At 31.8% G+C, this 72089-nt stretch overlaps 2 protein-coding genes across 2 annotated transcripts; both read right to left on the bottom strand.

Annotated features, from left to right (window-relative positions):
• Positions 1-28688: 28688 nt before the first annotated feature.
• Positions 28689-33404, bottom strand: LOC145317295 (uncharacterized). The gene is made up of 2 exons (XM_080158311.1): positions 32740-33404; positions 28689-30238 (listed from the first exon to the last, which is right to left on the bottom strand). The coding sequence occupies exons 1-2, from the start codon at positions 33182-33184 to the stop codon at positions 29559-29561; spliced, it is 1125 nt and encodes a 374-aa protein (XP_080014437.1). The 5' UTR covers positions 33185-33404; the 3' UTR covers positions 28689-29558.
• A 3318-nt stretch (positions 33405-36722) lies between these two features.
• LOC145317294 (immunomodulatory peroxidase-like) lies at positions 36723-48739 on the bottom strand. The gene is made up of 18 exons (XM_080158310.1): positions 48403-48739; positions 47905-48033; positions 46576-46697; positions 46025-46078; positions 45727-45809; positions 44431-44530; positions 43691-43824; positions 43146-43527; positions 42623-42802; positions 42191-42308; positions 41869-41968; positions 41332-41391; positions 40544-40649; positions 40011-40222; positions 39246-39368; positions 38579-38667; positions 38191-38300; positions 36723-37736 (listed from the first exon to the last, which is right to left on the bottom strand). The coding sequence occupies exons 1-18, from the start codon at positions 48479-48481 to the stop codon at positions 37383-37385; spliced, it is 2535 nt and encodes an 844-aa protein (XP_080014436.1). The 5' UTR covers positions 48482-48739; the 3' UTR covers positions 36723-37382.
• Between the last annotated feature and the right edge of the window lie 23350 nt (positions 48740-72089).

Here is a 72089-nt window from a genome sequence, read left to right as displayed (position 1 = left end):
AGAAGCTACCCTGTTAAGGAGAACCCGATCGGTTAAGCGGTTAGTGAGATCCTTCGGTACAAACACACAAACACACAGACAAACAGACATCCTGTTACTTTAGTGTAAGGATTTATTTCTTGGGATGATATCAGAATATTTACTGCCCTCCCTCCTCTAGATGCCAGAGGCTAGGGACTGTATTCATAAAATAAGGTATTTTTTTTTTAAATGAAAGAGTAGCTGTATGACTTAAAATCTGAGACTAATGTTGAAGGTAATTAGGACTTCTTACACATAATGATTCTATAAGTATATTAAACAAAAAAACAATAATGTAATTTACTTAGTATTAGATCGTGCGTTCAAACAAGGATGATAACATTCATGAGTTTTGTATATAGAGATATGACACAAAATTAAATTGACTAACATTTAAGAATGATCTTTTTAAGACAAATTATATCTTTTCTTTCATCCTTTTATGCAATTATATGTACAATAAATAGCGAATATGATCTGAGTATCTAGGAGCTCTGTATGTAAAGAGAAGGAACCTAAAGCCTTTAATTTAGAAAAAAAATTTCTAAAACCATAATAGGACCATGGTAAAGTTTCGAATGGAGAACTCAGCGATCAGTTGTTAGAAACATAGATTAGCTCATTGAATGATTCTTCTTCTTTTTCAAAACTTATCCCCGAAGGCTAAAAAGTGTGACAAACTGACGTAAAAACAACTAACTATGACAATATTAGAGTAGCAGGGCTATTAAAAATGATAAAATTGAGGGTTTCATTGTGTTCAGCAGTGAAAATCTCATTAAGCAGAAGTTTAAGCATTGATTAGCCAGAGTCCGGTGCCCCTACATTTCAACACAAATTTAAGCGTAGATTCATTGTAATTATAATTTATTTATATTTAGTAAAAATCATTTGTAGAGGGGTCTCTATAACAGACATAATTCTTAATGGAATTAAACCAGTTTCGGACTTATACCCGACGAATGCTCTAGATAAAAAGTGTCAATATCTTCGTAATTATTATAAAAGTGTTTCCTTTATAAGGCATTGATGACATTGTAGGTTTATTTAACATATATCAATACAGCGACCATTACCTTATTCCTTAAAATCCAAGTTTTTGGAAATCTTTAAAAAAAAAACTTTTTGTTTATTTGTAAGTACACGTATAAAACGCAGGTTGGTTGGCTCTGGGGCGCTTTTTAATCATTTTATCAAGTGAAAATAGTCAAGGAAATGCCAGCCGCAAAAAATCTGCCATTCGTCGCTTTTTTTGTCAGCCGCAGACATCCAACAGAAAAACATTGTGAAATTCAATCAAAGTTATGTTAAATGGGGAGAAAATTCATACAATTTAATTTTTAATGGGATTCAGAAAAAAATGACAATTTACGATACCTGATTTTAAAGCACAAACTATCCTAATGCTCTTTATAAGAGCAAAGCCCCTCTACAAGTCATGCCTTCCGTTTTTGTTTTAGGTCTAATATAATCAGAATTATTTAAAGAACTTAAATAGGCTATTATTACTTATATAAACAAATTCAATGATGTCAACTAAATTGAATCATATTCGACAGGGAAGGTTTCTTATTGAATATCTACAATATGCAGTTGGTTGTCTGACTTAAAAGATCCCAAAAATGGTTAGGTCAAGTTTTTTTTTTTTAAATGTGTATTGTATACTATATTCTAAGCTATAAGTCAAAATGTATTATTACTGGTTTCTTTTATAAGTCAATTTAAGCCACGCCCTATTGGATGAAGTACTGATATATCCTTGTTATTTTTTGCCTCCGCCCCCCTGGAGTAAATGTATAAATTGTGTCGGGGCGACTAGCGACATAATTTCTCCCCGGGCTAACTCAACTACTTTAAATTAACCAATATGGTGGTTATTTATATTTTGGTCAATTTAGTAAACAATTAGGACAGATGACGGACGGACGGACAGCTAGGAGAGAACAAAAATAGTTGTGAACAAATCTAAGTTTTGTCAAAAAGCTGTCAGAGAAAGTGTTTCTTGAAAGTCATAAAGAAAACAAATCATACAAAATTGTAATTTAAGTAAATCAAATGTCAAATGAAATTACAGCCAGCCAATTACTGAATTCAATATAGAAGTGCTTGTATTTTTCTGGCTACTTACATAGGCAAGAAATAATCGATGCAAAATATTTTCCTGCATGGCTTCGAAACCGTTTAATATCCGCTGGATTAGAACCGGTTCTTAGTCATTCTGAAAAATCATTTATAACATCGTATTACAGACAATTTCCCACGAAAATTAGAATAAAAATCATAAAATTGAAACCAGTTTTTAGCCTTCGGTTCCTCGGGGCTAACAAAAATTTTTAAATCTTATAATTGTTTCTTTTAATATCTGTGGAAAGCTGTCTATTATACTATGCAATAAGTATTAATATTTGATAAAAATTACATAAAAATATTCAACCTGAAACTTTGTTGAATTTAAGTAGTGAAATGAAAAAAAAACATTATGTATACATTGTTTAATTTAGGAACTGTTATGCCAAAATAAATCATATGAATTAAGCTTTAAACTTTCATATGCGTAAACAAAGCATAGAAAATAAATGGCTTTTTGCCTAAAATAAATTAAAAATAACAACATAGCTTACGGTAAATACTCCGCCCCCTTTATTTTTAATCAATTTGTAAAACAATGGGGATGGGGTTTTTAGAATCGACTAGGCGCTTTAAGGGAAACTACCATATATTTTATCCTACGTTCATAGCCATGTAAAACATGGATAATGATAAACTTGTTAAAAAGTAGAGTCAAAACAAAATGTTTAAATCAATGTAAGGGCTTATAGTGTTCCTTCATTAAAATCAAAACTAATCCTTTATTTTTAAAAATATGTTTGAGTGTGTTCATTAAAATCTTGTAAACGGCAGGATTGTTTATTCTGCAAATTTAAAGAATCAATCTAAAGAAACTAAAAAGACCGTAGGATAAATGCCTTGGCCCAAAAATGGAATAGCTGTTAAATATTCAATAGCATTTTTAAAAAAAACCCAGATATTTTATTAATATTTTTTTCTATGGGTAACTTCAACGATAGTATATACAACATCGTAAGATTTGCAGTTACGCGGAGACACCTTTTTTATTGGATTATTAACTGGGATGGTACAGAGTATGGTCGAATGAGAGGATATAGTGATTTGAAAATGGAATAATAATAATCTGTGTCCCAGTAATCAAATATAATTGTTCTCTAAGCGTACTAGTTCTCCCCTAGCCTATAGAATAATCTTTAATTTAGATTCAAGATAGGTAACCTTTTTCTGGGCTATACTTTGGATCACAGTTGAAATATTAATTTTTCTTCTATTTATCTATCCCCATATTCCTGGTTGGCTAGGTTAGGAAACATCATTCCAAGTGAGTTGAAACTGCGTGACAGTTTATCTATCCCCATATTCCTGGTTGGCTAGGTTAGGAAACATCATTCCAAGTGAGTTGAAACTGTGTGACAGTTTATCTATCCATACATTCCTGGCTGGCTAGGTAAGGAAACATCATTCAAAGTGAGTTGAAACTGTGTGACAGTTTATCGCATGCAATATTTCGCTCAAAAACCCCTGAATACCCCCTAATTCCCACCCCCTAAATAAACTCTAGAACAACCAGGGATCTTAAGGGGTACATCACTGGAAAAGTCCTCAATAATGAAAAACAAAATAACCCGTTTTGTAGATTAAAATTTTTGATTTTAAAGTAGACCCCATAATTTGAACCTATGATCACAGATATGGTAAAATTACCCAAAAGTTCTATAAGCAAACAATTGAGAGAAACTGTCTATAAAAATTTTGGGTACCAATCTTCCCTCTCTCCCTGACAACAAGCAATCCTCTAAAATATCTTTTTTTTGGTGTGTTTAAAACTGATGGAAACACAGATCTGTATTGCAGGCATGTATTGTACAATAGAGGCGTGTACACGAATTTATCAGTGGCTTAATTTTTTCAATGTAATTGAAGTTAAAGTGTGAAAAAAAGAATATTCTTCTTGATTTTTAAAAATAATTATATTCCAAAAATGTACTTATTGATCTTAAAAGTAAAAACCTTTAAGTCTACAAGACTTGGACAGATAAAATAAAATTTTTAATATATTATTTGTATATCATAAGATATGATTATTGGGGAAACTAGACATTAATACGCCTCTTTTGCTTTCTGTCTATTTAAAGATTTTCTAAGTTTCCTAACAGCTTTACTGTAAACTGTTGGCTTATTGCTAAACTGCGTTTGGACAAATCCTTGAGAATTATGATATCTACCTAATATTATCAAAATCATTTTGGTCTCTTTTTTGCAATTTTGAAAAGATTTTAGTCTCCCCTTCTTCCTGTCCTAATCTCCCCTAATTCATTTCAATGTTCTCCTAATCTAAAAGTAAACTCAAAATTTTAAGAAATAAACATTTAAAAAAGTTTTCTTACATGGTTAACACGGGGCGAGGAGAGGGGGGGGGGGCGGGCAAAAAGAGGTTCAAACTCCTAACCAGGGCCATGAAATTCCTATCCTAAGGATTAGTCCCTTGGTTGAGATACATCCCTAATAAATTTTGGAGAAATTTTGTAAAAATTATACTAGAAAAAACCTCCCAGAATTTCTTTTTCTCCTTTGACTAAAATTCCAATCAAGATTAAAGGGGCAAAAGGCGCTCGTAAGATACTATAGTTATAAAAGTCAAGACGTTTAAAAAAATTGTTCTAAATTTTATATTTTGGAATAGGGAATAAAACCCAAATCGTGGAGTGTCCCCTGAAGCGCTGATATCTAAGCAGTTAATTACCAAGTTACCTAATTACCCTTATTCAAACGGTGACCAACAATTGGAAATATGATTCTGTATTTAAAAACCGTGCGTTTTTATTTTTTTTATTTTTCATTTTCTATATCATACATTTTATAGAAATTTGCTGGGGTCATGGTTCTTCTGTTTTCTTCTTAACCCCCCCCCCCCTTTTTTTATCTATAAAGATATGTTGTAATTCGAAATTCCATTTTTTATTTTGATAAATTATTGAAAAGTAAACCATCAGTGAATTGATATGGGAATGGTTTTTAGTCTAGCAAACAGTTTATAAAATTGTTGCCCTCTATGGATCATCAATTCAAATTGTGCATGTGAAACTTTTAAATTATTGCAACCTGTAAATTGGTCTCAATGGTGACACAAATTTTTTGGATAATAATCTCTAGGAACGGTTGAAAACAACCTACGGCCTGACCTTTACAGTAGGTCTCAATGCACAAAAATCTCAACTATTACATAAAACCAACCTTTTGATTGTACGTGCTTTATCTTAAAGTCTGCTTGTTTTGGGTCAAGGCATTCCCCCTACTCTTACTATTAATTTCACATCTTTGCAGCAGCAGGCGAAATTTTAACTTCTTTATTTATTAGGTGGTTTGGGACGAGATTCGAACCTATCACCTACGAAACGACGAGTGGATGCTCTACTGTATGATTTTATGTTAATATCTGCTCACACCATATTATCATGAACTCATGTAATAAAGTGAAACTTGTAGTTGGCTAAAATAACAATCCCCCCATCCACTCTCTTACCCTATCCCCTCCATTCTTACTGGATAAAAGAACTGACCAATAAGAGATGTCCATGTTAGCAACCTAAATTGACGACAATTATTTCCCTGTCATAATATCCACGTATATTCTATATATATCTGCTGTAAGATTACTAAGATTTTACTTATTTTATTTATTAATTAAATAGTCTCAAAGTATTTCAAGATCTTAATGTACAGACAAAAAACCTTATTATTACTTAAAAATGATAATTATAACATTTTTAAGTCCCAACTTTCTACCATTACTTTGTGTGAGGTATTAAATAATTGAAATAGATTTAATGTCATTAGAATGCAAAATATTTAAATTTTTTCCAGATTTTTTTAGGTCATAATTTACAAGTTGGATACAAAAGTATTTACCTGTCGTAGCCACTCGTCATTATAACATTGACAATTTATTTTGAGCTGGTTTTAACCTTCTACGAAACTCTACTTTCTAAATAAGTTCTTCCCTTCCCTGCTTGCAAAATGTATGAATCTGAGAAAGCACAGATTTTTAACAAAACTATAGCAAAAGGAATGTCGGTCAGGGATATAGGGGTAGGGCATTGGAAGATAAGTTAACCTTCCCAATAATTATTTATGTCTTTGTTAGAGTTGAATTATTTTCTCGTCCTAAGATTAAGATTATATATACAGGGTGCGCCACATATCCTCGGACATTTTCTAAATTGTAAACAAATGAACATAAAATCGTCAATTTTAAAGATTTTATTAAATTTTAAAAACTGGGAAGCAAACTAGGTATATGACTATTAGATTATTGATTAAAATCGCCGCCAGTATCAATCATCGCCTTTACCCGACTCCTCAACCGCCGGCAGGCCCAGGTCAAAATGTACCTGTCCAAGATGGCGAAGTTCTCCTTGATAGTGGCAATGGGGAAGGTCTTTGTGGTATGGGCACGTCTATTGGTGAATGCTTCAAAGTAGCCCTAGGCCCAAAAGTCCATTGAATTAAGATCAGGCTGCTGGGAGGCCCCATTTCCTTAGGAATGTGAGTAACCGCAGCATCCTAATTCACCTAACTTTCAAGCTACCATTTGACACGGAGGCCTTTATTTAGACCACAGCTGAGCTAGAACGACGTTCTATACCTTTTTAGAAATGGCATGAAGATTCAAATAGGGTTGTCAGCGCAATCCATAGTCTAAAATGAGTTTTTAAGTTCCATATGGGTCTCTTAAGTCGAGAACCGAGAAATTTTCACGATTTTACACGATTTTTGACGTTTTTGACATCTCTAAATCTGTCACGTTTCACTTTGCCGGAGTACTACAGCCAAGCCATTTTAGATAGAGAGCTCTAGTCTTTTCTAGTGTCTTACTTATGTATCTAACAGTATCCCCAGCAAGTTGCACAACTCTACCTCATCTACAGATGGGCTGAGGTCCGATTTATTAGGCCCTAGTCGAGAATCCAGATTATACCACCGGCGCAACTCGAATCTGCCTTGTTGAACATAAGCGCGGCCAGCTCGGAGTACGAGCCCATCTTCGTCCAAAGATTTTTTTCTGCTTAAAGGTCATTACCTAAGGTTTTTATAGTGGGGTTAAACGTCCTGATTGGTCAAGTAGTTTTGACACTATGGCCGTTTAAAGAATGTCCGAGGATATGTGGCGCACCCTGTATATTGCCCCTCTTACGCAATCTTTGCAACAAAAGTGTGATTTAATTATATGAATAAGTTTTAAGGTCTTGAGAGGTGGAAATATAATTTTTTGAAAAGCAATTCGTGAAGTTTCAAAGAGGGGGTAAACACTAAACACCGCTTTAACTCCACCCCAATGGACGTCTATGCTATCATAATTTGTTTTTTTGATAATATTCTTCTTTCTTTGGAAAAAGCAACCATAATATGTGTTCATACAATGCAGCCAAATTAGATCATCTAATAGCACAAAATGCTCATTAAAGAACCCAAGAAAGGCATTGGCTTGGAATGAAAGCCTTGTCCTGTTCTTTTTTTTAAATTCAATAAAAATATATAAAAAAATAGTAAACCGCTTAGAGATAACCGACGTCGTTGAGACAAGCCCTAGCCAAAGAGAAGCTGCGCTTACAAAAAGCCTTTCATAAAACTTCAATGGAAATAGAGCTAATCAGAAAATCATGACAGATACGTTAAATAAGTATATAATTTTTTGGTTGGTTTTTATTTTAACCAAAGCGTTTAAGGGGAACGATAGACAGGAAGTTTGAGTTTTAGTTTTTAATTGCCTAACAACTTTTTCAAATATTTACAACCAAACACAGATTTTAATAGGGTATTTTTTTCGGTGCTTTCACTCAAAGTGCCTTTGCGAGCACAGAAACTCCGCCACCTTCTCTGTACCCAATATAGCCTAAGCTAATCTGGCTTATAATAAAAAAAACACGAAAAATTGAAATTAATTTCAATTAAAGTGTTCTCTACTCGATTAGGAAAATTTTATCCTAAAAACTTAAATAGCCATACCAGAAAAGGTATTTTTTTTATCCAATTAGCTTTAAAAAAAACCTTATTTGTCACAGACTGCCTGCTTGATCAATTCACAAAGCCTCTAGGGGACATGAAAGTCAAAAGAATACATAAAAATTTGCATGTGACTTTACAGTTTTTCCTAAAATGGAGAATTCAATCATTTCAGTTGTTGGCGAGATTGTAACGGATAGACAAACAAGCACTATATTTTATGAGCTGGGGCACCGCCTGAAAATTCAGATTTTAAATGAAAACCACAAATAACTTAATTCTTTATTGTAAACTAGCGACTGTGCCTCTAGCATCTTGGTGTTCGGCATTCAAAGGAGTTTGGATAAAGCAAATAAATCACCTGAAAATGGAAAACTCAATCGGTTTAGTAGTTATCGAAATCTTATATACTTATTACTTTATATGATAGAAAGATATTTACGCTAATGTGTTTTTTCTTTCTGTAACCTAATCCCTTTAATTCTTGTTATGAAATTGCATAATTAAAGGTTGACAGAGATTTTAGAACAAAGTTCTTAAGTTGACAATTTCTTAATTAAATTTACAAAATTAAGTCAAGTCAACTAAATAGGGTTACCAAATATTCTTGATAGGTGGATTTATATAAACAGCTTTACCAATATATTCCAATAAATTTCTAAGATAAAACAATATAGATAGATTAATTCGATTGGAGATGGTTTATGCACAAATGTAATAGAATAGGAGAAAGAAATGGCTGAAAATTAGAAATCGTTCTTAAAAGATGGAGGTGAAAATAAGGTCAATTATATTATCAAGAGCATTACAGACAAACAGACATTTATAGATTTATGTGCTACATAATTGAGACAAAATAAACTGTTGTTCCCTTCTATAAAGTATTGGTTTTCTTATTAATATCCAATGATATTGTTCTTAAGATTTGACACCGTTAGAGTGGTGCTTTGGTATACTTGTTAATTTTGTAATATGGCACTCCCAAAACTCTTTGCCTGTACACTTATTATACATAGCATATTACTAAAGTAGTCCAATATCAAACTGCATGAGTTCAGCAAAGGCATATAGGACGAATGAAAGGGTGTAGATTTTATTCCAGTTAGCAACTCTAATGATTTATGAAGACTACTAGCGGCAACGCCCATAACATCTGTTTTCGATTGGGTATGGAAGGGCAGATAAATAGCCTAAAACCATGTGAAGCTTCCCTAAAAGGAATAAATCAATAGGTTCATGAGTTATTTAAATCTTAAGTTACCGACTAAAAACATTTTACTTTCATAGGATTAGGCATTTAATGGAATTGGTCAAGGTTGAAAATAATTGCTGTCATAAAAAATAGTTAAAATATACTTGTTAGTATGTACAACAGTGATTATTACGATACCATAGTCCTGTGTCGACATAACAAAACAATCTAGTTTAACAGGCACTTTTACTATTGACTGACTTGTAAATGCAACTTTGTAGGTACCATCAAACCTTTTAAATTTGTTCTCACGATACATCCGGACAAACAGCTAAATATTTTATAAAATAATAAGGGTTTCTCCCAGGGATTATGGGATGGGACAAAAGAAAATTAAAAATATATCTCTCTTACATAAGGAATGAAATAAACAAACTAAATTTAGACTTAGATTGTAAAAATGTAAGTAAATCCTCTTCCTCCCCCCAAATATTTCTTAAATTTCAATCTATACCTGTGTCCATGGTTTTCCCCACCCAAAGTTTTTCATCTTAACTCTTCCTTTTTGTGGGAGCGTAGGTACTTTTTCTGTTGTAATTTTTCTTAAACTCTAATTTAGTTATGGAATATATGTGGATATTATGACAAAGGGAAATTTCTTCAATTGAACAGTTCATTCATTCAGTAGGAGGGTGTGGGATGGGGTTAAGGGGGTTGATGAGGGTAATCGTTATTTCAGTTAGCTACAAATTTTACTTTATTTGAGTAGATGATAATCTGGTGTAAGATACAAGTTATGATAAGTCCCTCGTTTATGAGTTGATTTCCCCTAGTTAGGAGAATTATCACAAGAAAGGCTTAAGAATTAGCTGAGTAAACATATGTACCCAAATTCTCTTATAGGACGTAATTGACTTGCATAGAACTTATGGACGGACAGAGTAGGCCATATCGTAGATTTGCTACTTCCAATTGTTTTTTTTGCATACTGTCTTTTTTTATTACATAAGTTATAATGGAAGATTACTTTAAAGAAAATAAGACAATTTGTATATATTTTAATGAGGATGGAGAAAATTTATACTATTAAAGGCAGGATTTAAGAATATAAAGAAAGATGGATTCTAATTTGCTGAAATACAATCAAGGTACCGTACAAAAGTAACACTCAACAAAAAAAACTAACTTTTGGACTGCATGAGACTCATCTAAAATTTACCTGTTTGGGGGTAAAGGCATTTACTCAAAATAAGGTATCTTTATTTATGTCTTTAGTATGGTAAAAACTAGATCTAAATTTGAAACCGTTATCTAGTAATTTGTTTTTAAGACACTCGTCCCCACACCCTATTAATTATCAATCTGTTTGGTCTTTGACTTGAAATTGAGAAAGGTTAATTCTTAAATCCTAGGGAATTATCAAACTCTTGTTTATTAATTTGAAAAGCGATTAAAAATTAGAGTATCTATTGGTTAAATAGTTGATTACTTGTCCCTATAATATTCATTTTATCATATTATCTTTAAAAAACTGTTTTAATAGAAAACATATCAAGGATATGAAAATTTATTTATACAGTGTGTTTTTTTTATGAGCACTTTTTTGAAAGCAATTTTACCCCACTTATAGTTATCAGAATTTAATGATTAATGGCTTATTTTCTTCGTTTTTTAAGGGAAATTATGAAACAACAAAAAAAAATTACAGCTTTTGTTGAAAAAGTACAGTAAAGTTGAAAATCAAAAACTTAGGTGTCAAAATCTAAAAATGGTTTTAGCGCATTTTTCTTATGTTCAAATATTCTACCTTTTGCAAGAATGGCTGCAAAACGCTTCAAAGTTGAGATATAGAGCTATAAATTTATACAGATACTATTGGGGACATGTACTAGAATAGGTCAAAGTTTGAAGGCCATATCTCAATCAGGGAGAAAGTACTGGCCTCCCAAAGTCGACTACTGAAAATCCAATTTTGAACGTAAGAAAAATGCGCTAAAACAATTTTTAGATGTTGTCACCTAAGTTTTTAATTTTATAACTTTACTGTACTTTTTCAACAAAAACTGTAATTTTTTTTGGTTGTTTCATAATTTCCCTTAAAAAACGAAGAAAATAAGCCATTAATCATTAAATTCTGATAACTATAAGTGGGGTAAAATTGCTTTCAAAAAAGTGCTCATAAAAAAAAAACACTGTAGTTAAAAGGTACCTTATCTGACAAAAAAGTATGAGGGACAAATAAAATCAGGCTCATATTAATATTAAAATATTAAGGCTCAGCTGGTTATTTTTTGTTCTAAATTAAACAAACAACTAAGGCTTACTAAAAAAGTTCAATTGTGTCATTTAAAACAGTTGTACGGCCCATTCTTGTACGTAGTGATCTTTACTAAAAATCTATTGTTAATTGCCCAACCCTATAAAGATTAAAATTTAAGGGGTTGGGTTTAGGTAGGCGGTAACACGTTTACAAAAACAATCAAATTTGTGGGAAAGTAATGTATAACATAAAGTCCAAACTTATGCTGGTCTAATTGGGACAAACTGATTTCGAAGGTTCGTTCAAAAGCAAATTAATAGAAATAAAAATTAAAAGGATCTAGACAAATAACAAATCATATTTTCCCCTTAGAAATAAAAGTTGAATACATATCTTGTATAGAAGCTGAGCAAATCTTATATCCAACAACGACGATTAGGCATACATAAGGACAACGGAAAAGGTGAGTTATTGATTAGCTTTAATATTTTCAACAAAAAATGTAAGCGTTCTAATTTTGCCAGACCGATGGTAAGAAAGCAACAAATTTATTGGTCTTATTTGAAAGGTTTTATGGTTATCTTATACAATAACATATCAATAATTTTTCTGCTGGTTTTAGTCTAAAGTGCTGCTGTTAAATTGGAGCCAGAATAACTTTAGGAATCACTACATTAAAGTTGTTGTTTTGCTTAACTTATTGGGTTTATATCATGGATTGAATGAAGGGATCTAAAGGAACAAGATAATGGCAAATAAATTGATGTACATACCCAATGATAATACACAAAATTTCCTGTCTGTAGATTAAAATAGTGGTTAACACGTTTGGACACTCAACTTATTGAATCAACCAATCAAAATTTAAAAAAAGTCTCCAAAGTTGTATAGCAGCAAACGAATATGAATAAGAAAACGTTATTGCAAAACTTTGGGGACCACTGTAATAAATAGCCTAATGCCCCACCCCCCTTTCCCTAGATAAATGGCCAGCCAAAACAAAGTAATGATAAAGTATGTTAAGATCGTTAAAATGTCTTTCTTTAAATAATTTTTGGTTGTGAAAAATAGTATAAATATTAAGGCTATCGACTATTTAACTGGGATGACAACAAGCTATGAAACAAAATTACAAGCAAATTTGTTGCAAAACTGCTTAAATACCGAATAATGTTTAAGGACATGCTTTCATTTATAGAACTTAATTATAGAGATCTTTGCTTATAAAATTGTACCTTTTTGTAGGATAATTATATCACAGATTTTTTTATAAAACGTTAAATCATCAGTTTTAAATGGATGTACTGACATTATAGTAACTATATAGAGTTGCGTCGCTCTCTACATCATACCTAACTAATACAGGAATCACCATGCCAAGATTGAAATCGATAGGAAAATTCTACCATGCCTAAATTAAGGATAAGAGGTATCCGTTACGGAAAGACCGGCCCTAATTATAGAAAAGCTTTGGTTTTAAAAATATAAAAAAAATTGGGTTCTCAAGAAAAGAGTTATGTAATTTGCCTCTAGAAAAGATAACCAGTTTTAGACATTTAAGTCTAACCTGCAATGTCCTAAACTTTTTACTTATCTTCCTCTTTGAATTAAAAATAAAAGGTCATTAAATATGCACACGCCTTTTTTATTTTACAGCAGCTTTTATAGTTGCTTAAAGGCGGGTTTTGGCAGCTGACTTAGCTCTTCTTTTGACAAAACTAATCTATATTAAAATATCTAATGTTTTGTTAAGATATTTTTAAAGAGCACTTTTAAACCTAATATTCTAAGAAAGTAATTCTTTTAACCTTTAATTTACACCAACATTTAAAGCTGGTTCCTAAAACTATATTTTCTCTTTAAGATAACATAACATAAGTAGGCTTAGAAATGTCTAAAAACTACTGTTATTATACAAAAATTGCATCTTTAGAAATGACTTTTTATAGTTATGAGCCTGTAAAACACACACAAGAAGCTTTTTCGTCTTTTCAATGTAAAACCAGGAATAGTCATAAATATTCTATGCTATAGCTGGATTATCATAGAAAATCTTCATATATGCCAATAGCAAGTTTAATGCCATTTTATTGGATGGGGTAGGAATGTCAACCTTTAGAAATATGGCCCTAGGACAGTTTTGATTATATTTTTTCCAGCTGTAAAGAAATCAATGGTATTTTTCTTTTCATGTTTTCTTACATCCTAAGAAAATACACTAATTAAAATTTCTAAACCTTACTCCTTTCCACTGGTGTGAGCCTAAAGATTCCCAGTCCTGCTACTACAAGCACCCAGGGAAAGGAAAAGGTATTCTGAAGAAAAAAACATGCGGTAATTTTTTTTGTATTGTATTTTAACTTTGTATTGAAAAGTATACGAACTATCTGTCATATTGGATTATGTTGGATGTTTATGAGATCTTTAAGGCACATTATTTATAGGACCAGGGAAGTCCAAGGGGGGCGGATGGGATCATTAACCTCCCCCCTCCCAATTTTTTAACTTGGGGACTCGGGAGGCTAACGATTCTTCTTGCCTATTTTCTTAAAACTCTTATCAAATGTGTTTTGTCTAAAATGTATCCGTGTGAGTACCGGAGGTCTTTTAATGACTTATCTGTGACCCACTGTAAAAGGTTAATTTTTTCAACATCCTGCCTCAAATATATTTGTTATTAAACCATTTAACACAAATAAAGAACACAAATTTTCCCATTCAAAAGGCAAGGAGTGGTGGTGAGGAATTCAATTGTGAAATAGTTATTTTAGAAAACTTTCCGCGGATAGAAAAATGAAAAGTTTTAAGATTAAAACCAGTTCTATTATGCCGAAGACCCGGGCTAACAAAACTTTTATTAATATTATGATTTTTTTTTCATATTAGTAGAAAATTGGCTATAATACGATACATAATTTTTCAGTATGGCTTAGAACCGGTTTTAATCCAGCGGATATTAATCGGTTATGAAGCCATACTGAAAAATTAGTTGGACTATTGTCCACATTATCTGTTTTGCTAGACAAATATGTCCTAAATGATACTTATATGGACATTGTGATCTTTTTTTGGATTGATTTGTTCCCTTCTTGATGGTTGAGTAAATACAAACATGTAACCATTCCATATTTGACAGAGAACCCATTGCATTACATACATAGTTACAGGTTGAAGAGTGGGGAAACTAGATCTTTATAGAACATGTTATGTGTTTTTTTTAAAGTTTAATTAACTTCTCAAAATTTCAGAAATTTTATACAAGTTACCATTAATTTCCTTAAGTACAATTATTATTGCTACTATGAAATATTGCGGTTTTGTTAAAGACCCTAACAGCTTTAAATAAAAACTGGGTTGGGTTGTTTGGGAACCAAATAAAGAGTGGTTACACAACAGCAAAAATTTATTATTTTTAATAATATTATAAGTTCTCTGGTAAAGTGAAAGATATACCCAATAGATTTAAAACATTCATTAATCTTTTGAAACAATTAGATATAATTTAAGAAGCAAAACAACTCTATGTCAATAGTTTTAATAAGTTGAAATGTGGAGCCATCCTTAATTACAGGAAAGGGGCAACATTACATTATCTATATTACAATTAATATTTAAATACCAGCTCATAAAACTTAACTTTCAACAACTCACAAAAAAGGCGAAGAGTTTATACTAAAAGGCAGGCAGCGATTGGATTGTAAATTATACTGGTATCTAAAGTTGGTGCAACTAGCATTGGTCATTTTGTTCATCATCATAAAGGATAAATTGTCCCTTATTGTACCTTAAGTCATAAGAATAATTAAACAGGCAATTAAATTTCACTAAAGTATTTTTTCTACATATTAAAATGAATCAAAATTTGGTCAATTAAAAATTTGAAATTAGAAGCTATGTCGAAAAACCTAAACAATTTTAATTGATTGGAAGAAAAAACTTAAATTGAAAACTGTGTAAAAATGCAAGTACTGTATTGTTCAATTAATTTGATTATAAATGACAAAAAGATAATTATGCCATGAAAATTATTCTACTGCATGCACAGTGTCGCATGGTAAAAGTGACACCTACCGAAAATGCATTATTTGTCTCTTTTAAATTTTTATATATGTATACATGCTAAATTTCATATATTGAAGTGTATTAATTTACAGTAAGTTATATTACGGCACGAGAATAATGTGAAAGAGTTATGGACACCCTGTACTTTTGTTTAGAAAATAATGTAGTAAAATACGAAGAAGAAAAAACAAAGTTTTTAATGTAGCATATAGGGAAGGGCAGGGTGGTAAAGAAAATAGCTTAAAACCATTCTAAGCCATTCATAAATCTTATAAACAATTTCGAACCAGCATTTATACTACTTTATATTATAGGATTTATTATTTAATGTATATTTATATGTGCGGTGCAAGTGTTATTCCACATATGATAGGAACACTGTAAATCTTAGTAGAAATATATACAAGATGGAACCCTGTACTTCTGAATTAAAGGAAATTTCGTTTATTTAAGTAAGTAAGAAAAGTAAAAATAAACACAGCACCCTGTACATTTCTACTGAATTAGGTGGTGAAGAATAAGCTCTTACAATACAACAAAAGCTAAATTAATCCAGCCAATGATTTTTTAATTTTCTGTAAGCTAATCAGAAGCTTGCACAATGTCGACTGCACCCTGTACTTTTGTATTGAATTAAACTGTGTGCTGTAGGAAGCTGGGTTAGATCTCCTATTAACCTCTGTATGTGTTTAGATCAACTTTATTTCAGGGATTAAGGGTAATTAATGTCAATGTAAAATAAATCGAACTCCTTCCCAATTATTGAAATACAATTAATTCTGTTTCAAACTATTGCTTGAAAGATTAAAAGAAAGATTTAGAATATCTCTCATTCTCCTTTTAATTCCTGACACTATTGTCAAGTTTAGTTTTTACCATGTAACAACGTTAAACTGTACCGATCCCCAAAATAAATATCATAAGTTCTAATTTCTTAAAATCACATTTTCCTAATATTGATTTATATTGTACAGACAGACAGACAAACAAAATTAGTTTTAAAGCAGACAATTTTATTTAGCTAAGCAATGTTTAATAATTACTTTGGGACAACCTTAAACAGTATTTTCATTCGCATTGTAACGTTCCCTCATTCCAACTATATGTATATACAACAAAAATAGCATAATAAAAAAAACATATAAACCTTTTGTACGACTTTTATATCAACTGGAGTGATATCAAAGCTACTATTTTTTTTCACTTTGTTCGACTTTCAATCATACTATCGGTAAAATGGGATTTTCTCGGCTGCTAATTAAGATAAACTACTTTTTTGTTTGTGAAGATATCCCTTACCAAGGATCATCTACTAATTGCTTGGTCCATCAGTCTGTCGATCGGTTATGCTTTCAAATACAAATTCTAGATTGTAGATTAAAATTAATGATGTATTAGTTTGGACAATGCTAGTTTCTACCAACCAATCTAGATTTTGAAAAAGATTTTAAGCCAACTATCAAGAATGCGTTTTAAACTTTGGGGACCAGTTTTATAAGGAATCCCTCCCTGAATTGTTAAAACACCTTCCTGCAATGGAAAGACTGTATGAACATCCCATTTTAATGTGTGGAAAATTGTCTTTTTTTATTAGCAAAGCTTCTCAATAAACGTCCAAGGGTGGGGGTATAGGGGTGTTTATTTTCAAACTTTGGAACTCCTCAACTTACTATCCACATCAAAATTTTTAACAATAAATTAGATTATCCACCTCAAACCTTTGAAACCCCTATTTCAACCCCTCAAAATAAAAAGCTTGGACGTCTCTGAGATTCTCCACAATGATATTTGTCCATTGATCTATAAATTATGCTTGTACTAAAAAGGACCTAAACATTCTTTTTTAATTGTTAATTTTAAAACTCTGGGTACTAGTATTAAATCTAAACAGGTTTGTCATTTGTCATCGATAGTCTCAATATACAGAAGGAGTAATTTTGTTTCTCACAATAAGGAACGAACATAAATCTATCGCCCATTGTCTTATCCGTTAAGATCCTTGCATTATTTACATAATTTCATCTGTTATTGCATGGTTAAAACTGTTCTTGTCTAATTGAATTAAACTGTTTTCTTTTATATAATTGTACACATTCACAAGAACAACCATTAGCAGGGCTTGGTAGCTGTTCCTTTCAGTTGGTTTATCCGCGGTTTCGGCTCCATATCTAATAATAAAGAAGTAAGGTTTTTTAAATTACTAAACTGATTGAGTTCTTCATTTTAGCATAGCTTTACATAAGCCCCTGGAAGGGTTAAGGTATTTGGTTTTGATATTTAATTCTTCGTATGGTTTCTAATTATTGGATTTTTTAAAATGGCGGCTGTATAACTTTTTCCAATAGCCGAAAACCTGGTAGAGACCAAAACTAGACAACTCTTTGAATTGTGAAACGTTTGGTTCTGCCGTTAATGAGATCATTCTGGACAAACAGACGTACTAAATAAAAGAAATCATATTACAATTGTCTGTATAACTTTTCATGTTAAATAGAAGCTTATAACATAATAAAATACAATTATTCAGAAGAAAAAGGCTGTCACTTCTATATATTATTCCCTATACTTTAACCAGGGGGGTGCACATATAACGCCCCCCCCCCCCCTAAAAAAATAGTTTCACATCAAGTAGTCGCATGAGTTAGGTCGACTACTTGGCATTTATCGAAAGAACAGATCTATAGTATAGATGTATATACAGACAAACTACCTCCCTTCATTTTTCAGACCTCTTTCGTCTGCTTCTAAATTATTTTCTGCTACTTGGCTGTGTAATATAAGCGATATAATTGGTTGATTTTCAATGACTCAATAGAAAGGTTGCACAAGACGGTTACGATGGGGAGATACAGTTATTTAACCGTTTCTCCCTCTAGTGTTTTACTCTAATACCGAAAGTGGTCATAACTGATATATCATGACATTTGTAAGATTTTGTCGACACATCATTTCAAATATTAAAATTACATTTAAATGGATACCGAATATTCGTGGATATTATGACAGAAGGAAAATTATCGTTAATTTAGGTTGCTAACATGAACATCACATATTGGTCAGTTCGTTCATCCAGAAGGAGAAAGAATGGGGTAAATGGTTGGATGGGGGGGGGGGGGTTGTTATTTTAACCAACTACACGTTTCACTTTATAAGAATACATGATAATCTGGTATAAGATCTAAGTAATAATACATCCATTTAAAGGTAGCCTAACTAAAAGCCCACATTAAAAAAAGCATGTGGACGCCCCTACTTTTTTTTGGATCATATGTTTTAGTTTCCAACATAGAAAATTATATAATTACACGGTGAATTATTATTGAATAGACATAGCAGGATAATTGTTTGTATTATTATTAACATTTAATAGGAAATCATTGCTATTAATTAACTTCAGGTGTAGGGGGATTTTTTTAAAGGTAAGGCTCGGCAGTCGACATCAAAACTGCCGTGATAAAATTACTTTTTTATCCCTTATTTGAATTTTTACTGGATGCTAACTAATCCTCAAGCCTTAAAATAACTTTTTTCAACTGCTAAACTCGACTATTTTGTCGGCATGTTGACGGCTTAAACTCAGCTGCCGGCCCTAAATGTAAGCATTGTTTTACAATTTTTTTTAAGGTTCGAACCCTTGCGCCCAAGTCGAGGGTTATTGTTTGGGATTGCAGCTACCGAAACTTTATTTCTTAATCTGCTTTAATTAAAGACTGAATTAAAACAATTGTATTGAATCTTAAACCTTGTAATTGCAATAAATATACAACAAGAACAATTATGACCATTGACAGCGGGGGTTTTATTAAGATAAAAATGAAATTTATAATAGTTTACGTCGACTTTCTATCACTACATCCAAGTGGACATGGCTGACATATTATCGACATAAAATATTTAAATAATTCGACTCCTTTTATAGCTAGAGGTCTAAATATAAAGATTTTCTATATCAATATATTAAGAGATCAATGATTACTTGGATATTGCACCATATTTTCGCACACTCTAATAAAATGGTCCTTCCAGCTGGCTAATAAAACAATACCCCTCATCCACTCGTTTTACACCATCCTCCTCCCCTCCTACTGGAGGAAAGTGCTGACCAATAGTTGAGGACTAAGATAGCAACCCAAATTGACGAAAAAATTTCCCCTATCATAATACCTATATACATTATACATTACTTTAAGGTAGTCAAAATAATTTTTTGCTTCCCCCTTTGCTTCGACGTAAATTTAAGGAAAATCTCTTAATATGCTAGAATCATGCCATATATAACAAATCACTGTAATCAAATATCTAAATAATCGATTTAGATTATCTAAATAGTAGGTCAACTTGCAACTTCAAGGTTTAGGGTATATTGTAGAAAAGCTTTAAAAACAAAAACTCTTTAAACCGTAAAACTTAATCTAATTAAATGTGAATTAAAATTTACTTTTTAATACAAACAATGGAACCCGTAACTTTTATCCTATTTTTTAAACAAAAAAATAATTGAAATAAAAATCTTTGCAATTATTACATTAAAAGAAAGGTATGTGGACAAATGCTAGCAGGGAGGGGGGACTGTTGCATTGGACTGTAAATTACACAGGTACCCAGAGTTTAAACCACGTTTTCTTATTTGTCGACTGGAAAAATTTGGATACTTTTATGAAAATTTTATCTATTTTTAAAAACATGTAGTGTTCGAATTTTTCAACCAATAATAAACAGAAAGGATATTATTTTTTATTATTATTGGGTGCTCACATAAATTTATCTCTCATTGACTTATACCTTAAGATCCCTTGGACTAGTATAATAAAAACAAGGACGTCCTTTAGCAGAGATTTTATCATAATACACTCGTTAATTTAGTTTTCTAAATACCTAATGCATTTTTTAAAGCTCGTAGTGTCCTTTTAATGTGAAACTTAATTGCCAGCTTTATTTCCGCATTTAAATCTATGAAATTTGTATTAAACAATACTGCTAAAATATAGCGAAGGGAAAGGCTTGTCGTATAAACAGGCACTATTATGCTAAGTTAATTCAGTGTCAGAGTGTGTACAGTATATATTTTGCACAAAGAGGTTTATCTGGAGTTTTCCAAATAAAAAATACAAGTTCGTGTTTTTGTAGATGGCAAAGAAATCTAGGTAGTATTGTAACTTGGTGGTCACAGGAATCTTCACTAAAGAAACAGTAATACAGTGTGTTTTTTTTATGAGAACTTTTTTGAAAGCAATTTTATCCCACTTATAGTTATCAGAATTTAATGATTAACGGCTTATTTTCTTCGTTTTTTATAACCATTTATAGAACATCAAAAAAATAATTCAGTTTTTATTTAAAAAGTGCAGTAAAATCAAAAATTCAAAACTTAGGTGTCAACATCTAAAAATGGTTTTAGCGCATTTTTCTTAAACTCAAATCTTTTACCCTTTGCAAGAAAAAAATTGGATTTTCAGAAGTCGACTTTGGGGGGCCAGTACTCCCTCCCTGGTTGTGATATGGACTTCAAACTTTGATATGTTCTAGAACATGTCCCCAAAAGTATCTGTATCAATTTTTAACTCTGTATCTCTACTTTGAAGCGTTTTGCAGCCATTCTTGCAAAGGGTAGAAGATATAAGCATGAGAAAAATGCGCTAAAACCATTTTTAGACGTTGACACCTAGGTTTTGAATTTTTGATTTTACTGCACTTTTTTAATAAAAACTGAAATATTTTTTTGAGTTTCTATAAATGGTTATAAAAAACGAAGAAAATAAGCCATTAATCATTAAATTCTGATAACTATAAGTAGGGTAAAATTGCTTTCAAAAAAGTTCTCATAAAAAAACACACTGTATATAACAGACGTAAACTTTTCAGAGAATATAATTACTGATCAATCATACATTGGTTCTAAGCTATTTTCTAGGAGGATGGGGCAAAGCAGTTACAGTACATTAACTATAAGCGGTAATGTTGGTGCATAACAAAATTTCAAAATGAATAAAGAAAGATAAAAAAATAAACTAAGGTTGTTAATTATTCCGTTGATGAATTTTATTGTCCATTTTAATGAGGTTCCATGTGGGAAGGGATAGGACAATGATAATTGAATTAATATACAGCCATTTCTTCCCCGTTAATAATAGTAATATCTATAAAAAAGAATATAACAAGATTTTGGGGAAGTATTAATTTGTCCTTCATTGTCATATCCTTCTATCCCTGTGTCGCATGCAAACTTGAATTAACAATTTTTGTCCGTAATTAATCATAATCAGATGGGTGCCGGGGTGGCAGGGGGGGGGGGGAGAGGATAAATCGCCCACACCTTAGAATAAAAAAAAACAGTGTTACCAGTTCGCGGTACGGGGTGCCAAGTTTACTCAACTAATATTTAGGTACAGGATAGGTAAGCCTCAGGGTTTTTAAGGGATAAGACAATGTCAAAATGAACAGAATTAGATTTACCTTCATGTAGATTAGATTATTGGTTAAAAAGTTTGGACACTATTTCTTTGTTCAATCTTGTCATTGTTTAATAATAACCCCCAAAGTTTCTAGGCCAACGAAGGTTTGTAAACTAAGGTTTAACAGTAATTTACAGTTAATTGTCCCTTATCTCCATAGGAATCCTCAAAAATAAATAATGTACGTTTCATCGCCTTTCCATCTCCAGCTTAATGCAACAGTTTCTTTAAATACGTGTTTTTTTTCTTTGTTTATCACAATAACAGAATATTAATCAATCCCTGACGACTAAAAAATCAGTTTAAAGAAAATTTTGATTTAATTTTATTCAAACTATAAAGCAATGAATAAAAAGCGCCTGAATACCGTGTTTTATTTTCACACAGGACGCGATTAATCGTCTTTAATTGGTGCGTTTAAACCAAAGTAGTTCGTTTAAAGACTTCCACAATACTTTGAGCATATTATGTAAAGTAATAGGGTGTTTGTTTCTCTAAGGCATGCTAAAATTTTAGATGTCATATTGAAAGCCTTTAAAAAAACATTATTCAGTAGTAATTAGGGCATGATTCTAAGAATAACATAATTTTTGCCTCAAATTGGGTTGAATTTGTGGTTAAAAATTCTGGTCATTTAAAGGTGTCACTTGTGTCAATAGGTAAATAAAATAACAGTTACAATTTAATTGTTTTGCGTTTAAACAATAAAATAATAGGTAAAACGAGCACTAAATATATTGTATATATATATTTAAGATGCTTCGTCCCTAGGTTCAAGTGGCTGCCAAAAGGCTCATCTTATATGTATTGCATCATATACACAATATATAATCAAACGGCGAATTAACGTCATTCGGATTGATATACTGGTGTTATAGAGAAGCTTCGCTCCTGATACCATACATAAAGACACACACTTACACATCCTTATGCTTGAAGCAAGAATAAAAAGGACGCTACAATTATAAAAGTTATTTCACAGTAAATCAAGCTAAATTATCAAATTATTAAGCAACTAATTACTACCGAAAATAACGTCCTTACACTTCAGCTAAAAATTACAGACAGCTAGTTCATAAGAAAAATGATTTTGATTTTTCATAATAAACTTTAAATTAAATTGACTACTATGAGGGATTTAAAGAGATAGGGCAATGGGTGATAAATTGATGTATATACTATAAACAAAAAAAACTCTTTCTGTAGATACAAATTTTAGTGATACAGTTTGGATACTCCTAGTTTGTACTACACCACCTGTATTACATAAAATTCGACAGATTTTTAAGCCAGTGATAAGAGATCGTGTGTATAAAACTTTGGGTTCCAGTATAATTTTAGATTATATGTCCTTTCTCTGACAATGTTACAAAGTAAAATTATCACCCTTTCATAATTTTAGATATTTTAATCTGTTTTTTAAAAATAATTTTCTTAGATATTCTTCGGTAAAGATAGCTTTTTTATATAAATTTTTACATTATTGTATGGCCTGAATTACAATATAAAGCCCCTGTATTGTTGTAATTTATTGCTATAACATTAGGAATTAAAACCTACCTCCCATTACCCAGAGAGACAAGTTTCCTAAAAAAAAGTTAGGGGTACTTTTATAGGACAATGGATGATAAATTAATGAATCCCAATTTATGAGAAACCAAATTACCCCTTATGTAAATGTTTGTTTTCAACGACAATCCTCACTAACCGTATTCCAATAATCTATTTATAATTCTTTAGGATAGGTTCAGTATAGGTAAAGAAACTCCTGTAGGGCTATTTCACAAATAAAATTACTCGAACGTCACGGATAGTAAAATATGTTTTTTTCTTCTCTTTTTTCCTATCCTATCTTTCTTTCTTTTTCTGAAAACAATTATTATGAGAAAGAAATAATAGGCTTGTAGTTGGCTATTACTGTAAAATGTGTAATTTTTACATATGGTCCTACATTAATGACACTTATTCTACGGGGATTTGCTCTACTCCCATTTGTCCAGGGAGGGAAGGTGGTAAGTGGGGTAAAATACCCCCCCCCCCCAAAAAAAAAAAAAAAAAAAAAAAAATTTTAATATATTAGATTACCCCCTCCCAAATCTTTGAAAGTCATTATAATACCCACCCTCAAAAAATAAAAAGCATAAACGTCCCTGGAGGAGGCATTACTCTTGTATCTATAGTTTTGGCTGGTTCAAACTAGCAGTGTCTAAACTTTTCAACCAAAAATTTTTATTTAAAGAGGGAAAAATTTTGTTTATCATCAATTGGTTGTTCTTTATCTTGTACCTGCATTTTTTTCATATGGCACATATCTCGAAAATGTTAAATCATTTAGACGGACAATAATGGCAAACTAATATACATTATACATCCCTTTCTTTCGCCACAAATTTACCAATGCACCTTCATTGTTGACATCTTTAATTTAAATTTCCAAATTGTTTCATTTCTAATTTTTTATAAGCAGATGACTACATCAATCAAATGTAATTAAAATCATAACATTAATATCTTTTGGTTTATTAAATTTCATAATCCAATTCAAATAATTAAAATAGTTCATGACACCTTTTATTTTATAAATACAATTTTGACAAACCTACTTTTTTGATGAAATATTAGAGTTATAAAATGTAGAATGAGCAAAGCAAGCATTCATATGTTCTAAAAATGTCTAATTAAGACATTAGTTGTTTTAGGAGACGTGATAGAAAATTTCCGTCAAAAAGAAACTTTGGTTTATGCTTATATAGAATATCATTTTTAACTATAGTCTAAAGCTTCACAAAGGTTCCAATATGGTCTTAGGCTATTTTGTTTTTAGATTTAAGGCATTGGATGGTTTTAGAAAATATTCTGTCTCATTCTTTACTTACCCATTTTCAGAGCCCTTAGATGCTGGGGGCGCAACCGCTAGTCCGTTTTAAAGTTAAAAAAAAATAATAGGTCTAAAACCCAATATAGCATCAATTATAATAAATAATAAGACATATTTCTATAATAATCACTACATATGATCATCTATTTAACTACTATTGGCATAAGTGTTTCCACTTTATTGTTTTTTTTCCACGATAGCAAATTAAATAATCTACAAAAATGACCATGTACATAAAAGAAATCACACAATCGACAAAAAAAGGAATACAAATTAAAGAGTAACATCATTTTAATACTGCAGAAACGGATTAGTATCTATAATTCTTTAAAAAATGTTTTATTTGCCACATAAAATATTTAGCTTAAATGCAGGAAAACCTTTTTTGTGATGCCTTAAATTTTATTATATTGGTAACAATAGCAGATAAGGGTAGGCGGAGTTTTTAACTTGCGTTAAATTCACTGTGTAGTTTTTATGGAAGCTTAAATTGAATAAAAAGGAGTTGAAGGCACCACATCATATTAAATTTGTACCTTCTGCTATTATGTCAGACGCTTTAATAACTGGAAAAAAGGGAATTTCTAGTCCTAAAAAAAGGTGGAACTTATTACCCTGCACAGTTAGGACAGTTATGAAAAAGTGATGCAATCAAAGGATTGGTTGTCTCATGTATAATTAGAGTTATCTAATACCTGATAAGTGTTTGCTCCCGTTAGTTATTTTTGGTTGTTGAACCAAACGTTGCAGTATAAAAGACAAGCTTTTTTGTTCAATGGTTTAAAATTGGGAGGGGGGGGGGGTAACTATTTATATATGAAGGCATCAACATATTCTAAATATATACAGATTAACTATAAAATAGTGGGGAGGGGCTTGGCCAATACCATATGTAAGGAGATGAAATAAAGGGGAGGGGGGAGGAGTAGGCGTGTCCGACCAACTACTCAATACTCATATTATGCTTAAATTACATGGGCTGAACTGGAATGTAATAGCATGGGAATTTTTATTATATTTTAAAATACTTTTTAAATATGTGGTTGATGTTATTTGGATTTTGCTACTTTGTACAATAAAAATAAAAAACATATAAACATATAAACTTAGCATTTGGAAGAAAGCACAATAAATGTATTGTACACACATTAAATGATTTAATTAAGTACTTATATTAGAATCTTACATCTACCGTAAACCTTTTTTTTTGGATACATTTTAGTAAATTTTATGTGGTTATCTTTTAAAAGCATGTGACCTGTTACTTCTCATTATTTTCAAAATAAATCATCGGAGATTAAATATCCTTTGATTGAAAAGATGGATTTCAGTTAAAAACTTATATACCTATTAATTGATATATTATTACATGGATGTTGAAACAGACTTTAATGTACTCTAATAAAGTGATACTAGAAGCTGGCAATTAACCAATAAATGAGGTACACATTAACAAGATAAATTTACGACAAATATATCCACGTATATCCAATATCCATTTAAGTAAGATCTCAGAACCGCTGAGCTATTATTTTCAGAGAATTTTTGTAAGTTTCTTAGAGTTGAAATTTAAAAAATCTAAACCATATTAAAATAAAATAAACTAATCAAAATTATGTTTTTAGATACTTTGGTACATACTCTTGTAAAGAATTGACTGTTTTTATAGACTGTTGATACGTTAATATGGGATCCATTCCATGTTTTTGCTTTTGTATAATGTATTAATTTGTTCTTATATTTTTGTGAATATTAAACACTGACCTTTATTGATAACATATGTATATTGTATAATCGTGTCTCTTAATTATTGATAATATTTATGATCTATTCAGGGGAAAAGTCACAAGTAAATAGGCTCAGGCTAATCTCTTTTTTTTTAAGACTGTCTGACGGTAATCCACATTTTACAATATCAGTGCTTAATAGCTATCGGGGGACTAATTTTAATAAATCCAAATTAAGTTCTTCATTTTATGGAAGTTTCTTATATTTCTCTGGATGTTTTTAGGCTGTTTAATTTTTATATTTAGGTTTGGTTTTAGGCTATTTTCCTATTTTTCTTACTCCTTCGAATACAGAGCTCCTAGATGCTAGGAGCGAATCTGCAAGTTATATAAAAATTGCAACCAACTGGCGGTTGTGAAATGTTGACTAATTGGCGCGCAGAACAATTAGGCGTGGCTGCTGTTAAGTTATTGTCTTCGCGGCTGCAGCTGCTTCTAGTTCTAAAACAGTTTGCCTCAAAAGCGACTGGGTATTTTTAAGCTCTATCTTTAAAGTTGAAAAAAGTTACAGTTTTAGGCTGCGGCTAAAACCAAATAAGTAAATAAAAAGTACTCGAAAACCTTTGTTATTTTTGTTTTATGTATGTATCCTTTTATTCATCATTTATGACTATAAAGATATATGTAAGTATATATATTGTATAATTATATATTATGTCACCATAAAACTTAATTATTTTATATAGTGTTTATATCAAATATGTCTTTTAGAAAAACTACGAATAAAATAAATATAATTTTAGCATATCTTTTTTAATTATTTTTTGATATAGTTTTTGTTTACTTTTCATTAACTTTTAATGCTATTAATAAGAAACTATAGATTATTGAAAAAATTGTTGTTCAAATTATTAGGCCCTTAGAATCGAATTTACCAAAAATTTAGCTGGCTTTATATTGCTGCGCTATCTATGGACAAAATCGTCCTTGTTTTTATATGCTTTGCTTATGTTTAATCATCTTAGGAATCAATATTCGAAAACAGGTTAAGAGTATCATATTATCTTATAATAAATCAAAATGTAATAAGAAATATTTTTTTTCAAAAAGGACATACTGACTTTTTGGTAATGATTATAGAGTAGCTACGCTTTCCAATTTGTACTTTAATTTTAAAATGCCTAAAGTAACTATAAAAGAAACGTATAGACAGTTAGACCCTATAATTGACTTTTAAAATATTTTAGTACCTTTGAAAGAACAGCATAATAAAAAAGAGATTATTGATATAATTAGCAAACAATTTCTATGCATATTTTATCATGTTTGTCGCATGTGCCTTTTTTATTGCCATTGCATGCCAACAGCACAGTGTTCTGGAATAATTATTTATTGCATCGTATTACACACAGCTTTTTGCATAAATTAAAATGAAAATTTTAAGATTAAAACTAGTATTAATTTCGTGATTTTTGTTTTAATATTCGTAGAAAATTGTCTGTAATACGATGCTATCCACAGAATATTAATCAGTGCCGAAACCATACTGGAAAAGGTTTTTACCAGGAGAATTATATTTAGCTAACAGTCAACGTCATATTCCTTTTATGATATACTCCAACAATACTCCTAAACTTTTTCCTCCTAAAATTCCCAATCAGGAACATTTTTCTAAAAGTTTACGAGTATCATGCGCCAGAGAGAGTAGAATAGTGTCTTTTTAATCCATGATTTCAAGCAAGTGTCGAAGAACTAAAAATCTAGATCCTTTGATTGTTCGACCTTTGTCTGGGAGTCATAATTTACTTGGTCATGAGTTGCGCCTATTTTTGACCAAGGTATTTCCATAGCATAGTATAAATTACTAAACTTTTATTTATACTTTGGCAATTTATGGTTATATTTCATTTTTAAAACATGCAAGTCAATTCCGAAAGTCACGTTTTTATTGACGTACCTACAAAACCTGGTTATTGAGTAGCTTCGCTAATTTACAATTTCAAAGAAAAGATAAAAAAAAACATAAAATTTTCATAATTTTATTATGGCCACACTCTAATAATAATATCTAATATAATAACAACAAATAAAAAAAAACATTTTTTATACAAATAACTAAAAAATCCAGGGAAAATCTATATAAGACTTTTGACATAAAAATACATAATACATAAAAAAAGTGTTTTTAGTGTATATCTGCCTTTTTTTTGCTCATTAACATTGCACTTGTGATTTTTTTTACATAATACGAGTGATGATAATATTTTTTGCATTATTATTTATATAAAATTATTAGCAAATAATATTAACAAAGACAGAGGCAAAACAATTTCTGTTTTATGGGGAAAAAACAGAAAATATATAAAATTTTAAAAATACAATATTAAATATATAGTTTCCCTAGATATTTGAGAATAATATTATAAATATCACATCTTATTTAGCATCTTCCACAAATCTTAGATAATTCAGTTTTGAGATCTTTGGTGGGAGGGTTGTGCGAAGGGGGGGGGGGGGGGTTGTCCACCCACCCTCACACACACATCTAGCCAGATTTATACTTGATAGTTTTATTGGTTTTGATGGGTACATTTTGGAGGGTTGTTGTGGGATTTAGAGGCCATGCTGTTGAGGATACAATTTCTGGTTTGTCCTGTGAGGCTAGATTTCAGGGGGAGAGTTGGAATAAAGAAGATATTATTTTACATCACTGGGGAGAGTCGAGAGAGAGAGGGAGAAATATCGAGGGAGTTCATTACTCCCTCGTTTTGCAGAATTCTCCCCCTCCAACTCGCTCTTGTTCTGCATAAATATAAGAGTTCTCTCATGTATCTAATAAGACTTTGCCTCCCTTGGGAGCTCACAACCCTCCCGGCCCTGTTATCCTCCACTCTTATCTGGAGAGGGGAGGGGTGACAGGGGTGGGTTTTATCACGGCGGGGTGGCCGTGAGAGTGGGCGTGGGGAGGTGTCATGGGGGAGGGAGAGGTGCTGGGGGAGGATGAGCTATGTGATGGTGGCGGCCCAGATGAAATGGAGAGATGGTGGGAGGTGGGCAGGATGGGTAGGCTGGGGGGTAGAGGTATAGATCCTGGCGGACGGACAGCTCCTAGGAAAGCGGCTGCAGGAAAGGGAAAGGGAGATGACTTGGCGACGGCGGCGGCCGCCGCTGATGCGGCAGCAGCCTGGCGGTAGTACATCTCCAGTGGGGATATGCCGGCTCCGGCCAGCAAAGGTGATGGATAGCCGGCCGGTAGACCTGGAACACCGCCGTACGGCGATCTGTACAGCGCCTGCAAGGCGGAATAGTTACCGGTCTCGGCCAACAACTCAAGTCCAACGCTGGTTGTGCGCTTCCACTTGGTCCGCCTGTTCTGGTACCAGGTCTTCACCTGTGTGTCCGTCAGGTTCAGCTTTGCGGCCAACTCCTGGCGGTCCTGGACGGATAAATATTTCTGCTTTTCAAAACTTCTCTCCAGGGTTTGCAGTTGATAGTCGGTGAAGGCTGTTCTAGCTTTCCGCTGCTTTCGGAGCGCGGCTTCTCTAGCGCTGTATCTTCCATCGTTTTCATCATCTAAAAAATAAACAGCAATTAGTATTTTTTATAAAATTTATTCGAAATTAGGTAATTTTGTTTGTTTTTGTATTTATGAGAAAAAAATATTCAATCAACTGTAATAATACAAAGCTGAATGATATAACATTATATGATTAATTTATTTTTAATGTGCTATTTTTTCAGTAATAAATGGATATGAAAAAGAAATTAAATAAAGGATATTTTGATAGAATTTCTTAATAAATACACAGCCATTATTGTGCTTGAAATAGCTTATAAGTATTGTCTAAAATCATATTTTCATATGCCTTTTCCCCTGATAAATGTAATTGAATATAATAAGCTTAAAAACAAACCAATGAATCAAGTCTAGAACTGACATAAATCCCTTTACAATCCTTTCAAAACTTAGCCAAAACTTCGGCAAATTATCCCTCCATCAATCAAAATTCAATCATAAAACTTTTTGATAAAATTCCCCTTTTTTTAGTTGTTACATATACATATATGCAATAAAAAGACATTTGTTATGAGGCGAAGAAAGTGAAAAAAAGTTGTCATAATTCTGGCACTTGACTGGTAATTGTAACCGTGACAAATTTGTCCGGACAATAATTCCCCTAATGATAATGTAACCAAGTCACAAATGGAATTATTATTTCCCCACTAGAGGGTTTCAATATTACTTCAATTTGTATATTTGTGAATATTTTATAAAGTCTGCTAAAAAAGATATTAATATATTCTTTGTAATAAAGTGTATGTATGTTAAATTAAATCAATTTATGGCTTTTTGACAAACAACGAAATTTGCATTTTTCAAAAAGATATAATTATTGAACACTCTATTTCCCCCTCCCCCCGCCCCAACAACACTCAATGTAAATTATTATTCCACTCGACTCTCGGAAGACACCTCTCTAAGTGGATGGGAGGGCGGAAGGGGGGGAATAACACCTCCGTTATGGTTTCGCGGAGGATTTGAATGGGGGGGGGGGGAGTTAGGAGGGTACTTTAGCAAGTCTGGCATGTTATACAATTATTATTATTCATTACATTTATTCCCCCCCTCCCATCTTTGTGGGATAATTACCCCCTGTAAAAAAAAATCCACATTCTAATTATGTTTTGTTGCTTATGATTAAACACACACACAAAAAAAAGAAATTTATTCCCAATTAACTCTTAAATTTTGCAGATTTTATGCAAATAATATTGCGAAATTTTTAATTTCTTTACAGAGTATAAATTTAATGAAAATAATTTCATAAAGGAATATTGTCCTATAATCTGTATTAGCTATAAGAGGGTAATCAAAGATATGGTAATTAAATTACATACAACACTATTAAACATTAAAACATCCTTATTTTATCGTTAAAGTGTCATTATTTAATTAAAATTAAAAGATATTATGTTTTTAAGAAATTTATAAATCTAATCTTAAAAAGCTATCCTTCCGTGAAATAGATTTTTTTCGTGATTTGTTTTCTGTAAAAAATTAAACAAAAATACTTGAAAAAATTTAAATCGTATATTTTATGTTATTGTAACAATTTAAAAGGAAGAAATAAATAAATAATTTGTTTTGAAATAAAAAGATTGAAATTTGAAATCGATATAATAATAAATTACTTTTCTAATATCCAAAAATTAGGTTTTTACCGGAAAAATTTAAAATTTGACGAAAGCAATAATTTACTTTATACATCATTAGGCGCTTAATTTAATTCTAATCACTGCCATAACTTTTTATATTTCTTTGCTGGCCCTGCCAGACCGTCTGCCTGCTTTGCTGGCTGCCTGGCCTGGCTGCCTGCAGTAATTTAAGCCATTATCATCACATTAGAAATTCATTGATTTTTCCAAGCTTTTTAGTGATTTATTATTATAACAGGAAACTAGACAATTAATCTACACAGACAACATAAATTTTATGACAAAAAAAGGTATATAAAAATATATATAAATGTAGTTAATATTGGCTGTGCTTTGCTTAATATGTCCGGACAGTTTCAAATGGTTTAGTCTTTTTGTAAACTTAATTAATGGACTTAATTTCACCTACCACATTTGCACTATAAAAAAAATATTTTTTTTATTGCAAAATTAACCTTTTCATAGAATGAATAATTTTTTAAATTGATTTTTCTAGTAATTTTAATGCTATTAAATAGGTATTCCTACTTTTTTTTTATCTTGAAAAAAATCATATTTCTTGCAGTGTTTATAAATACAGTAAGGCACATACATATGAAATAATTATTATATTGTTTTAATTGTTATTGTCATTGCTTTTTTTGTTAATTATCTTCTGGTGATTTATGGTAATTATTTTTTGGACATTTACGTGTACAACCTTTTCAAATATTAAAATGGATATAATTATTTTTATTGCTTTACAAATGATTTAATTTTTGGTTTTAATATTTAAAAACTAATGATTTGTGCCAAATTTTAATTTTAATTTTTTCATAAATAATCAAATGTTAACTTTCATGTAAAACTAAAATTACCTTCGCCGTCGTCAGAAAGATCGTTGTCTTTGTAGCTGCCAGCATCGTCTGAGCTGTCTCTGTCTCCATGCGGCGAGGGAACGCGGGCAGCGGCTGCAGCCGCCAAATGATGTGCGGCCGCAAACTGTTCAATTCTAAGTCCAGGCGGGATTGAAACACTGGGGGGCGACAAGATGTCGGCAATAGAAAAACCGGACGATTTCAGCATCGGCTCGGATTTATATGAGTTTGTGGGTTGCTGGCGGTGACTGGGCGGCGAGCTAGACTGATCCGGCGTGGGCGGAGGCGAAGAGGGGGCGCTGTGGTGGGAGTTGTGATGGACCACCAGCCGGCTCCGGTCATCCTCCATCTCGGGACTAGAGGCGAGGGCGGGATAGTCGGCGGAGAAATCACGCTTTTTGGGCGGTACAAGGGCGGGCGATATCGAGGCGGTCTCAACTGTCATTCTAATCAAATCCTTTATGGAAATCGTTGTGAGAAATTTTTAAAAAACTAATTGTTTATTTTTATAAATAATATTTTCACTTATCTATTAATAATTGTTTTCTAATTATAAGTAAACACTTTTTAATGTCTTGTAATATTAAGAGAAATAAGACAGCGAACTATTAAACAGTTGCTAAAGAAGCACATTGACTGTTCGCACTGAATTTCCCTTTGAAACTGGTCTTAAGTCACAATATAGGAAACCATTGAGAGTGGTTCGGGGCGCGGAGCTAGATAACAGATTATTAACAATGATACCAGCCATTAGCAGTCTAGGGACGTGGGGGATTAAAGGGGGTATGGGGTGGTTGTATATTTTGTTTGGATTGAAAGGTAAAAGGGGAGGAAGGATGGTTGAGTAGGCAAATTAGTTCGCTTAAATAAAAGGGGAGGATGGATGTGACAAATAGAAAAGGGAAGGTCAATTTAAGTTAATGTTTGACTAAACTAACTTTATCCCTTTCCGTTCTTTTCTCCCCCTTCCCGCCGCTAAATGGTTATTACACGGTTAAGAGAGGGGGACGTTTATGCGACGATTAAAGACGGTGGCGTTTTAAACGGCCGGCGGCAGAGTAAACAACGGAACAACCATTATCACTCCGCACGGGGACATAATTTCCGTAACCTACGAGCCCCTGCTCGCACCAATGAGGTTGCGGGGATAGCGACGGGCCGCGCCATTTCTGACGGAGAGAGAGGATCTTGTCATGATGCTCGGTGTGGGGGACTTGCTATTAGTGTGTGAGTGTGTGTGTCAGTGCGTGTGTGTTTTAAGAGCCTTTTAAGGATACATACATAGGAATAGATTCGCGAAAATTTAGGAAATAAATAGTGAAAGGGAAGTAAAGATAAAAAAGGAGATAATTGAGAGGAAAAGAGAGATATACAGAGAGAGGAGGTTGAAAGGATAATTTTCTAGGAAATCAATGCTAATATCTATCTATCTATCTTTTTACTCAGCACAAAAAGTTTTAGAAAAAAGACAATCTAAGTTTTCTTTATTGACTTCAAGATTATTTCCTTCGTTACTGCCAATTAGAGTTGGTTTTATTTAAGAAATTTATAGATAAAAAATGGTTTTAATTCTACAAATTTTTCAGTATTTTAATTTTTTTATTAAGTTAATTTGTTCTAATAAATCTAAAATTCTAAATTACTGGTTGAATAAAGTTACGCTTTTTAGGATAGCTTGGTAAAGGCCTTGTGATGGTTTTATGTGTAATGACCATACACTATTTAAACCAATAAATAAGTACCATTGAGGCTAGGGACGTAGCCGATAGTTTGGAAGGAAGAATTATTGATTAATTTAATATAGATAAATACAAAATTGTGTTTAATTCACTTCATTCTGAAAATATTTAAGTATAATTCGTTTTTTTTATTTTTAAAAATAGAATATAATATTTATTTTATAAAATTTCAAGTCTCAATTAAAAGTTGTAATACTAAAAAATAAAAATAAAAACAAACTCATTTTACTTTTTTTTCTAAGAAGCTAATTATCAGGAAATTTAATTCAATTGGCTATTTAAAAACAAATTTTAAATCACATGATGAAAGGTTTCGTGATTTTTATAAGTATATTTTTGTCAATTTTTATGATGTTTATAACAACTAATTTAAAATTAAATTCTTTAATACAAAGATATTAGCGATTTTAGTTTGAAGCAAAAGATCTCATAAACGTATGAGTAAATGGTGCTGTACTTTTTAAAGACATAATTTTAGGTTAAGTAGCAAATCTAAGTAGAAATACACTAAAATTAGCTGATTATCTTAAATTTCTTCAAATAAAGAAGCGTTCACAGGGTTTTGCCACTAAATTGTTAGTAGTATAGTAGTTCAAGAACTTCTATACGTCTCCTTTATATCCGTTCAGAAACTACAATTTGATCAATCTTTTCATGTAAAGTAGGAAAAGTTTTTTTTTATCTAAAGCTTAAAGTCTCAATAACACTGAACCGATTGGATTCTCTACTTTAGGAAAGCTTCATATGGTCCTGTGGTGGTTTCAGGTAATTTAATTTTTAAATTTTGTTCTTGGAATGGTTTTAAGCTATTTTTCTAGACCCTTCTGACCCTGAGTGTTAGGGTCGGAGCAACTTGTGAATCAATAAGTATTTAAAAATTGCTTTTTTATCAATCATTAAATCTAAGTCTAGGACTAAATACCTTTGATAAACTAAGAAACCGCATAACACTTTGATTTCTAACTTTTAATTTAAAAAAAAATACGTATTTATAGGCTTTGTTAACTCTTACTTAACTAAAATTAGCAAAACGTTTGTTTATTTTAATTATCGATGATGACAGAAAAATTAAGTTTCCGAGTTTGTACAGTAAATATTTTGTATATATGGAGTTTTCTCGAATATATTTGGAAACAGTTATTTATTACATATAACAGCCCCGCCCCCGAGTGGCCAAAGGACTGGGCTAAGAAAATAAACTATTTTATAAAAGAATTGGTATTAATTTTATGATTTTTATTCTTATATTCGTGGAAAATTGTCTGTATTATGATGCTATTCATGATTTTTCAGTAAAGCTAATAACCGGATAAATGGAAAGTTATTTTATTGAAATGTACATAACAATGAAATTATTTTAACACAATATGGATTTATCCTCTAGAAGCAATATTTTAATTGTTATATAGATAAATAGATAAATTTTTTAACATAAGCATAAAAAAAATAATATAATACATATTAACATAATTTATGCATAGTATGGTCCTTTAATAACTTGGGTTGGCCGTTGCAAAAGCTGATAATACCAATTTAAGTCACATTTTCATTTGTACTTTTAAAATTGCGTATACACTTGTTGTACGTGGTATCTGTCACCCCAATAATATACTTTATAAATAAGGTCAGTACGATCATTGGAAGTAAACAAAGTACGATATTCAAATCAGGGATCTTAAGGGATAAGATAATGGACGATAAATTGATGCCATCTAATGATGATACACAAAATTACCCCTTCTGAAGCTATTTGTTATTTGTTGCAAAGTTTGGATACTGAAAGTTTAAAACAACTGATCAAGAGTTATTAAAAGTACCCAAAGTTTTTGAGCCAACTGCAATTGTAAAATTTGGGTACCTGTATAATTTACAGTTCAATGTTCCCTCATTCTTTGAGTCAATAAAAGTTTAGAATTCTAGGAAAATTGGAAAGTTTAAATTTGTAATAAAAGTAGGAAATCAGGAAATAACATAACAAGGATAGAAAATTCAACAAATGCGAAGATTAAAAATTTATTTGGGACAAACGAACAATGACGTTTGTAGTGTATCTGCTCAAGAATTAGGATGCACGAGTGCCTGGCTAAATGAAATTTTGCGTATATTCGCCCTTTTCCTTCAGATTTTAATTTATTAGGATTATTTATTTACAAAAGAACAGAATAATATTTGTTAAAGTTTAGGTTTTCATTAAAACCAATCTTGTTCGGAATTGTTTTAATACATTTTTGATTGAATTACACCTTTTATAGAAATATATTTATTTAAACTGAAAAATTGATGAATAATATTATAATATATGATTAAATAAAATGGTGTTATAATTTACAGTGGTAATCGTATGTGTATATAAAATTATAAAAAAAAATATAATGAGATATTAGTTATTTATCGCATTGTATTAAAGACAGCTTTTCGCAGATCTTAAAAGGAAAAATTCTTAAATTAAAACCTAAGGCCCTGGCTATCAAAACTGAGGTGAATTCTTAAAAAAACTTTTGCCTCACTAAAATTTTAGTGAGGCAAAATTATCCCCTCTAAATTTTTAGTGAGCCTCACTGATTTTAGTTGGGCAATCTGATTTTAGTGAGGCAAATTTTTTTAAGAATTCACATCAGGTTTTAATTTATTATTTTATCTTAACATTCTTAGAAAATTGTCTGTAATACAAAGCTTAGATCCTGATTATATTAATACATTTTTTTACCTATAAGCCCTGTAATATAATTTAAATAGCTAAAATATAAATACTTTACTTTGGAATCCATTATACTAGAGAACCTTATTTCATTAACTCTAATTTTGTATCAAAACATAATTTATAAAATATTTTTTTATTAAGCTTTGATATTTAGTAACTGTTGATTACTTGTGTAAAGTGTCAGTGAAATTTTTGCATTATTTCTATTCTTTAAAAACATTCCAATTAACAGGATTCTGCAAAATCTCCCTGCAAGATCTTTTAGAATTGACAATATTCAGCGGCAGCTGAAAGGCAAACGGCTGAATGTCTCCGACATCGGTATTCTCGCAAATGAGCCGCGACATGCTGACCTTGCGGATCTCATTGAGCTGCTCTAGCGTGAAGGCGCTGGTGACGGCAGGTAGGTTGGGCGACAGGTCGTAGAAGAAGCGGTCACCCTTCTTGAGGCGGGCAAACTGGTCGCCGATGATACACTTGAAGACAGGACCGATCATTGAGTCAAGGTGGATGGCCTCCATGAAGCCTCCGACAAAGAGGTCGATGTCTTCAACATCCTGCAACAAAAATAGCATTTTTAATATAATGATGGTGAGAAAATGTTTAGTGCAACAAACGGAGGGACATATGAAATTATGAATGGATGGAAGGACCAATCCGAGTTACAAAGAAGGTTGTTCTACTTATAAAAGTATAAATAAAATATAACAATAAAACACAGATGGAAAAAACACACACACACAGACAAAAATTTTTTGGAGACCACTGTTTGGGAAATTCCAATGCCCTTCAAATGACTAAAAAGCATTTTTTTTTATAATTTTGGTGGAAAAAGTGAAAACCATATGTTTGTTTTTTTAAAAAGACATGAAAATGCCTTCTCAGAGTTACTTTCTTTTTATTGCTCTTAAGAAAACCATAATCTTGTCAGTTCAATACCGACAACAATATAGGAGATCATTATTCAACACATGAGTTGTCCAGTAGCTTCGCTACTACAACATACAATACCTGATATAAACGTTGAAGCTTGGCAATATTGTCAGCCCTCATAAATTTCCCCAAATCTGACCAGCTCTTAATCTTCGTCTGGCCGCAGATCTCAAGATATTTTATGTATCCTGGAAAAAATTCAATTAAAATAAGGATAAATATGTACAAAAGAAGCTAAACCTATATGGATAACCTTTACAGTGAAGGACCATGGTACAGTCGTCCTCCCAACAGAAATAGTCAGTATGGAAAATGACGTCCCCAATTTTTTTACAATCTTTCTTTATAAAACTACAATTGTAAGTGGAGAATTGACTTCTTCCTTTTCCCCTGGGTTGAGGCTGAGGCTTACAGGCAGCTGACGAGCAGCTTCCTAGCCATGTTAACTTGCATAGAAAAACTTTACCTGGAAGTCCATGATCTCTGCCACGTTGAATATTGAGGGCTACCAAGTCCAGGCCTCCCTCTGACTCATTCGCCTCGAACAGATGATCCCTGCAGTTGTAAAATAATTAGAAATATATCAAATACAGCTAAAGAATTTGTTAATGCCAGTTACATTTTTCACAGGGGAGTTTTGATTTTTGTTTCAAATATCATTTCCATGCAAAGTTGAGATTATCAGGCTAAGATAACGCAATAAAAGAGTTGGTTTTTGTTCTGCCAAATTAGATTCATGCCAATAAGGAGTTTCATCAATTTATCGTCTATTGTCTTATCCCTTTAAATTCCTGACATATTCTACAATTTAAAAAAGTTATATTATTGCCATAGGTTGTTTAGTCATACAGGCGGTCAGCCATAATCCATTTAAAGATCAGCTGTGCTTCAAGTAATAAATTTATAAACATAGATGTACACAACTACTTGGATCTAGTGTTGGAGACCTTTTTTATGTCTTCTAGCAAATAGCTTTTTGCTCTTTTGTACCGAATTGGCTATGATAATATTTCCGACGCTATTGGTTGATATTCAAAGACCCAATTAAAGATCCACAAGGTGAGGACTCATAGTTATTAAACCCCTTCCCCCTCTATCATTTTACTCTAATCTTAAAGTAAATCCTCTCATACCTGACATCTGGAATAAAGTTCTCGTCCCATGCCATGGCCTCCTCCTCTGCCATACCTCTGACAAATCCGTCCAGGTTCATAGTCAGGTTCAATTCGTTGGTCGGAGGGTTGAAAAAGGTTTCCCTGAAAAGCAAATAATTGTCACCTCTAGCCTTTAAATTTTAGTGATTAAAAAAACTTTTTGAATATTGTTAGGCATAACTTTTTTAGGATAGGTACACCTATATATGTAGTATGTATAATTTAAAAAGTTTAATAGAATAATAAGTTGGTAACATTTTTTTATGATTATAAATCAAATCGCTTAAACCGGCAGTGTTTTGTTGGTATGTAATTTATGTCGACCATATAACATTAATTAAAAAGTGGGGGAATAGTCCCTTTTGTAACATCGCCCCCTAAGGGGCGATTCGTCGTATTTTTAAAATGGCTTTTTATAGGTTATTTTAGGTTAGGTTAGGTTATATTGGGTTAGGTGATTGCCCCCACAGGGTTAGGTAATTGGCCCCGCAGAGTTAGAGACCCCCGCCAGGGGCTAGAATTAGGAGAAAAGCTACTGTGAAAAATACGAAAAATCGCCCCATAAGGTGCGATGTTACGAAAGGGACTATACCCAAAAGTGGTAATAGCTGACATATTATCGATATGATAAATTTATCTGTAGTTTAAATTGAATTTTTCAATATTTATGTTAACTAGTAGTAGTGGCTGACATATTATTGACAAGAAAAATAATCGGTCATTCACTAAAATGCAAACACCTACTTTAGTTTGAAGAACCTTGCCGGCCCAGAGTTCGGCATAACCATCAGGGTGGAGGGGATCAGACTGTGCCCGAACCTGAAGGCGGCCGCCGCGAACTCGTTGTTAATCCGCGGGTCGAAGCTGTCGTCATAGTCGGTGGAGTACCCGGAGGACAGGGGATTGAGCCCAAATGTTCGCATCATGGTGTTGCCTAGGACAATTGGAAGCCATTCCTGAAATCAAAACTAATATCATTACAAATATGCATGGAGGGTGGGGGGGGGGGGGATATTGGACTAAAAATTGCATGTTTCCAAAGTTTTATAACTAAGTTATATTATTCGTTGGCTCAAAATCTTTGGATAATTATATAATTTTTTGATTGGTTTGTTTTCAAACAAGCCGTTTCCAAACTTTTTAACAAATATCTTTAATCTACAGAAGGGTTAATTTTGATTATCATCCTTGGGTATGTACTGTGTATGTTTGTGCTTCATGCTTGTGCTTCATTCTCGATTTACTCTTTGAAATCATTATTTTGAAAACTAACTGACCTTATAAGTAACATGCTGATACTGAGCAACATTAATCCTCCTGGCCTCCTGGTACAGCCTCTCTCCATTCCAGGTAGGATTCACTCTTCGCAGGGTCTGCACGATCCTGAATTGACATAGTGATTATAGAAATATATTCCAAAAATTTTAATTATTATATATATCTTTTATATCTAATAGCTTGACTCATTTAAACAAGTTTTTCAGGATAGCTCAATATTGGTATAGTTTATTTGGAAATAGGTCTTCTATTAAATGGAAAATCTAGAAATGTCTTCCTGTTATGTTCCCTGATAAACAAGGTATGCAACATGACTAGAAATGTCTACCTGTTATGTTCCCTGACAAACAAGGTATGCATCACAACTAGAAATGTCTACCTGCTATGTTACCTGACAAACAAGGTATGCAACACAACTAGATATGTCTTTCTGTTATTTTCCCTGATAAACAAGGTATGCAACACAACTAGAAATGTCTACCTGTTATGTTCCCTAACAAACAAGGTATGCATCACAACCAGATATGTCTACCTGTTATGTTCCCTGACAAACAAGGTATGCATCACAACTAGAAATGTCTACCTGTTATGTTCCCTTACAAACAAGGTATGCATCACAACTAGAAATATCTACCTGTTATGTTCCCTGACAAACAAGGTATGCATCACAACTAGAAATGTCTACCTGTTATGTTCCCTGACAAACAAGGTATGCATCACAACTAGAAATGTCTACCTGTTATGTTCCCTAACAAACAAGGTATGCATCACAACTAGAAATGTCTACCTGTTATGTTCCCTGACAAACAAGGTATGCATCACAACTAAATTGGGCTGCTCATTTACTCTGAAAAAAAATTTGTGATATTTGACTAGAAATTATACTTGTCTGTCCAAAAGTTCTATAAACATGTTCTCTCATTCGTTGATTTAAAAGCAAAATTTAAGGACTTTTATTAGATTTTGATTTAATTGTGCCAAAAATTTTCAATGAATAATTTTAATCTGCGGATGGGGAAATTCAATTTTTCCTCTATTGGTTTATTTCTTTAAAAATCTGGTTTAAAATGAATAATTAATTTCTAACTGTACAAATTTGTATAATACAAAATTAATTGGCTACATACAAAAAAAGGCAGCAGATCTAGATAAAAAAAATGGCACTTGATAAGGCTTTACAATGCATAAGAGCAAATAAGGAACTTTATTCTTGTGTTATTTCAAAATTGGGGTAATTGTAATTAAGTTCGAAAACAGAATGCATCGCTGACATACAGACCAACAGACATGAAGAGCATCTTACCTACAATTAGTTGAACCTTACCTGAAATCTCCAGCAAATACACAGTGTTTCGAAGAACTGGAACAGGACCTGCATGCATCAATTTTCTGACTGCTTAAAGAGCGGGTACACACAGGTAATCCTGAAAATAAATAAATAGTATTAGTATAGCTGGATCAGAAAAGTAGACTTCATTTCTAGATGATTAAATATACGTTTTTTTTCAAAGATCTAATGAATTCAAATTGTTTATCAATTTAGAAGATCTTAATGAGGAAGATAAGAATTTCGATTTGGGATATCATTACGATCATATTTCACTTTTGTATCTTTATCTTTATAAAATTTTGAGATTCTGTTTTACCTGGGCGTCCTGTTGGTCCCAGGTTTCCAACCTTCAACATACCGCTGGGTTCCCGCAGCTCCTCGTTTTCCTTATCACTGGATCCATATATGTTAGAGCCATCCAACCAATGGGTAATCTAGGATATCAATTAAATCATACAAAAGAAGTAGGATGACTGTTTATATGCTTTTAAAGGATTTCTTAGACACCTGTTCAATTGATCTTTTCTTTTTAGACAAGTTTAGTATTGGATATGAATTGTTATTGACAATTCCACAAGATATTTTCCCCTCTCAAAAATATGCCATTATTGCCGTTAAGGTTATTAGGAAAAAACTTACTTGCCTTTACTTTTGGATCCATCTAAAATTACTATGCCCAACTCTCTACTTTCCCTGGCTCTTGGTAAATTTCTGTGCACGCTATTGTTTCAAAATCCCAAGCTCCTACCTGATTAAGCTGTTCACGTTGCTTGACATTACAGCTGAGATCCGGGGAGGACAAGCTCCGGGAGAACTCCATGCACTCCTTGTTTCTCCCCCGGAAGAAGTTATCGCCGCCATCAATGCGGATAGGAAAACATTTTTCTGAACTGAATCTGTCCGGGAATTTGGACTCTCGGTTCACTCTGAGTTTTATACATTACATTAGCATATATTTTTACAAGCTAAGTTGTGGTGGGAATTTGGTTAGGGAGTTTATTCAGAACTCTCATCCCCCCCCCCCCACCCTCTTATTTTCGAAAAATATGCTTCCTACGGGCTCTATACCTGGGCCAATTTAGTTAACATAATAAACCTAGCTGTACTTTAGAGAAGCATTTAAAAAAACATAAATATCTAGTTTTCTTTGCTTTTAGATATTTTCCTGGAACCTACTACCTCACATTTAATTGGATGGTTACTGATAAACAGAAAAAAAGACTACAAAACAGCTCGCATGTAAATATGCGCTGCTAAATGCAAATATTCCTTGTACAACAGCTGACACTGTGTGCGGGTGTGTGGGTGATGTCATGGTCCACAAACTGACCAAACTGCATTACCATCAAGGTGTTCGCCGAGTCAGCGTTGTTCGACCCAGTCGTCAACTGTGCACTAATCCTCCTGGCGGACGGCAGTTCAAATCCATCTGCGGGACGTTTGCGCGGCAAACTACTGCTGCCACCGGCGTATTCAGGCAGCATAATCCGGTTGAAGGGGGTTCCCATACGGCCAAAGTTGGGCTCCCGCAGGTTGTTGCAGGTTCCGTCGTGGCTGCGGAAACGGCCGCGGTTGTTGCAGTTGGGCGCAGGCAGCCAGGGGCATTTCTTGTTGATTGCTTGGCTGGTCAGACCGCTCAGGTCACTTCTCAAACTAGAAAAAAATACTTTTAGTCAATTTATCAGATGGTAGAGCATTTGTATACATTAAATATAAAAGAAAATTGAATAAAACTTTTCTATAAGGTTTAAACATAAAGGGTGGGCGGGATTGTATTCAGTTCTCAAAAAGTCAACTTAAAATAAAGCTTACTTACCCTATTCCGCCATTAACTTCATTCTGCGCCGCCAGTTTCTCATTGAGCCTGAGGAATACTGTGGATGTTTCATCAAAGTTGACCGCATCTCTACCTGGCATAGTAAACCTGTGGTGCAGACTGCTCGGTTCTCGCTCCCTGCAAAAATAAGTTTTTGACGTTAAATTTAATTCTTATAATAAAGTAAAAGTATCTCTGTCTGTGTGTATACCGAAGTTTCTCGATAACAGCTGAACCGACACAGCTCTACTTTATAGTGTAGCTTCTCATAGACCCTTCACAGGTTTATAACTATTGAAGGGGGAAACACCAACCTCCCAAGAGAAATCGCCAAGAAACAAATAAGATATAAATAGAGCATGACTGGCTATTGAACTACCCCTTCTTAATTTAAAAGCATGTTTTTAGTCCCTGTGGAGCTTCATTAGCTCATGTATGACATTACATAACCAAATACCAAGCACTAATAACATAATTTTTTTTTGGTGTATTTTCTAACCAAGGTTAATGAAGGATAGGCGCCTGCAGGGACTTAAAATATTTTTACGTAAAAAATATGTATATAATTTTCGGATTATTTCGCCTTACTCACATTAAAGCATGGAGAAATTTTAAAGATAAGGTTGCATTCTTTTGGATTCATATCATACCCTGTTTGCAAAATAGGTCTGTTTAAAAAAAATTCAACCTAATTGTTAAAAATGAGATTTTTTGCATTTAAAGATATGATAATTATAGACTTGCCTTTCATTTTGTTGCCCAGGGAAGGAAGTCCTTAGTGTCAAATCATCATCAAATATGTCACCAGCTTTCTCCAAGGCCAAGTCCTGCTCAACTTCCCTGAAAAACATAATCACACTAAAATCTTTTTAGAAGCGAAACATCTCTATAAAAATTTTTCTGCTTCCCTCTATGATTTGTTAGCGCTCCAAGTTACTAATATACAGGGTGCGCCACATAAAACCGGACTTTTTCTAATTTGTGAACAAATGAACATAAAATCGTCAATTTTAAAGATTTTATTAAATTTTAAAAACTGGGAAGCTAACTAGGTATATGACTATTAGATCATTCAATAAAATCACCACCTCCACTCGCCTCATCAACCGCTGGCAGGCCCAGGTAAAAATGTACCTGTCCAAGCTGGCGAAGTTCTCCTTGATAGTGGCAAAGAGGGAGGTCTTTGTGGTATGGGCACGTCTATTGGTGCATACTTCAAAGTAGCTCCAGGCCCAAAATTCCATTGAATTAAGATCGGGCTACTGGGAGGCCCCATTTCCTTAGGAAAGTGAGTAACCGCAGGATCCAAATTCACCCAACTTTCAAGCTGCCCTTCTCTAACGTCGAGAATCGATAAATTTTCACGATTTTACACGATTTTTGACGTTTTTGACATCTCTAAATCTGCCACGTTTCACTTTGCCGGAGTACTACAGCCAAGCCATTTTAGATAGAGAGCTCTAGTCTTTTCTAGTGTTTTACATATGTATCTAACAGTATCCCCAGCAAGTTGCATAACTCTACCTCATCTACAAATGGGCTGAGGTCCGATTTAGTGGGCCCTAGTCTAGAATCAATATTATACCACCAGCGCATTTCGAATCTGCCTTGTTGAACATAAGCACGACCAGCTTGGAGTACAAGCCCATCTTCGTCCAAAGATTTTTTGTGCTAAAAGGTCATTACCTAAGCTTTTCATAGAGGGGTCAAACGTCCTGATTAGTCAAGTAGTTTTGACGCTATGGCCGTTTAAAAAAAGTCCGGTTTTATGTGGCGCACCCTGTATATGCAAAGCTTTAATAAGATATACTAGTCCAAAGCTCTATAGAACACGTTCATATGCTTAAAAAGTTTTATATTTTACTTTTTAGTGAATTTTGATTAGTTGGTAGAAACTAGCAGGATTCGTCCAAACGTTTTCACCAATAATTATAATCTATAGGAAAGTTTAATTTTGTTTATAATAATTTGAAGTGTGCATCAATTTATCATCAATTATTAATTATCTTATCTATTAAAAACCTTGTTAAACTTACTGTAGCAAAGCTTCAATAATAGAATCATCACTTGGGGAACCAAAATTGATGGCAGGCTTAGAAGCTACTGCAAACTCGACTCTAGAGGCAGATACTTAAATAAGATTTCCATGAAAAGTATAAAGTGGTCAAAAACTTTTTTTTTATTTAATGGATCTAAGCAGAAATGGTATGTTTAAATTTTAAATGTAACATAGTAACAAAGCTAAAAATATTTAATAAAATCATTTTTAGGTTATTTTAAAAGACGCAGAAATTTGTTGACAAAATTGTACGAAATGTTTAAGTATCCATCCCTGGCATTCACTTTGTTTTCTTCGCAACAAACTTTATTATTTCCACAGCTGTTGGCCTAAAATAGTTGCAAGTTGGAATAATATTCTACCAGTACGGCTTCGAAACTGATTAATATCCGCTTAATTAAAACCGTTTCTAAGCCATCATGAAAAAAAAACATGTATTGCATCGTTTTACAGACAATTTTCTATGAACGATAGAATGAAAATCATAAAATTTATACCATTATTTTAATAGCCCGGGCCATCAGCCAATTTTGTGGTAAATATGATTATGGTTTTAACATTGAATTTAAAAACAACATACATGACTTCCATCATATAGAACAAAAGATGCAAATTTTTTATCTTATCTGCAAAATGTATTAAGTTAGTAATTCTGGAGTAAGAAACAAGTAGTTTTTAGTTTGAATTGAAAAAGATGGTATATTTTTATTATTTTGTTTGAAATTTTATTTAAAGTTAATTATTATTAGGAATCGTCAATCGCAGAAGCATTCAGCTGCCAAATAGTATGTCTAATGGCTTGGCAGATGAGGCCTGATTTTTTTACCTGTAAATAATCTAGATCTACACCAATACATTGAACAGCCTGCATACAGACTCCAGTAGTTCCAAGGGAGGTTGTACAGGATCCATGGACAGGACATCCTTCCTGGCAGTGTCCCCAGTTACCTGGATATAATATATAAATATAATTGTAGAGGATCCATGGACAGGACATCCTTCCTGGCAGTGTCCCCAGTTACCTGGATATAATATATAAATATAACTGAGGAGGATCCATGGACAGGACATCCTTCCTGGCAGTATCCCCAGTTACCTGGATATAATATATAAATATAACTGTAGAGGATCCATGGACAGGACATCCTTCCTGGCAGTGTCCCCAGTTACCTGAATATAATATATAAATATAACTGTAGAGGATCCATGGACAGGACATTCTTCCCGGCAGTGTCCACAGTTACCTGGATATAAAATATAAATATAACTGTAGAGGATCCACGGACAGGACATCCTTCCTGGCAGTGTCCCCAGTTACCTGGATATAATATATAAATATAACTGTAGAGGATCCACGGACAGGACATCCTTCCTGGCAGTGTCCCCAGTTACCTGGATATAATATATAAATATAACTGTAGAGGATCCATGGACAGGACATCCTTCCTGGCAGTGTCCCCAGTTACCTGGATATAATATATAAATATAACTGTAGAGGATCCATGGACAGGACATCCTTCCTGGCAGTGTCCCCAGTTACCTGGATATAATATATAAATATAACTGTAGAGGATCCATGGACAGGACATCCTTCCTGGCAGTGTCCCCAGTTACCTGGATATAATATATAAATATAACTGTACAGGATCCATGGACAGGACATCCTTCCTGACAGTGTCCCCAGTTACCTGAATATAATATATAAATATAACTGTACAGGATCCATGGACAGGACATCCTTCCTGGCAGTGTCCCCAGTTACCTGGATATAATATATAAATATAACTGTAGAGGATCCATTCACAGGACATTCTTATAGGAATACATTTAATTATTTATACGTTTTAAAATCTTATAACATGATCATTTGGACTTAATTCTTAATTCTTTAAAGAGTGTTTCATTTTTTATTATCAATAATTGTTTGCAAAAAATTTAATAGTTTTGATTTAATTTTGGCATAGAATGAAAAATAAATTACTCACAAAGAAATTTGTTAATAAAATGATTGATTTTGTCTCAAATCTTTTGTTTATAAATATTTTTGCTAAATTTTCTTTGTAATCAGATTTATATCTGTCTATTAATATATATTTTGATTAGTTTCTAATAATCTATAAATCTTCAAACTATCAATAAATGTATATTTTTTTACCTTTGATATGATGGTTGGTAGAATTAGTGGCTGTAGAGCACCATAACTTTCCCTCTGGATCATTCTCTGTGATACATCCTGTTCTCAGCTCACCCAGGTAGATAAAGGGCAGTTTACAAGCTCCGCCGCCTACAAAAATAGAATATTCTTGTTAAATATTTTTAGATAAACATAAACTTATAATTATCTATAATACAATGTAAACCAATGTGCGGCCTTCTGCCTGTGTATCCTTTTGTCCGTCTGTATGTTGAAGCTTAAAATCTCGACAATTGCTAAAATGATTAAGCTCTACTTTTCAGAAAACATAAATGTCAGAAACTAAGTAGGTGAGCGCATAAATGTAATTAAGACAAATTGTACTGTTTTTCTTAAACTTATGTTACAAAAACGATGCTGCTACAACATTCAAAATAGAGTTTATTTTTAGAAGGATAAAAAAAGATGAAGGAAAAATGTTTACTTTAATTGAAAAAAAAATACGAATTAAATTATCACCTGTGGTTGAGCAAACATTAAGCTGACTTCTGGTGGGGGCAAAAAATATCACCAGTAATACCCCCAAATTATACTTCATTTTTATTTTTAAAATTGTCTTTATTTATAATATCGTTTTTTTGATCACTATAGAATATGTTGCAATAAGTTCAATAATAATTATATTCTGATTGGTAGAATTGTTATAAATTCTTCACTCAAGCATAACGTCTTGCCATTACAAATTTTATTTCACGACTGACATCATACTTTTCTTATAATTAATGATAATTTAGCACATTTTTCATATATATTTTTTGTAACTATGCAATTTTGATTATAATCTGAAAATGATATTATTCAATGTTTGAAATAATAGGTTAAACTGTTAAACAGCAAATATTTACCCCTTTAAGATTTTCCAATTGAATAATTTCTGTGATAGGCAAAGGTTTTACATGCAGAATTTCCTAATATCAGGTTTACGCACTAAAGTAGTCATGGAGGTTTTGGGTCGAATCCGAGGTAAAAAAAAAGTAAAAAACAAAACTTTCTACTAATATGTCAGGCCCGTGACACTAGGGGATTTATAGGGAGGGAGAAGGCATTGCACTGTTATACTTGTTACCAAAGTTTTAAACACTTTATCTCAACACTTTGAGAACATTAATTTAATCTTGATATGGTTGTACAAACCCTCAGTGTTCAAAGTTTTTCAACGATATTCTTAATCTACTGATGGGGTATTTTGTTTACCGTATTTGGGGTGTGCTGTACATTAATTAGAGGTCTCTAAAAATTTGGACTGAAAAATGCAATCAAATGATTTTTAAAGAATGGATAGAACAACAGATCTATATTATAGATGTAGATAACTACCTCTCTTCCTTTTTCAATGACCTTTTTTCGTCTGGTAGCACAGCAGAAATGAAATAACCACTCTTAATTAATTCTTTATAAATATGCTTTACTATTTGTGTGAAGAAAAAAGCCTCCAAAAGTAAGATTTTTATAGTACTTTTTCTTCCATGCATCCCACTAAATTGAACAAAAAAGTAAAGTATAAAGATGTTGTTCCTAGTCGATAGTTGGATTTCCTACTTGAAATTAATGTTGTAACCAACCAAACCTTTTCAAAACAAGGAGAAAAATCTAAGATATTTTCTAATGATTCACCTTGCAACTATAAAGTCAAATTTTTTTGTAAGTTTGTCGATATCTCAAACGTAAAAAAAGTAGTCTTATTTATGTTTTTTTTGTCAATATTTTCAATCGTTATTGGTTTATAAACATTGCAAATCACTGTCATTTTACTCTATTATTCTATGAGTTTCAGGAGAACATCCTATAACATAATTAAAATGATTGAAACAATTTTCAAGTTTTAATAATTTCCGTCCGTCATTGGTGTTGTCGTTTCTTATGAGAGAAATGCACCAACAATAGATATAACAAACATGGATAGACACCTAGATCTAGCTCATATCATTTTTAAAAGCGAAGCTTTTTTTATAATTAGGGTCGGTCCATACGTCCGTCCGTCTGGAACAGATAGCTTTTTTCGTTTATTTAGGCATGTTAGAATTGTCCTATCGATTTCAAACTTTGCAATTGTAACTCTTGTAGTAGTTAGGTAAATTTTGGAAAGTGTAGCAACTCTTTAATCGTTGCCTGAATGTCTGTACGTTCATTTTAAACATGTTGATTCTTAACTATTTTAACAACAAATATTTATGTAATATAATAATCCGATCGACCTGATTTTGGAATACTAATTCATAGAACAAAAAATTACAATGTTATAGGCAAATATATAATATCTATAATCAATCAAATATTTAATTTAACTAACGCCATTGGTCCAAAAAACTTATCCAGTATCTGTCTTAATAAATCTATTGGAGAAGCAATTTGCTCGGTCATTGAATCATTTAATATTCAGGGAGGGAGAGGACATTGGACTGTAAAGTATACTGACCCCCAAAGTTTATAAACCCGTTTTGCATCCTGTTTGTCCTAATATTTTTTGAGTTTATATTAAATGTTGATTGGTCAGTAAAAAATATCAGTGTCCAAACTTTAAAATAAACTAAGAGTAATGTTTTTGATATTGGAAGCTACATTTTATCGTCTATCGTCTTATTCCTTAACTCCCTGTTTATATGAGCAAGCACATCTAAACCATAATAATTTTAATATAAAAGCCCTATCATTTGAATCAAATAAACTTGGTTGGTCCATTGGTTATCGAGATCTCAACGGGCAAACAAAGACCTAGGATACACTAGGATAGTCTAAAGGTCGTAGCAAAAAAACACAAAATTATTGCAATAAATCTTATGTATTTTTTGCGAATATTTTTCAGATTTTTCTAGATATAATAATGTGGACTTTTGCAGAAAAAATTGGATCCGTTTATTATGTAAGCCGGATAGACTATTACATTTCTTATAATGTGACAAAAAATTATAATCAGCCAGATTTTTTTTTGATTTTCCAAAAACAAGTAAAGTGTTCATAAGATTAAGATAATTGCTATTTTCATTTAAAACAAGGTTAAAACTTTTTTGAATCGTAATAGACTGCTATCATCGAGAGAGTTGGCAAAAGGCCTTAGATTAAACTGGTCTCCAAATACGTTCTCCCATTCGTTGGCTTAAATACTTTGGGAACCTCATTGAATCTTGAATAGGTTGTACAAACCAGCAGTGTCCAAAATTTTCCGTTTATAAATTTTTGTAATCTATTTAATCGTATTGGTGGTGCACATTAATTTATCACTCATTGTCTTATCTCTTAAGATGCTGAGCTTTAAAGTTTTTTATTTATCTAATCCTAAATTTTCATTAACATAAAAACACTTAATAAAAAAAGAAGGATGTACAAAGTTAGATTCCAGGAAAATCAAAATTTAAAAGACTGCACGCAATTTTCCTTGTTGATTGCTTTGGGACCCAAAAAATATCATCTTTGACTTCAATTTAATATTAAGGGGGTAAAAAGGTTTCAATTTTTCTTTTTTTTCCTTTTTCCACAGGAATGGGGGCTGCAAAATCTCCCAAAAACAATATAGCCCCAGAAAATCACCAAACGGTGAAAATTTCACAAAACAATTATATTTAAAAAACCTATTTTAATTAAAAAATGGGTTAAACAATGTCCCATCTAATTAATGTTGGATATTGTTAATCGAATATTCCCATCAAAATTGATAAAATTATGTGTTGACAAAACTTGTTCATTTTTTTGTGCATTTTTTCTGACTTTTGTACTTTACCAAGAAATATTTTCTATTTATCACGAAAAGTTTTGTTTTTTACCATTACATAAATTAAATGTTAACATGTTATTTTGACCCAATTGTCAAAGTAGACCAGATTGTAAAGAATCCATGACGGTTTCACCTACCCCCACCCCTCTCCCCACTACAATGAATTAAATTAAAAATAATTGGGGTTGACCCTTATAGAAAAAAAACTAATATATATGTATAAAAACCTTTAAATCATGAATATTTAGGTCACTAAAACAACACATATAAACAAAAGTAACTATTTAAAAAATAGTATGGGTTTGAAACCGTTTAATATCTGCTGGATTAGAACCGGTTCTCAGCTGAACATACTGAAAAATCATGTATTGCATCTTATTACAATAAATTTTTCACGAAAATAAAAATAAAAATCATAAAACTGATTTTGATATTATAACTGTTCATTTCATTATTCGCGGAAAGCTGTCTATAATACGATGCGATAAATAACTATTATACATTTTAGGACACTACAAAAGGCACAAACACAATTCAAAACGTTTTTTTCCAAACTAACCCAAAAAAATGTAAGAACCATGCAGAGTTGGGAATCCCCAAAAATATAAAACAACATTTTGACATTAATCTAATTTCCAGTTTCTTTTATAGATTAGTTTTAGTTTTGATATTGTGTACATATTGTACTGTAGCTTGGTTCGTAGTCTAGAAGCCAGCCTCAGATTTAGTGCCCGTAATACCAAATACAAGAAACAACATCCATGAATGCCAAGCCTAACAAACAGAACATTGACAAATATACATTCAAAATGCATTTGATTTTCAACAAGTTTTAATCCATATAAATCCATCCTCAATTCATTTAAATACTGGATGCTTTATATGGTCATATTTACAATTTACTACATTGTATATAGATTTTATAGAGATACTTCGGTTTTAAAAAATTATAAGAAAGTTATAAATGAATTGTAAATTACTACACTGTACAAATTTTTTAGATAAATTTTCCGATCTTGTTTTCCTGTTTTAAAAAAATGCTCAAGGAACTTGTCATTTTGCATTAGTTCGCATTTTTAGAACGTAAATCGAAGCTGCTCTAAAATCTTTTTTGTTTGTCTGTCGCTATGACAATCATACCAAAATTTTACTTTAGGAAATAATATCTAATAACTTTACAAGTATTTTCAAAAATTATGAATATAAACTTGTGTTGTTGTTTTTATATAATTTATTTCGAGTTAAATGTTAAACATGAAACAAACTATGAATTTATGTATTCCGATTTTCTAATTGATTTTCTTGAGTTTCTATTAAAACAAAAACAAAAATATCTCATGAATATAAACTTAGATTCACCCATTTGAACACAGAATTCCTGTTTGAGCAAGAGACAAATATGAGAGATTGTAAAAAATAAATTTAAGTATTAATATGTAACATAACAATAAAATGTTGGCATAAAAAATAGTTTGAACTTAATAACTTAAGGCCACTTTTATGTCCCCCTTCATAGCTCTCTAACTACAGAGCCCCTATATGTTAGGGGCGCGGCCACTAGATTTTTAAAAAGCGTTATTTATCCTAAGAATTAATAACTAATGTTATACCTAATTCTCCCTGACAAACCAATTATAGAGAAGCTACGCTTTCAAAACAAACACAAAATTAGATAGACAAAGAAAAATTTTGTAAATTGTCACCAACAACCATTAACAAACCGAAGCTCTCTTACTTACTAAAAATCTATTTGCCTAATTCTTATTAAAAGCGAAGCTTTTCTATAATTAGGGTCGGTCCGTACGTCCGTCCGTACGTCCGTCCGAGATAGATAGCTTTTATTCGTTAATTTAGGCATGTTAGAATTGTCCTATCGATTTCAAATTTTGCATGATGATTCCTGTAGTAGTTAGGTACGATTTAGAAAGCGTAGCAACTCTATAATCATTACCAGAATGTCCGTATGTCCATTTTAAGCATGTTGATTTTTCTACTTTTTTAACAACAAATTTTTATGTGATCTAATTATCCGTTTGATCTGATTTTTGGTATATTGATTCCTGGGACAACAAAGAACAATGGTATAAGCAAAGCAACTCTATAATCAAGTCCTAAAAATGAAAGTATGTCCAAAACATTATCCTGTATCAAGCAGTTTTTCAACGAATTTACTTACAATTTTGATTCGACTCTTTCGATACTTTTATATTCTGATTATTCAGTTCAGACACTATACAAGTGTTAATGTCCGTTTGTCCAACCGTTTCAGTGCTTCGCTTTTATGGATGTTGTCATCCTTGTTCATCTCCAAGTATAAAGTAGATAAGAGAAGTTGAGAACATTGTTTGTGTAAAACTTGTTTCAAATTTAAAGCAAAAAAGAATGGGGTCAACAAAATGCATATATTGTCATTGTTATTGGCGTACTTGGACTGCACAAGAGGGGGGTGGTGTAGGATGGTTTACATCACAAATAAGACGGAGTCCCAAAAATGTAAGGAGAGGGAGAAGGGGGGGGGGGGGTGTAAACACTCTCCAATGCTCATGTCAAGCATGGAAGCACTGTGTCAACAAAATATTTATGTCGACTATTTAGTATATAATTAAAGTGGTGATTGCTGACACGAAAACTACTAACTTGCCAGAATTTTTTATGATTTTTTTAATGACATTTAAAACACATTTCACTGTAAATAAATAATTAATAGGAAATTATTATTAAAGTTTGAGTACATCCCCCCCCCCCCTCCTGCTTCCTTAGTTAGTATTCATCATTACGCCCTTAACAAAAATTTACATTCTTAGCTTTTTTAAAGAGGTTGTCTCCTTAAAAATATCACATTCACAGTAAATTCAAATCTACTTAGCCTAAATATTAACTATGATATAAGATATTAAATAGATTTCTTTCGCTGTCCTAGCTATGAAAAAATAACTTCTTGTTTTAGAAAACATTTAAAGACTTTTAAATCCAAGCATTTGAAGAATAAGAAAATTTTATGAAAAACAATTATCTCATTTTTTACTTTTGAGTATTGTTATCAGTAACGAAGCTACTAGATATCATTTAATTTTATACATCTGTCCAACCACCCTTTCTACTCAAGATACAAAGTTTAATTTTTGAAGAATTTAACGCTGGTTTGACTAATTTCCTTTTTGTAGGGTAAAATTTTTCTCATTTTTTTTATTTATTCTTATATTTCTTCCATATTCGTTTACATGAACTACAAATACACACAAAAAAAAACTACAAAAAAGCATGGATTTGAAATGAATCTTTAGTCTTCTAAAATAGCTGGTATTATTTCTTTTTAATTATCCCATGCCATGTGAAATGTTGGGTAGACTATTGCTTAAAAACTTGGATTTCATAAGAAATTTTAAAAACTAGAAAATCAGGTTGAAAAATTAAACACTTTTACAAATAGAGATTTTAGTAAAGTTCTTGAAACCCTTAACAGTACGCTACAGTTCTATTCAGGATACATAAAAGTAGAAATATATCTGGCTGTCTGTCCATCTGTCTGTATTTAATCATTCTGTCTGTCGTTTTTCTGTTCCATTATCAATCCGCCTGTCTGTCCATTTGTCAGTCTTCTTGTTTGTCTTTCAGTCTGTCTTTTTTTTATTCAAAAAACAAAATAAAACTAGAATACTTTCATGTATATTTTAATATCCTTTTACTAAACATAATATTATGTAGATAATGTTTATTTTCAAAGTTTTTTTTGTACATAGATACTTATGCAAACTTAACTTTTGACAGCGTTCTATTAGAATTACTTCTACTTTCAAACCAATGTGTATTTGTATTTTATTTGACCTACTGTAACTAAGGAATAAATATTAAATTTACAAAAAGACGTAAGTAGTAGATTTTTTAATTTTGGAACAGAGAATTGTACTGTTGAATTGTTATGTAGATAAATTTATTTTTCATTAACCTTTACCTAATCCTCTAACTTACAAATTCACCCTATCCTCTTGGGGCTTCGCCTATTTTTGAAGACTTCTCTTAAAATCATCTTAAGATTCATACAAGACCGCTTTAGAGGAAATCAACGTCTTACTGTTCATTTTCTTATTAAACATTAACAATAGAAAAAATATCAACCAAACAAGCACTTAAAAACACTTCACTAATTATAAATAGAAGAAACAAGAGAAACAAAAATTCTGTGTAATATGAAATTGAAGTTAAAATAATTGAATCTCTTATTATCAAATTGCTTAAATCTTTTTCTGTAATTTTCTATTAACTTTCTTTAATATTAGTTTCTCTACAGCACTATTTATATTCTTTAACCACTCCTTGTTTACAGTACTAAAGAGTAAGCACACGGTGAAACGATGTAAAGAAACTGAGCGAGCCTTTTTTGATTTCATCTTTTAATAGAAAAGTTTTAACTCAGCTGGCTCCTCATTGTGGACACTAGACTGGCACAAAATTAATCAATTGGTTGGACGTCTTAACATTTAAAATCAATCAAAATTTAACCTTTTTGGGCTGCTCATGACCCTCATATTTTATTTGGACCTTGAACTTTTTACAATATTCTTTTTTCAAAATATTCAATTTTAATGATATGAAAGGCAACATCTTAGAAATTAGAAAATCTAAGTAATGCCTACCCTTCTACAGAAATGACTAGGTCGAAGCTTAACTGAAAATGGTATTATTCACTGTCTCTAAGTGATGCGACATTAAGTAGGAAATTTTACTTGGTAATATATAAGGATTAATGATGCAGAAAAAGTTATTTAAGTTGTCAAATTTAAATATTCAATTTCTAGAAAATTCTAGTAAAAACTACACTGACAAAAAAAAGTAGATTTTAAGCCAGGCTACTGAACATGGGCAGACCAGTGATGAAATCTCACTTTGCTTGGTAATCCAAAAATGCGACGGGGCTACTAAAAATAGGCATCGGGTTTAGCAAGAAAGTCATAGAATAAAGATTGGCTTGACCACTGCCGTTTTTTATCAAGCCCATGTATCTTGAGGGGTGAGACAATGTTTTTTGTTTAGAAATAACAAATGAAATTCAATAATAGTACCCAAAGTTTAATAGCCATGGTATACGAAACCGTGATTATCGAACTTTAGGTACCAAAATACTTTTCTGTTGTTTAACAATTTAATGCAGCAGGCCCTTAAAATTGGCTGCTAATTGCAATAGAGAGCACGACAAAAAAAATTTAAACCACGGTTCTTTAATAATTATTTGTATCAAATATATTTTCAAAATTTTCCATTGCATTGGTTCAAACAGTGCACGCTACTAAATTATTTTTAAAAAAACGGCTGGGCTGCTGATTAATAAAACTTTAAAAAATAAGGTATGCTTCGGCAGCTGCTGTTTCAACTGAAGATTAACTGCGGCTGCAGAGTCTTGATTTCTGATAACTTAAGCAGAACGACTAAAGATCTTTTTTTAATAAAAGGCTGGGCGAAATCAAACATTTTGAAATGCTGTTTTTTAGGTGGGCCGCTGCATAGGCTTTCACTCGTCCAGGCAGTGTGTTTTCCTTAAAGTATTTAAATCACTGTAATAACAACAAAATTCAAACCTTCTCAGACACAAATTGTACTGCTATACAAATAGTTTAATATACTTTAAAACCGATCTTTAGTAACAAGTGAACAATATGAAAAAAGATGTACAGAAATTCCCAAACAGTAAAAGTAATAATTAATTTCTCTAGTAAAATTTGATGCCTTGATGCGTAAGAGACATGATTTTTCCAACCAGTTGGAATTTTTGAATGTCATTATGATTTTTTTTTATTTTGGAAATCTATTTATGTTTTAAGTAAAAAGTACATAGTTAGAATTAACCAATCTTAAAAAAATTCACAACAATGAACTAAAAACGTGCCTTATACATATATGTAGATATTTATTTGTTACTAAAAAATTAAAGGATAAACTTGCGATAACATTAAATATATAGAAAGGTCTTGAGTTTAACATTTTTTCTTCGGGGTATGATGACTCTTTTTACTTCTTACCAGCAGGGTGATTTTTATCCCTATCACTAAAAAGCCTTTACATAAACAAAATAAAGAACAAGATTTTAAAATATTTGTCTTTGTTATAAACGGTGGTGAAATTTTAAATTTTCATGAAAATTTAAGCAATGTGTCTGAACTGAATCATTTGCTCAAAAGAACTAGAAAAAGCCTGTATTAAATAATATCAATCATGTTGCGTAGTATCTCTATAATTCCTTTGTGTCTCATACTTAATATAGTTTTTTGTTTTAAAATCAGAAAATTTTAAAGAACATTTTGAGGGATCGCTTTATATAGCCTTAAACCTGCCCTGGTTCAACATCAACCTCTTCTAAAAATTACTAATCTAGCCATTTACGAGATATTACTGAATATTTAAAAACATATGCACTTATACATCCAGCTACTTTTGTATAGACTAGCGGTTCACCCTTAACATCTGTATTCTGAGGGGAAGGGATAGGGAAGAAAATTTGCCAAAAACCAAAAAGAAATAAAGGAAGCTTCCCTAAAGAAAGAAAACGGATAAAACATTGGAGTAAAACATCAGAGGGAGAAAGGGTTAAATAACTGTATCTCCCAATCGCAACCACCTTGTGTAACCTTTTATATTGGGTCATTGAAAAAGGAAGGGAGGTAGTTGTCTGTATATACATGTATATTATCTGTTGATAAAACCCTGACTACTTCCCTTATTCCTGAGGTGTACTTTTAAACTGATCCTTTGTAGTTACTACTTTCTTATTCTTTCTTCAACTTTTTATTTAAGGACCAAACCTTAGCATTAAGAATTTGACCATTTTTTTAAAATTATCAAGAAATTAGAGAGAAATAGAGATACCAAGAACCATTTAAGAATTGCTGAGTATATTAGTTATATAGAAAATAAAAGTATTATAAAATTGCAAAAAATATTAATTTTCTGGATTGGTCATTATTTATGGGATTTCTAGACATTTTAAGCAAGCAGCAATGTTTATACAAATTTGCAAAAAAAAGTGTATAAAGATAAGGAGTTCGATCCCATCCCATTGGTATGATTTATTCCCAGTAGCAAATCTTTAGCGGGTACACCAAAATTAATAAAAAATGTAAATAATAAAACACTATTAAAGTATTAAAAGCCAGCTAATACCAACAACGAAATTAATTCGGAAAAAATTACGAAAACTAAAAGTGATTTTCAGCTGTCGTTTGGGGGTACACTGCAAACATTATTTATGGTTTCCCTCGCGAGAATGTTTTTTTTTGTATTTAATAATTTATTCCTTTAAGAACAAACTATACATAATTAAATCACATATTAATTTAAAGGAACTATCATACATTTAAATTAAATAAAACATAAACATTTTAAAGAATAATAAAAACATTAAGCTAACTACACAGTTATAATAGTGTTAAAAATTTGTAATTGTCAAATTATATGACATTTGACCCGTGGGGCTTCAGGTAGGTTGAGCAAGCTACTCACAATGAGCTATAATGTGTACAAACATATAGCATTCATCAGTATTTTTTCATTAAATACTGGAAATAGTGTTAATGGTAAACATATACCACAACAAATAATAATGTTACGGCCCATGTGTGTGCATATAATAATAATAATGATAATCAATGAGATAATAGATTTGTAGTTAAATACATTTATGTTATTCTTCAAGTAGATATGTTCTTTAAATTGATGTAGTCAAGATTCCACGGAAATAAAGCTGGAGGAAAACCGTCTGCTTTGCTATAAATGAAGCTTTACTATTGTCACTTTTTACACTATATACAAGATCCACATAGACAGGTATCAATGCTTCTCAGTGCTGATTTCTTATGTAGTGTATACCATGACTTTGAATTTGAAGGGAAAAGTGTCAGGGATCACTGCAAGTCGTCGATAGCAAGACGCCAAAGTTTCAATAAAGAAACCCTCTACCCATAAAAAATGGCAGCTGCCTGGCATGAGTAAAACCAGGTGATAATAACTGAAACATCAGGAGTTATGTAAAAAAAAAACAAATTAGTTATCTCCAAGCTAAATTGTTTTGTCCCATATTTACCAATGTGATGATGCGAAGTTAGGTTCAGATTACAGCCAAGCTTCACCCAACGGTCAGGCTTAGGAGGAGGGAGACAGGTTCTTGTAGAATGATTTAGGGGAGGTTCTTCTATATGGAGAGTGAGGAGGAGGGTGGGTCTGCAAGTAGGGTATGTGGGGACATAAATTCCCCAACAGAAAGCACACATCTTGGATACAAACAAAGAATTTTTTCTTATATTCTAAGCTGGCTTCACTGAATGGTTTTGGTATGTGGAAATTTCTTCATGCTGGTTTTCTCACTTCTTTACATAAATTGGTTTCAAACACATTTTCTCAACCTGTATTATATATAAGCTGACTGTGTATAAGAAAGACTGAAGTATTACAGCCATAATGGGAGGAAGCCGTTAAGCGTCCACACACGACAAAGGCTACAACATAACTGTCGCGAGAATGTAGTAGCATAACTTTACAAGTGCATTACAGACAATAAAAACGACACACTTACTTTTTTATTGTGTTTGTTTGATGGAACCTCTTGCTCATTTTATATTGTGCTTTATCACTTGCTAAGGTAAGTGATATGGGCGTGCCTTAGAGTTCACATTTATTTGAGCAAGATCCTTTTATTGCATCCTTTATTTTATTTACTAAGTATATTTGCGATAACTTTTATTTAATGAAATCTTCCAATTTTTAACATGTACAAAACGGCCTGCTTAATTGCTTCAAGATCCATGTCAGATCTACATAGGAAATAAATGTCTATAAACGAGCTCAAGTTTTCCAAGGAATATATGATTAAAACTCATAGTGCTCCAATAATCCATAATAAACTCTCATTGCCCAGAACGATAAGACCCATTATTTTACTTTATTAAAAATAAATTCATTATTTTAATTTTATGTTGCTATTTACCTTATATTGATGTACTTAATTTCTAATCATAAAAAAGAAAATTTAAATTTATAATATAATAAATTTAAGAAAATTCTGTTTTAAAAGAATTCGATTGTGGCGACATTTTGTGTGGTCAAATATTAAACTAAAATTGTAATCATCATCATTAACCCTTTGGTGATGGTAATGTAAAGGAAAAAATATAATTTAAAAAATCTTTTTAAAATCATTTAAATTATTAAATATTTACTTTCTTTTAGATAGTAATGCCGGGTGAGGAAAATAGATTTATTAAGAAATAGATATGCATATAGAAAACTAGCCAATAGGGAGATAATTATATCGAGCCAACTCTAGTATTAGAATAACATAGGCTTTTCTTTTAGGTAACATTAGCATTTGCATGGTCCTTTACATGCTTCTAATCTTTTCAAGGTAATTATATCATAGGCTTACCTTAAAGGAAAAACTTATTAGTTCCTTTATTAGATCTTTTTAAGCAGCTAATCTTTTTCCAATAGATAATCATTGGCTAAACTAATAGATTCTTTTATACCTATAAATTCAAACATCAATTTTAAATAGTATAATAATAACATAAATTTTCTATAAAAATTTGAATATATATTCTAAAAAACTATACACGTTAAACAATACGTAATCGTAATTTTCGTATTTTTCCTTGAGATTTAGCAGCTATTTCATAACAAGAATAACAACATTTACAAAAACTAAGCGTAAGAATTCAAAACCTAACTTTAATATGACTAAGAATATCCAAACAATATGGTTTATTTCCATCTTTTATAGCCCTGGCTCTAACCTCGTAGGACTCTTTTATGGTGAACTTATCATAACCTAACTTTATTATAAATCAAAAGTATGTTTTTCAATCACGGCTGATGTTTATATACAGAGCTGCAACGTTTATTAGAAATTACACATCGTAAAAGAAATATTGATGCAAAGATTTCTTGTTTTCCACGTTTCAACCACAAATTATAATCTACAGAAGGGGTAATTTTGTGTATTATCATTGGGGATGTAAATACATTTATCGACCATTGTCTTATCCCTTTATAGTCCTGGTTTCAGGCCATATCTAGATTTTCATAATTATCAGTATTGAAGGGGGTGCATTCTTTGCCGCATAATTGTGTTCATTAAAGATAATGGGCGACTAGTGTATTTCACCAATGATGATAAACAAAATTACCCCTTGGCCAGATTTTTAAAAAAAGTATCCAAAGTGTCTAAGTCAACAAATTAGAGAGTAATCGGGCATAGTCTCACTCGTAACATCGCCCCATAAGGGGCGATTCGTCGTATTATTAAAATGGCTTTTTAAAGGTTATTTTAGGTTAGGTTATATTAGGTTAGGTGATTGCCCCACAGGGTTAGGTAATTGGCCCTGCAGGGGCTAAAAATAGGAGAAAAGCTACTGTGAAAAATACGAAGAATCGCCCCATAAGGAGCAATGTTACGAAAGGGACTATACCCGAGTAATTTTTAAAAACTTTGGTTACCAGATTAATTTACAGTCCACCCCCCCCCCTTCTTTTCTGATTAAAATTGAAATGGTTTAGAAAAAAACGAAAAATGGATTAGAAAGTTTCTGCCACTTGGTAATGCTTTGCAGTTTTGATGATTTGCCAGTGTGATGCTTTTGCGGATATGGAGGAACACATATTATTGAAGTATTGGGTGTCATAATCCTTTCCGTATTAAAATAGGATAGGTATACATAATATAATAAATAGTATATTTTTCTCTCTCACAAAATATCCATTTGGACAGATTTGGTAGGGTTACATTGGGTTTGTTTAGGTTTATCATAATTAGGTTATGTTAGGTTAGGGAAGCCCTAATGGAACAATATGCAATTTCTATCAACATATGCTTTTTGAATTATTTAATGCTTTGAATTATTTTAATGTTACTACTTACTAGAATTCATCTACGAACCTACAAACATCAAAAAATGGGTTTGGTACGGTTAGGTTAAAATAATAATTCCAATTTCCCCCACAGGGCTTAGAAGCTTGGAAATTCCATGATTTTATGACTTTGGATTAAAAACTGTGTAAAACAAACCGCGGCATTAGCTTTTATAATAGTGTGCCTGCTTAGGTTTCGGGTTGCAGTCAGGTCCATACCGCTATATACTAGAGACGTTTAAAATGATACCTACTGCTTCTATGTCTGGTATGTGACACTTATAGTGAGAGTAGGGGGGAATGCCTTGGCCTACAATCCTAACATAAACTCATTATCATGCACAGTTAGGACTTCCAGAAAGGGGTCGTGCAATCAAAGGGTTGGTTGTCTGTTTTGCACGTCCCTTCATCTGATATCCTAGCAGGCGTTAAAGTATCGCATCCCATTACAAGCGGATCATGCTCTGGCTTCTCTAGATTATCACTTGAAAAGTTGAAATTGAATTGGAGGAGAATCCAGCCCCAACAAGGTTATTAAAAAAAACCAGCCGAATTATTGTCCGTGTCTCAATTTCTACTTCCTAATTACCCACACTGATACAAATATGGTTCAGACAGGGATTGACTTTCTGAAAATAAAAGTTATTAGTTCATTATTATCTATTCTGTTGCTATTATATTACTTATATACCATATATTTGCTAATAGGCATTTAACTGACAATAAAATATTACATAAGCATATTTTTTATGCAAATTATTAGTACAGCACAAATTGTCCCTTCCCTTTAACTGTTTCATTTAAGCTCCAACGATTTATTTTGATACTGTGACTTTTTCGAATATGAAAATATATTCTCTAGAAAAAAAGTACCTTTCTTAAATTGATTCCTTAATTTTTAGGGTTTAAAGTACATTGTATATAGCAGCAAAATGCCATTTAACACAAACATGCATAAAAATGTGAAAGGACTTCAAAATCAATCAGATGAAAATTACCAGATCATGTATGACTCAGTCTGTGATCTTAGAGAATTACAAAAGGCATATTTTATTATAGGTATTAAGTACTAGAGTAAAGCAAAAAAAATAATCCCGTTTCAATAAATTAGACAGCAAAGAAAAGGTCACATAACCCCTTTATCTTTATATCTAAATATCCCTCTTAATCCCTGATTAATGATTAATATTGTATTTATGATGGTTTGCTATGATTATTATAATACTTGTTTATTTACACTATGCACAGATCTTAATCTTATGTTTTTGCATTTCAGTAAAAAAAATATACTAGAGTAGCAACGTGTGCGTTGTACTTGTATGTTCATGAAAATCTAACAAAAAATTGAATATATTGTTAAACAATTTCAATGAGAGATCAATATGTTACAAGGTAGGTTTTAGGCTATTTAAAGAGAAACGTCTTCAGAAATATAAACTGTAATTTTTGCCAATTTACATTTGCATGATTTATCATTGAGACATTTATTCTTCTTCATATATGTGTTTTACGTTTTTTTATTTTAATCGAGCACAGAACACTCCCATTTATCTAAAAATAAATAATTTAGGGTTGGTTAGTTTCGGTTGTATAGGTTAGGTTAGGTTTGGTTTTATTTGGTAATTGGTAGCCCCACAGGTAGGCATGGGAAATACCCACCACTCAGACTCTCTTATTTTAATTCATTTAAAAAATAAAAGAGGGGTATATTTCAGTGCTCGGTATGATCTTTGGGGAAAGCACCACAATATTTGCCAATATTTTTTGTGTGGACACCCTGAACCCTAATATCTGTTTGGACAAAGACAATATAGATAATCTTTTGCTGAATCACATAACCTTATCCCATTCATTATTGATTGGGTTTTAATTTTCATAATTAATCGTCGATTTTGCTCTAATTTTCACACAGTCTGTAATATGAAGTAGTAAGTTTTTTTTGGCTATAGCTTACGATTTTGATATCTACTGAACCGATTGAGAGTTCTCAATTTAAGGGAAGCTTCAAATTGGTCCCGGGATGTTCTAATACATAGCCCCTAGATGCTAGGGGCGCAGCAGCTAGATAAAACAAGGATAATGACAATATTCATAAGCACGAAGCTAAACAATTCGATTAAATAAATAGTAAAAATGGTTAAGTACAAGGTGTGGTTTAATTTACATTATTGGGTATTAATTGAGAGAGATGCTTCACTTATGTCATTGTGAATATTCGTCCTGAAAAGCAACCAAAAAATGTTAAAGATATTTTGATAATTATATTATATAAAAAGTTGATGTCAAAAAGCTAAAAATAAACATGCTTAAAATAAACAAATGGACTTAAGGATAATGTTATCTTTCTCTTTTTGTATTTTATTTTACTTGAATAATCCTGCAAAGTTTGAAATCGATAGAACAACTATACCATGCTAAATCAAGGTCAATAGAATAGTCTTTTCGGAAAAATATACCAACTCTAAATGTAATATTACCTTTAAAAATATTTATACAAATCTATTGAATAAAAAGAAAAACAAAGCAAAAGAAAATTTAGCTAAAAGGATGGAAGGACATAACTTATAAAAATTGCTTCTTTAGGTGAGCCCCAACAGTATATAATCGTTCTTGGTAAATCTTCTATGAATTAAATAAATTATCAATGATTTAAAACCAGAATTGGGACAGATTTTCAGAGATTTTAATCAATTTTAATTATGTAATTTTGTTTAGATTTAATTCTATTTGTGCTTTTTCATAACCATGGTAAGCTCAAAGCACACAATAACCCATACCTGCGATGTCCTAACCCTCAGGGGCTTCCTATTGCCCTATATAACCTAACCTAACGTGACCTAAGTAAGTAAAAAACAAAATGAAAAACTACCCATTTCTTCCTTATTTTCAATTTATTCTCACTTTAGAAAAACCGCTTAATAAATGAATAAAATAGGTGAATAGCTGGACCTGGCACTGTTAACGACAAACCTGAAATAAAGGTGAGACTAAGTAGGGATTACATCATAGGGTTTCTTCATTCAGTGAGGCATTTAAAATAATCATAGGAAAGAAATCACAAAGTGCCTGTCGAGTTTTGTCCCCTACGACCCTAAATAAATAAAGTGGAAATATGGGGGGGGGGGATTTTTACCAATGTCTACAAACCTTGCTGGGACTTTATCTGATTTGCTCTAACCCTGAGGGACTACCCAGTACCTGATATAAGCCTTACCTCACCTAAAGTAAAGAAACTAACAAACAACAAATTACCTACCCCGTTATTTTACTGTAAAAGTAAGTTAGTATAATATTTCATACTATAAATATACTTTTCGATAAACATTCTTTATGAATGTTATTATCTTTCAAATAATTATGTAACATTTACAAAGCCATGATATAAAAGATAATCTGCTCTAAGATATCTTTATTATTTCAAAGTCCCATCTGTCATTGGCTTAACAGATTTATATTAACAGGGTCAAATCAGAGTAGTTTTACCAAGATTTAATGCAAACAAAATAGTTAAAATAATGATTACTCAACCCAACCACTGTAGAAGTTACTAATTAGCCAACTTTTAACCTTTTTTATATCCTACAATTTTACATATCAGTAAATCTAAAATGGTATTAAAAAGAACAAAACAAGCCAAGTTTTCTCTCTCTTAATCTAAGTATTAAATGTGGTGTACCAATATCAGGGCATTGTTTTAATTCTTATTTCTTGTGAGATCTTTAGATATATATTTGATGGCAGATACAAATTAAAAAAGACCAAGACCAAAGTGTCCTAAAAAATCAGCTGGTGACGTCATAAAAATGAGGGATTATCCATCTCTTTTTTAGGGGTTTTCTTTCCCACTTCTCCTTTCTTCTACCTCATTTTTATGACGTCACATACTGATTTATAAGACACAATGGTCTTTGTCCCAAAAAATAAGGCTTTTAAATTTCATTAAAATGGGGTGAAATATGATGAAATTAAAAACTCAAATATTTTTAGAACATCTAGGTGTTTTAATTCTTTTGATAATTCAAGAAACATAACTATTTAAAATTTTTCTGTATGATTTTAAAATATCTAATCATAATAAAACTTAATTCATTTCATATAAATACTGACTTTTTGTAATGATTCATAAATTTGACAATATATTTTTATTAATATGCAGAGAACCTTGATTCTGGTTTATTAATGATTTGTACTGACTTAATGCACTTCAACATTTGACACTTTATTAACCTTTAATAATCATAACTCAGTCTTCAATTAATCATGTTCATTTTGGCGATGCATTAATTTTCGAACCTGACAATCAACTTTCACTTTTAAATGAAACAAATGTCATAAAAATATTAATGTTTTTTTACCTCATAAAGTTAATAGTTTTTCAGATTAATTACTATAAGAATACTTTCATAAAAAAAAATTTAAATTAGCAACAAAATTTTTAAACAAGAAAGTTAAATTACAATTATAACGATATACCATTATCCATAAAAAATCATATTAGTTTATATTGTTAAGCTTGGTAGCCTTGATATTTAAATGTTGATTGACTGCACATTAATAAATTTCAAAAATATGTTGAAAAAACAGAATATTTCTTCTGCAGCTGCCATTTTGACGATGACATTGTAGCTATTTCAAGCAGTGAGCAGCATTAGCTAAATTTTTAGCTTATTTAAATCACTAATTTACTCAATAACGGCTGCAATCCAGATCTTCCAAAATTACCACTCAATGCAGCTTCAGCTGCCAGCCCTCTGAATAAAAGATAAAAATTTTTCTCATATTCATTCGAATCCGGTGGATAGGAACCGGTTCTCATCCATTCAAAAAAACTATGTCTAGCATCGTATTATATCCAGTTTTCTACGAATATAGAAATGTACAATCATAAGATTAAAACCAGTTTTTTTAGCCCCGAGATGCCGAAGGCACGGGCTATAATTGTACATTCTATATCCGCAGAAAGCCGTTTATAATAAGATGAAAGAAATAACTACCCTTTTCAGATTTGTCTATTTGACAATGCTAGGCATTTTTTCTTTAAATTTTGAGATCGTCCAAAAATGGTGCCACAGTTCATAAGTTTTCTTACTGCAAAATGGAAAGGGTAGATTTTTTTAAAATCTTTTTTTTTAAGATGTTGCCCTAGAAACGGTACCACAGAATCTAAGTGTGGGTTAAATTTGTGCGAGGGCAGGAAACGATATAAATCAGAGCATACTACTTTGTGCAGGATGTGAATACATTACAGCTTATTAGTATTAGCTAAAATAAAATAAAATATCAAAAAGAAATGGTTTTAGAAAATAAGACATTTTTTATATGAATCTTGATTCAATACATTTTAAAGGAAACAAAACATATTGTCCAGTAAAAAATGACGTTATACAATACAAATGACCAATGATAGGCCAGTATACATTGTAATTGACCAATGTCAAATTGTATACTAGCTTATCATTGCAATTTGTATTGTATGATGTCATATTTTATTGGACACTATATGCTGTTTCATTTCAAAGACTTATTTTTAAATAAAATAAACCAAACTTTTTTCCAGTTTTAATTTTTAGAAAATGGTTAGTTTGTATGTAAACAAGGTTGACAACATCCATAAAAGCGAAGCTGTGAAACGGTAGGACAAACGGACATTAACACTTGTATAATGTCAGAACTGAATAATCAGAATGCGAATGTAAAAGAGTCAAAGCAAAATTGTAAGTAAATTTATTGAAAAACTGCTTGATATAGGATAATGATTATGGACATACTTACTTTTTTAGGACTTGATTATAGAGTTGCTTCGCTTATAATATTGTACTTTGTTGTCCCAGGAATCAGTATACCAAAAATCAGACCAATCGGATAATTAGGTCACATACAAATTTGTTGTTAAAAATGTAAAAAAAATCAACATGTTTAAAATGGACGTACGGACAATCTGGTAATGATTATAGAGTTGCTACGCTTTCTAACTCGTACCTAACTATTACAGGAATCACCATGCAAAATTTGAAATCGATAGGACAATTCTAACATGCCTAAATTAACGAAAAAAGCTATTTAAAAAAGTAAAAAAAATCAACATGTTTAAAATGGACGTACAGACATTTTGGTAATGATTATAGACTTGCTACGCTTTTTAAATCGTACCTAACTACTAAAGGAAGCACCATGCAAAATTTGAAATCGATAGGACAATTCTAACATGTCTAAATTAACGAAAAAAGCTATCCGTGACGGACGGACGGACGGACCGACCCTAATTATAGAAAAGCTTCGCTTTTAACAATTAGTGACAGTATATGCTGGAAAAACAAGGAGTAGATAGATAAGTTTTAGGGGCATGATTAGAGGGGGAGGGCGAGGAGTAGGGGTTACACTCCCTTCCCTGTGAAATGGTTCCCTGGTAACCCTAGACCAGTAATCTGATTATCAGTAAGATAAAGGTTGGTGGTAGGAGACACAGGAAGTACTTGTTCCAACAAATAAGCTTGCCCCAGGGTTCTCATTCCATTCAGCTAAATTGTCAATTATTTTGTAAGCAAATCATTTATAAAATTACCATATCTACGTCAAAACGGACGGTGAAGCTTCGCTTATATGAATGTTGTTGATAGCACATTTTAGAATTAGAAAGACTTCAATAAACAAGAATTTTTTGGACTACAGATACTGAACAAAAAAACATTGGTAGCATAGAGGTAGAATTTTAGTGGATTTCTAAATATTAAAGATAATCTGTTTTACTTACTACACAGTTCGGAGTGATAGAATGATCAATTTTATCATATGCAATTTTTCGTGCAAATCTTCAATTACTCTATATTACAAAATTTCTGGATTTTTGTTTAAGTTGATTTTTCGTCGTAATGGAATAACATCCTTACTTACTTCATATGCATAAAGCTAAAACCATTGCCAGGTTCCAAGAAAATATTTTTTGTGTAGCGCAGCAATAACAGTTTATAAAGGGTATAATGCAAAATAAGTTCCTAAAAAATATAATTTGTAATAGAAAATTTAAACCATTAAATTTGAATTGCAATAATTTAAAGTTATATTAGCAATCCTATTCTATCAAGCAGTAGGTTTTTGGTTTGCCTGTATAATATCTCGCTAATCCCTGAATCCCTTAAATCTTCTCATGAGAGTTAGGAAGGTTTACATAGGTCTTGTTATGGTTTTAGACTAATTTGTCTTGGGGTGGTTTATTGATGCATAAGGCTATAACCGCTAGTATTTAAAGTAGCTTTTGGTTTATGATTAAAAGAATATGATATCCACGCTTACCCAACAAATATATGACAGAGACTAGACAAAAAAAACAGACATTCATACATTTTGGATTTGTGATGAGTGGCTATGCTTCTAGAATTGACACCTGCATTTTGTAAGCGGGGTGATTTAAAACTAAGCTTACTCAGATTTAAATTTTAGGATTATAAATTTGTAAAATGAGACATTTAAATTATGTCCAGTTTATATGATGACAATTATAGCCGTATGTAGCGCAGAAATAACAAAACACATTTTTAATTCCGTTACTAACTTTTAAAATATCACAGATCTGGCAATCAAATAATTAAAATTAAATTCTATTTATCTATAGAACTATATATTAGTTCTTGATGGTAAAACTGTTTTGCTTCTTTGTTTTCAGCTACCTGGCAATATATCTATAGTTATATGTATTATTCTATGATGGTACATAAAATTGCTATGCTTCTTTGTTTTCAGCTACATGGCTTTATATCTATTGTTGAATATTATTCTATGATAGCAGAACTGTTAATTTTCTTTGTTTTGTTTTTAGCTACCTGGCTATACATCTATAGTTGTATATTATTATATGATGGCAGAACTGTTATGCTTCTTTGTTTTCAGCTACATAGCTATATATCTATAATTATATATTATTCTATGATAGTAAAACTGTTCTGCTTCTTAGTTTTCAACTACTTGGGTATATACATTTATATATCATGATGGTAGAACTGTTACGCCTCTTTGTTTTCAGCTACCTGGCTATATATCTATAGTTATATAATATTCTATGATGGCTTAACTGTTATGCTTCTTTGACCTTGTCTTTGTTTTCAGAAACAAATTTGCCAGATTTGAAGGGATATTCCAAACTAAGAAAACTTTTAATTATAATTTTAAAAGCAAATATTTTCTATAATGAAATAATATGAAAACCGACGTAATAGATTAAGTTTTGCATTATTAAATTCATGTAGAAAATCTACTCTATAATTACAATCTCAAGAACAATAAATTTGTAAAATTTGGTTTTTTCTATTGTACTTAGCTCTTTTGAATACTGACTTTAAATAACATCTATTTTTGTGCAATTACATGATTTGAATGAAATCTATCAAGCAAATAACATAAATTCTATTCATAATTACATTGGCGGATTTTTTTTTCTTTCGATGCCATATCTATTTCCATCCTGAGATTCACAGGCAAAATTACTTTGTTTTCTCAATTTTGTTGAAAACAAGCAAATTTTATATGTAATGGGCAAATATTAAGAAGCATATATGTCATATGTTAATTCACTACTGCCAATAAATTTTAAGCTTGGTAACCTGCTGTTTTGTCAGGTCATGTTAGGCGACGTCAACGGCCTACTGACCAAGAACATTTTCCTTAAAAGTTATAATTGGGAAGCGAAACCTAATGGAAATGCCAACCAAAAACGTTTTTCATGTAAAATACTTTATACACACTCTTTTTTGATTTTTTTGTATAAATGCTTTTATTCCAATTTTTGCAATTTGTATTTAGATAATGATATCTTATTAGCTTGAATTAGGTCTGTCAAAATTAATAGAATGCTTCATAAAGAAGGTCATCTTTTAAAATTATAGTTTTATTGTATTGTTCATGAAAATGTTCAAACCTGCTGTTTTAAAGATCTCGCTAGACAAACGGCCAAACACGTAAAGTTTTAATTAAGAAATAAATTTGTTAGCACCCAGGGAAAACTGATATTGTCTGCCTTCAAAATGTTTCTAATCAATTTTCAATTCTTGAACATTTTCCCATCTGTCCTTAGTTTGTGTTATCAAGTAGCCCCCCCCCCCCCTCACTTTTCAAACAATGTTTTTTTTAAATAAAATATTTTTAGCTCTATATTAAAGTCGTATTAAGTGATTTTTATGACCACATTAATTAATGTGAAATTATGAATAAACTATTGAACTATTAGATTTTTATTTAAGGGGAAAATTGGAGGTGTAGGGGGGGGGGGGTAGCTTATTTTAGCTGTGTCTAAGGCTGCGGCCAAATTGTGTTTACCAGAAAAAGGGAAAAGAATCTTGACCAAAGAATTTTAACATTCCTCTCAAAGAATCAGACATTTTATAGGACAAAAATGTGAGGCAAAATCACATTTCTTGCTAATGAACACCCCCCTCTCCCCCATTTCCTTTTCAAAATACACTAAAGTAACAGGATGATTATTGGTTCATTAAGGTTTTATGACATTGGACTGGAGGATGAGACACTTAAAGGCTAGAGAGGGAGTCACTAGTTTAAA

This window comes from Acartia tonsa, chromosome 4, assembly GCF_053477335.1.
Source record: "Acartia tonsa isolate MP-2025a chromosome 4, ASM5347733v1, whole genome shotgun sequence".
Classification (NCBI taxonomy): domain Eukaryota; kingdom Metazoa; phylum Arthropoda; class Copepoda; order Calanoida; family Acartiidae; genus Acartia; species Acartia tonsa.
The sequence above is the reverse complement of the archived record's forward strand: the minus strand, read 5'-3'. Positions and strand labels throughout refer to the sequence as shown.

What these genes read in the sequence shown, in the direction of transcription:
- LOC145317294 (XM_080158310.1), bottom strand. Translation starts at nt 48,481, where the DNA reads ATGAAGTATAATTTGGGGGTATTACTGGTGATATTTTTTGCCCCCACC. An exon ending in TTTGTCAGGGAACATAACAG is followed by an intron (nt 40,650 to 41,331) that starts GTAGACATTTCT and finishes ATGTCAATTCAG; the next exon opens with GATCGTGCAGACCCTGCGAA. An exon ending in CAGAGATCATGGACTTCCAG is followed by an intron (nt 38,301 to 38,578) that starts GTAAAGTTTTTC and finishes AATTTTTTCCAG; the next exon opens with GATACATAAAATATCTTGAG.
- LOC145317295 (XM_080158311.1), bottom strand. Translation starts at nt 33,184, where the DNA reads ATGACAGTTGAGACCGCCTCGATATCGCCCGCCCTTGTACCGCCCAAA. An exon ending in TCTTTCTGACGACGGCGAAG is followed by an intron (nt 30,239 to 32,739) that starts GTAATTTTAGTT and finishes TTTATTTTTTAG; the next exon opens with ATGATGAAAACGATGGAAGA.